This window comes from Microtus pennsylvanicus, chromosome 9 (genome assembly GCF_037038515.1).
Source record: "Microtus pennsylvanicus isolate mMicPen1 chromosome 9, mMicPen1.hap1, whole genome shotgun sequence".
Taxonomy (NCBI): Eukaryota; Metazoa; Chordata; class Mammalia; order Rodentia; family Cricetidae; genus Microtus; species Microtus pennsylvanicus.
In genome coordinates this window covers 113,322,893-113,394,981 of record NC_134587.1, presented here as the reverse complement: position 1 = coordinate 113,394,981, position 72,089 = coordinate 113,322,893, and the positions used below count along the sequence as shown (strand labels likewise).

General features: G+C 44.6%; 1 protein-coding gene and 1 pseudogene across 1 annotated transcript; both read right to left on the bottom strand.

The window, feature by feature from the left end:
* Positions 1-16,379: 16,379 nt before the first annotated feature.
* Positions 16,380-30,086, bottom strand: LOC142856955 (fibroblast growth factor receptor 3-like). The gene is given in 18 exon segments (XM_075984588.1): positions 16,380-16,440; positions 16,442-16,521; positions 16,689-16,794; positions 16,940-17,077; positions 17,275-17,345; positions 17,426-17,548; positions 17,666-17,853; positions 17,932-18,042; positions 18,118-18,239; positions 18,462-18,667; positions 18,958-19,109; positions 19,593-19,737; positions 21,485-21,675; positions 21,755-21,878; positions 22,405-22,574; positions 25,443-25,496; positions 25,791-26,060; positions 29,984-30,086. Coding segments are annotated over 18 exon segments (2,415 nt in total).
* A 14,746-nt stretch (positions 30,087-44,832) lies between these two features.
* Positions 44,833-46,830, bottom strand: LOC142857065 (tyrosine-protein phosphatase non-receptor type 11 pseudogene; annotated as a pseudogene).
* Between the last annotated feature and the right edge of the window lie 25,259 nt (positions 46,831-72,089).

Here is a 72,089-nt window from a genome sequence, read left to right as displayed (position 1 = left end):
ACACACCTTTAATCTTAGCACTTGGGAGAGAAATTCAGTGAATACTGAACCCTGAATCTGTTCTTGTTTATGTTCCACACCTTTTTCTACCCCGTTCCAAAAGGGGATGGGGAATGCAGCATACTTCACTAACATGGTACAAGGAATAGACAGAGCATCCACAATCTTTGGTCCGTGTGGAGCAGATACACCTTTATACTCAAAATACTAAATAGCTGTAGCCTAGGTCAGGATCTCTGTGTTGTAGCCACCCATAGTTAACAACTCTGAGAAAGCAAAACAAGCTCAGACGCATTAACCACTAGGCAAGGTGGAATGGACTCACACCTGTGGGCCCCAACAATAGAAATAATCCTATGGTAGGTAGTGTCAGGACAATGCACATGCCTATCAAATATGCTATACTTATAAAAATGCAACATTTAATTGTCAATTAGTCCCTTCAAAGTCTGGGTGAAAAAAAGAATTCACAAGATTAGGCTATAAACAAACTGGCTTTTTTCTCCCTTTCCTCTGATTAAAGTCAGTTACAATGCTGTGAAATGTCTTGGAACATGTGACAGGGAACGGGGAGAAGTGTTTGGTCAAGAGCCAGCAAGAAACTAGGTCCTCAGCCCAATAGACTGAGATACTGAACTCTGCATACAACTGTGTATGAATGTAAGATGAAGCCTATCAGCCTTCATTTCTCATCACTAAAGTCAAGGTGTTGGCTGAACTTTCTGAAACTCTAGCAGAAAATCTATGTTCCTATCACTAGAAACTTTCTGCCTTCTTTGGTTAACAACCCCTTTCCCCTTAAAAGGCAAGAGTGTTGAGTCTGGTTCAGTCTCTCATATGGTATCACATTGGCACTCCCTCTATATTTCCCTCTTGCATTTAAAAGCAACCTAGAGATTATACTTAACCCACACAGATAATCTATTCCAAGGGCCATCTAATGAAACCTTACACAACTTTAATTCTCCCTTTTCATGTGCTATTAACATATTTACAGATTCTAAGGATTAGATTGGGCATCTCAAATGTTCTCACGATTGTTGACTGTATGAAGTAATGGACTGTTATCAGCCTATTAAATCATTCACAATTCATATAATATATATTATATACACATCATTTACAGAAAACAAGGGTTCCTCATTCTTGTAATCATCGTGTCATTTTAGTTTGTTTTAAACTCTAGGTCTTGCTGCCAGTTTGCTTTAATAGCACAGACTATACTCTGGCATTTAAAACAAGCAATCCATGCAAAAAACAGCACCCTAGAAACCACTGGAGGGGGGGGGAAGAGGTTTGGGATTCTTACCCACACCCTCTCCAGATAGTTAAACCACTTGATCAGTCCAGTAGCTACATGGGAAAGATTTATTTACAGAGATTCTCTTTTTTATATTAATTTATTACTTAATTAACTTATTAATTTTGTGTCTAAGTGTGTGTGTGCTCATGAGGGTGTGCACACATGTACATTTTCTAAATCATACATTTAGTGTCAGGTCTTTTGTATCACTATCTGGGTCCTAGAACTTGAATTCAGCTTGTTAGGCTTGGCAGCACGCACCTTTGCAAAATAAGCTATCTCGCTAACACTTGTTTACTGAGATTTACTTTATGTGACCTCATTCTGAGCTCATTCAGGGACTAAGCTGTCTGTAGGATGATAATTTTTTGGAGAGCCACTGGATGAGAAAAATGAAGCCATTTGAGTTGCCAAGAGGCTGAACGAAAGCATAAAGGAAGATTTTTTAGGAATGAGATGTCTACAAGGTCTTTGAAAACTTCAAACCTAAATGTTTTGTGATGAGAATTTCTCACCTTACTAGACCTGGAAGGAGGTGGGAGATCCTTGGACTTCCCACAGGGCAGGGAACCCTCACTGCTCTTTGGGCTGATGAGGGAGGGGGACTCGATTGGGGGAGGGGGAGGGAAATGGGAGGCGGTGGCGGGGAGGAGGCAGAAATCTTTAATAAATAAATTAATTAATTAAAAATAAATAAATAAAAAGGTTTCATTTATTTGAAGATGATATCTATGTGTAAAGCTGTTCAGATGACACAGAAGAATCTGATGCAAATAAAACTAAAGCTATTCTTAATAAAAAGAAAACTTCAAACCTATGCCTACAAATTTACTACAAAAATGTGCATACCAGCCAATAAAAGTAGACATACATTCTGAACAGATGCTCCATTACAAAAGATTGACAGGTGACAAATATGCATATCTGCAGATAATTCAACATTTTTACCCATTTGGGAAATACCACTGAAAACCATAACGAGACTATGCTGCAAACAACAAGCACTGAAGAGGATATGGAGAGCTAAGGGCAGGTTAGCCTGAAGTTACACGTAAATTAACCTCGAAACTTAGTAACACCACTCCTAATGAAACTAGAGAAGTGAGCCCTACACTTACATAAAGACGCATATGTCTCATAATATTCCCAAACTATTAAATGCTGGAAACTATTCGGTGTAGATTTGAAAATACAACTCACACGACTTTATAGGGAGGACGTTTCAGAGATCCTTCATGAAATCCTAAATTCACGTTCTGAAATTCACCTGCATTTATTATTTAAACCATTTTTATATCAAAATGTAAACCGAGGGTAATGTTCATTAACATTCCATTTCCTAGATAGCAGGGAGAATGACTTAGGTCACATCCACACCTATGCCTGCTCTGTCACGTAGACTGAAAAACACCTCTTCCCCAGGGGATCTCTTAAATCACAATAGAAGGAACAGGATGGCCTTAGCATAGCCTGACCACTTACTTAGGATGGTGTCAAGTTGTCTCACTCTCAAAAGGCAGAGACTCCTTTCTGTGTAGTTGATGCAAATTGTGCCTTGCCAGGCCACTCAGAATTCTGAATGCCATACAATGTAAGAAAATGGGCCTGTATAATCCACCCTCTACCATCTGTTCCCTTATATTAACTTTAATAAAGCCTTGCTTCTGCAACAGGGCAGATGATTGTGTTTGCCTTAGGCAAAGACTCCTGCATCTACCGACGCTTACCATCAGAAACTAGCATTCTAATCATGGAGTTCCTGTCTTAGGCATCTGGGGAGAAGCTTCAAACCCATCTCTGACCTCTGTGAATAAAAGAGATTAAGGGAGAGAAATACCTTTGGGCTCTGTGTTTCGGAGCCATACTTTTTCTGTCAGGAGAGATCATAATGTTTTATGAATAATAATGCTCCTATAAGATATAGTCTCCTATTTAAAGGAGAGGAAGATCGCCTGAGTTGAAAATGTTTCTTCTGCTGGTCTAGAGCACCTCTTGATAATTTTATACTGTTTCAAAATCTAGACTTCTTAACACATGCATTAAGTTCAAACATTTACAGGACATGTCAAAACTTTTCTCAACATCTTATAAGCAGTTACAAACATTATCAGGTCAATACTATAATTCTAGAATGGGAATTAACAATAAACCCATAATTTAACATATGACACATTTTTAAATCCATATTAATCAAAAGACAATAAAAGTTTTTTCTGATAGGTGAGAGTCCAACGACACTGCTGCTATCAAATACCAGTTCCAGTCTCTGAGCCACAGTTAAACCCTCAGCCTGCCCCCCTCTTGAGTGAAGAAGGGCTTCAATCATTTCTAATTTTGTGTCTTTCCTTCCATGAGGAGAAAGCTTAGGTCTTAGTTTGCAGGTCCAATATTTTAATCAAAATGAGTTCTGTGTCCCAAAGATTAAAACAGTCAAAATTTCAGTCTGCATTTTAGCTCCAAAGTAAACAGGATTCAGACTGCAAGCAAGTTGTAGTCATCGTACAGCAGGACCTCTGTGACTGTGTGTGTGTCCCAAGTTTCTGGAAGCGGCTCAGAATGGCATCCAGCAATGCAGAGTGATGGCATCAGGTCCCGGGAATCAGGCACTCTTCTCTATGGGGGTGGAGAAGACTGTGGGCTTTTCATCCAACTCCTCTCACTTGGATTCCTCTAGGGGATGTCATCAGCTATGATGTCATCGGGACTGCCACTCCTTTCCTGTACGTGCAGTCATCTCATCCAGCTTTATTTTCTTTCTGTGAAAAAAGGACCCCAAATTAATATAGGGCTGGGTCTTTTTATAATTCATCACAAGGGTTTTTTTCACCTTGCCTTAACAAAGGTCACTTTGGTGCCACCATGCCAGAATCTGTTTGCAACGTTTATCCATTTAAGCTGTTTTCAAGAAGTTACAAGCACACTCCACAATTCCTTTTTATTATTAACCATATATGCAGTTCTTTCATTGGATGAACCATCTGTAAGATTTAGCAGAATATCCTTTAAAGAATCTTTAGCTATAACATTAGCAAAATACAGCTGTGCAAATAACAGCAACAATCGGCTGGGAAAAGATTATTAATCTGGCTTTTTAATTGAACAAACACAATTGCCCAAGAATCTTTACTTTAAAATTATCAATTAATTTATTGCTTATTATAAGAAACATTGATAACTCTGCTAAAACATCCCCTAGATTTCATATGCTCTTTTGTACTGTTCAATCCCCTGCTTTAAATTAAGAGTTTAATATCTAACTGGCAGAATGGGAAGGTGCAGTCATAAAAAGCAAACCATTTTTTCATAAAACTGCTGTAGAAGTAAGTTTTGTATTCAATATACATTCTTGCTAAGGCTGAATCAAAATTAATATAATGTACTCTCTGATTATTGTATAGTATATTCTACCTGCTTGAGTACCTGTTTGGCAGCTTCTATAAGCTGTCTATTGGAAATTGGCTCAATGCTTCCTCTAAGAATTTTATTTAGTGGCTCAAGGACTGCTATAAAAATGTTATGAAGAATTTAGCCATTGTATCTAGTTAAAAGTTTTTAAACTATCCTCCTTATAAGTTATAAGTCTGCCTAGCTTACAGGAAAGTGGAAATAAGAAAGCATATTCAAAAAATGATGCTGGCATAACTGGGCATCAACATGTAGAAGAATGAAAATAGATCCATATTTATCTATGTGCGCAAAACTCAGGTCTAAATGAATCAAAGTCCTCAACATAAAACCAACCACACTGAATCTCACAGAAGAATAGGTTAAAAGTACACTAAAATGCATTGGTGTATCTCAAATATAGCCCTAGTGGCACAGACATTGAAACAATTAATAAACGATATCTCTTAAAACTGAGAAGCTTCTATAAAGCAAAGTATACAGTCAACAAGATAAAATGTCAGCTTATAGAATGGGAAAAGATCTTTACTAATCAACTCCAAAACATACAAAGATCTCAAGAAATTGGTCATCAAAAGAAAAAATAATTCAACAAAAGTACAGGGTACAGACCTAAACTGAAAACTCTCAGCAGATGAATCTGAAATGACCGAAAGACATTTAAAAGATGCTCAACATCCTTAGCCATTAAAGAATGCAAATCAAACAACTCTGAGAGTCCATCTTATACCTATAAGAATGGCCAAGATTTAAAACACTGATGTCAACTTATGCTAAAGAGAATGCGGGGTAAAGAAGAAACTCCTATGCTGCTGGTGGGAATGCAAATTGGCACAGCCACTTTGGATTCTAGTATAACAATTTATATATATTATACAATAATGCATGTATGTCTGCAGGCCAGAAGAAGGTACCAGACCTCATTACAGATGGTTGTGAGCCACCATGTTGTTGCCAGGAATTGAACTCAGGACCTTTGGAACAGCAGGCAATGCTCTTAACCACTGAGCCATCTTTACAGCCCCTAGTATAGCAATTTCTCAGAACATTAGACAATAAACTACTTTAAGATTCAGGAATACAACTTTTGGGCCTATACACAAAAGATGCTCCACCTTACCATAAGGGCATGTGCTCAACTATGTTAACAGAATTATTTTATCATAGCCAAAACCTGAAAATAACCTAAACTTACCTCTTCTACACAGATGATAAATGAGTTGAGATAGAAATCAGAGAAACATCACCCTTTACTAATAGCTACAAATACCACAAAATATCTTGGAGTAACTCTAACTAAACAAGTGAAAAAATCTGTATGACAAGAACTTTTAAATCTTTGAAAAAACAAAGTTAAGACATCAGAAAATGGAAAGATCTCCCATGCTCTTGGGATGGTAGAACCAACATAGCAACAAATGGCAATTTTACCAAAAGAAATCTACAGATTCAATGCAAACATCCATTAAAATTATAGCAGAATTCTTCACAGACCTCAAAAGAACAATCCTCAACTTCATAAGGAAAACAAAACCTCAGGATAGCCTAAACAATCCTGTACAATAATGGAACTTCTGAATCATCACAATCTCTGACTTTAAACTTCACTACAGAGCCACAGTACTGAAAACAACTTGATATTGGCAGGTCATGCTCCCTCTATCTGTCACTTGGCTTTGTCTTTCTGGGTCTGTAGTAATATGGAGCGCGCGGCAGGGCTGCGTCCCCAACACCCCAGCCGCCTGCCCGGCTAGCTTATGCCCCGAAATAATTACACGGACACTGTATTCTTTTAATCACTGCTTGGCTCATTTCTACCTGGCCTCTTCTAGGCTAACTCTCGCACCTGGACTAGCCCATTTCTTATCATCTGTATAGCACCGGTCTTACCGGGAAGATTCTAGGTCGGAGCTTCATCGCGTGTGTCTGCCCGGGAGCGGGGCATGGCGTCTCTCTCTGAGGTGTCTGCTCCCGAGAGGAGAGCAGTCCACTCTGACCTCACTTCCTCTACCTCCCAGCGTTTTGTTCTGTTTACTCCTCCCACCTATCTCCTAACCAATGAGAGCCAAGCAGTTTCTTTTAATTTAACCAATGACCTTCCTCCATCATTTGTCTTTCTAGGGAGCAGGTGGTGCCCGTTCCTCATCCCCATTCTGCCTGGGTACAAGTCATGCTTTCTAAGTTAAAAAGTCCCATCAGAGGTCAGAGGTGAGTGGTACATTTATAGGCTCTCTGGTATCTGTCATTGTGGCTGCTCTAAGATCATGGCATGCCATCACAAGCTCCAGTGGGTGTAGCTGTGCTGATTCTTACTATCTTTTCTTTTTATTTTAACTTGTAATCATAAAATTAGGAGAATTCCTGAATCTTCTACTCTGTCCTATTGGCTGACTCTGGGTGCTGACTGTGGGAGGTAGTATTAGCTCTCTGAACTTTGTCTCCTGCTTGCCTTACAGACAGACAGGTTAGACTCAGCTCACTGCTTCATGTGGATCAAACTCAGCTACAGCACATGTGCATGGACAATCTCAGTGGTAACCTAGGTCATTTTTGGGCCAAATGCTATATTCCCTTCATTCTTTCTACCCATTCAGCAGCATTAAAAGCTGCATCTTTGTGATCATAATGCCTATAGACTCTAAATATCTCTGCCTTTGTTTCTGCTCCACTTTAACTTCCTTTAGCTGCCAACATACATAACTGAATATTGTCTCCTTGTCACATCTATATACCTTATTGTTTATGATTTTTATTCCTGATTCATTCTCCCACTTACATGCTTTTTTAAATTCTACCCCTTATTTCTGAGCACTCATTCCTTACCTTTCCATCTGTGGTGCAATTTTCTCATGAGTTCCTCACGTTCTCCTCCATATTTCTGGTCATTCTTCCATGTGTTTGGAGGTTCATCTATCAGCCTCACATTGTGGGGAGCCAATATTCAGGGATCAGCCCAGACATAAACTCTTTCTCATACCAGAGTGGAGGTGTGAGAAGGAAAACACAATTCACACAACTCTATTGGGAGGGAGGTTCAGGGATCCTTCACGAAATCCTAAATTCACACCCTAAAATCCATCCTCGTTTATTATTCAAATAGCTTTTATACCAAAATGTAAACTGACAGAGAAGTTTAGCATTCTGTTTCCAAGGTAGCAGGGAGAATGACTTAGGTCACATCCACATCTATGCCTGTTCTGTCACATAGGCTGAAAAACCACGCTTGATACCTAAATTACAATAGAAGGAGCAGATAAACATATTATCATATCCTGACCACCTGCTTAGAAGAGCATCAGGTTGTATCACTATCAAAAGGCTAAACCACCACCGTCTGTGTGGCAGGTGCAAATTGTGCCTTGCCAGGTTGCTCAGAATTCTGACTGCCCTACAGTGTAGGAATATGGGCTTGTATAATCTGGCCCCTACAATATTCCATTCATAAATGTCACCTGGTTCAACACCACCTTCTGTCATAAAAGAGGCCTTGGTGGGAGATGGAGGAGACAACTTGAGAGGCTTCATGGTGTTTGTGATTTATATTTTAAAGTTAGATTGAATGCTACTCTGTTGTTGTGACAGCATTTATGTGACACCCTATCATGTTTTCTGTTATCTGAGATAGGATCTTACTCTCAGTTTGTCTCAAATTTATAATCATTCTGCCTCAACTTCAGAATTTCTGGGTTTAGCAGCCTGTACCACCATAGCCAACAAAATGTATTTCTCAAAGTGGATTGTCAGATCTATATAATTTGCATTTATAATGGACATGTAATTTGAGCTTATATAACTACCACTAGGTTGCCCTCTCTAGAAGCAACTACAGAGCTTAAATCAGACCTAACAGCATCTTCCAGTTTCCTCTCTCTCAAAACCTTGTATTTGTGCCTTTCATGATGTCTTGCTGATATAGAGTGGAAGTTTGCAAGGACTAAGTTCTGAATAAGACACTTTGATGAAGGTGGCACATGCCTCCTCCTTTAAACATTAACCCCAGTCCCAAATCATTTCCCTATCTTGGCAACTGGTTTGACAACATCTTCAGTCCTAAAAGTGATCCAGATGGAATAGACAAGGTACAACTTAGAAACCTCACAGTAGGGGCTGGAGAGATGGCTCAGAGGTTAGGAGCATTGCCTGCTCTTCCAAAGGTCCTGAGTTCAATTCCCAGCAACCACATGGTGGCTCACAACCATCTGTAATGAGATCTGTGCCCTCTTCTGGGCTGCGGGCATATACACTGACAGAATATTGTATACATAATAAATAAATAAATAAATAAATAAATAAATAAATAAAAAAGAAACCTCACAGTAAATTTTAAAAAATCAGTTTATTAGAATACAACCTTTTTCTCCTTTTTTTCCTTCGGAATGAGTTTCTATTTTAATTATCATAAAATCACTCGAACTTATGCTTTTGTTATTTCTCAGGCAAGAGAGACTACGTCATTCTACATTCCTAATGTTTATCAAATCACTGGGGGCCAGGGAATGCCATGGGTGTAGGCTGAGTCATGCAAGCTCCCTGTCCATGCTGAGTCACAGGAACACCAAGTTGATGACCTGGTACAAAATCAACATCAGGTACCAGTTCCTCACTGGGACTAGACACAATACATCTTGGCCAGTTCTGCAGAGTAGTAGCAAAGTCTATTCTACCTATGTGTGGACTTGACTTGCTTAGGGTAACCTATCATATACAAGAAGCAGTAAGATGTTGAGAGGGTGACTAGCTACTTTTAATTTTAATTCTCTCCTCTTTGTAAGAAAGCAGAGCTATATGGTAGCCTCCCAGACATGGCCAAAGAGGTTTTGTGGTCCAGGTATTGTGAGGCTGGGAGAAATGAGATGAGGTGAGAGGAGGTGAAGAAAAACAGAGCAAGAACTGTGGGATGGTAGGTGTGCAGTGCTGGCCACAAGGCCCTCCCTTGTCAGCCAGGAGTAGGCCAGGAAGGCCAGAGTGTCTCACTTTTCTTGTGTGGAGCCAGAGGCCTGCAAATGTGCAGACCCCCAGTGTTCAGATACTCCTTAATGATTCTCCCCCTTAAGATGCTCCAGATCCTTCCCACCAACACTACATCCCACCAGAAAGTGCCAGCCTCCAAATAGAGCCACACAAAACACATCCACTATAAATAACATGAGGTTTAAGCCCACCCCAGAGGTACTCTGGCCCAATGAGAAACTAGGGAGGAAGTGTTTTATCCCCGCCCCTCAACATGTGCATTTGGTCTGGAATGCTGAGCATGTGCACACTAGAGACTGTTAAAAGAGCTGCCGAGGAACTGCTGAGGCAGTGGAGGAGGAGGTCTGTGAAATTCAGCATGGTGAGAGTAGCCCCGAGGCCATGGAGACCTGACTCTGGGCCTCTGACTGGTGGGTCTCACAGCTGGCAGACCACCATCTCCTCAGAGTCTGGTGACTCCTCACAGCCCATGTTCTCATGAGGGTGAGATGTCCTCTGTGAAGATTCAGAGGTGACTGGATGCAATTCCTCCCTTGCATCCCAGCCCTGCAGAGGCTGACAAAACAGATGCAAGAATTTGAGGCCAGCCCCATCTAGGGCTCCAGCCTCAAAAGAATAGAGCAAAATGGAGTGGGAGATGAGGTTTGGAGAGAGTGCTTTGTTTTTGTTTTTGTCAGTGCATTTGACCAAGAGAACAAGCAATGGTGTTGGTTCCAGCAGTTTCTACAAGCTACCAAGCTTTCTAGCCTACTGCTCAGCATAGGAAAGTGAAAGTTACTGAGCCCGTTGGCACTTTAAGAATCTCTCATAGCACAAGTTGCTGCTCAGCATAGGAAAGTGAGAGTTACTGAGCCCGTTGGCACTTTAAGAATCTCTCACAGCACAAGTTGCTCTCTGCTTTGCTCTATAGCAGAAGTTGCCCTTGAACACCTGGTAGGCCTCCCCTCTGCCTCCTCCTTGCAAGGATTACAAGCATTTGCCACCAGCTCTACCCGGCTTCCCAAAGAATCTTCATGTGGTTGTGGTGCTGCTGTTTCTCATGTAATGTGGTTTGTAAGTGGGATCCTTTGTTCACATTAGGAAGTAAATTTATTCTAATGCAAGTGGTTGCCATGCCTTCCTCTGAGTGGTCAGAGCTTGACCGCTTATTACATTTGATAAGCAAAATGCTCTCGCGAGTACCTAGTGTAATGTTGCATATATATTTGTGTTTCATTATATACATGTTTGCATTTGAAGATACTGTCTCAGATATCATGGTTGTGAAAACCTGTTTTCAGTATACAGAAAATGAAACTCTGTCCCTTATCTTCTACCACACAGACTCTGTAACAAATGAGTCATGGATGTCAGATGAGACCTGATACTCTGAAAATGCCAAAGGACACAGGGGGGGGGGGACCTGTATTTCAAGATGTGCATTTTGAGCTCACAAGTTAAGAAAAATATTTACCTCTATCATCTCTGCAGGGTCTAGGAAATCAACCTGGCCTCTTATCTCCTAACAGAGATCTGAAGGTACCAGGCTCTGGAATCAGTTAGCATTTTCTTTTGTTAATCAACAGTTGCAGACCCTCAGTATTTACTTATCAGCTAGGGACATCTCCAGACCTGAATTCCAGCAGACCAGTTTCCTGACACCTCTCCCCCCCCCTTTGCCCATTTGCTATATAACAGCCTCTAAGAGGGAATAAAAAGAACAGCTTCAGAAATCCCGTCTTGCCATCATTTCGTGTCTCTTGTCTCCTTTCATTCCTCTCCACTAGGTTTATCAGGGACCCCCGTTCATATCCCACAGGTCGGGATAACATGGTAGAGAAAATAATCCCACTTCTAAGCACAGGTAAGGGTTTTCTGAATAGGACCCTCATCTGATAGGAAATGAGACAAAAAATTAACAAATAAGATCTCATTATTAAAACTTTTCATTAAAAGGCAAGAAAAAAATCGCTGGTGCAACAGTGGCATGAGAGTTAGTGTATAATTAGTTTCCTTCTGATCTGCACTACAAAAAATTAGTACGGCACACAGTACCTGATCAGAAGACCATGGCTGGAAGGGTCACAGCCCTTTACGATTATGCTAGTAGTAACTGCTTTGTAGATATTTCTATTTCTACAAATAGATCTCTTCAGTTCTCAGTCTTGGTCAGAGGTTCTTCTTTCTGTAGTAGGTAGCCATAAATGCACAGCCTTGAATCCTCAAAATGCTAAAGTGACCATGAATATTAAGTTCTGTATGGGGCATGAAGAAAAGCCACTCGCCATAGACTTAGAGAGTATTATAGAAATAGGTCCTGAATATTGTGACTGTGGATGGGGGACTTGCTGTGAAATGTTGTCTTTTGGACATGACACAGCAATAGTTGACTTACAAGACTCAGAGAGTATTATATAGAAATAGGTCCTGAATATTGTGACTGAGGATGAGGGGACATGCTGTGAAATGTCTTTTGGACATGACACAGCCATAGTTAACTCACAAGAGTTATGACCACCTGCAGGTTCAGGTAAACATCTTCAGGACTAACCTTGAACATATCTATCTGGACTGAACCAAACAACATGGAGAGGAAGCCTGCTGGTGGAGGAAAAAGCCCACTATGCTTTTGTATCTGTGCTGATGGTAACATGGCCCTCCTGCAATGTATCTGGATAGAAAATCAAAAGGAATCTAGAAATTGACCATTGGTATCATTTACCAGTTCCCCTCTTCACTACCTGACTGCCTCCCAGGGAAGACAGTGCAAAACCTAGTCCCTCAAATTAATTGAAGTTAATTAACAGGAGTACAGGTAAGGGATTACTTACAATAATATGGATGACTTAAATGCAACAGCATCACCAAGGCTCATATTAAAATGGTGATTCATGAAAATCAGAAGCCTGAGTATCTCTGCGTGACTCACCGCTTCAGCTATCCTGCTCAGCACCTATATAACCTTGGGAGGGGAAGGGCCTTATTAATCTTGTCAGTTTCAGTTTTCCCAGCCATGGTTTAGTGCCTGAGACTTAGGAACCTCCTTCATCTTTTTATAGAACTTTCTGAGCCCAAGGAAGAGCATACAAGTTGGATATCCATTATCAAATAGCCAGTCCTGAAACCATACTTGCTAGCTATACAGAATGACTGGTTTACAGTTAGCAATATATAACTGTGTATATATAGCAATATATACACATGTATGTAACAATTAATAAAAAGAGATGTCATAAATTATACCTGTGACCCTGACAGTAGATGCACATGTATGCATAGTCCTTCTCCCATTATGAACCCCACTCCACACACCATGCTGACAATGCCCTGCCCCAATGTACTCTCTCCCCAGGCTCAGAGCAGGGTTTGGGTGACAGTGGTGATAGACCAAATGCTCAGAACCCCAGGCACTGGTGCTGCAGCCAGCGCAGCCTGGATAGCCTAGACTGGCGAGGGGTGCCGGGATTGAGACACAGAGGCTTCTTTTCAGGTGGAAGCACAGCAACCTGTATTTTGCCCAGCAACCTTTTATACCTCTATTCCTTCTGTGGAGACTCACTGGCCAGAAAGAACACAAACATCCTTGTCAATTACAGACCACAAGGAAGTTCCCCTGTGGGTCAGGGGGAGTGAGGGCAGCTGGATCATAACAACTCCCCCATTTTATTTTATAATACCTTGTGTATCATGGGGAATAGCCCTCTAATAGTCCCTGTTTTAGGTAGCATTCTGCTCCCAAAGTATTGCCCATCCGTGGCTACCTAGACACAGCCCTAAACCAAGTGTCCCCAGGACTGACAGTGCCAAGGAGCTAGACCAGCACTGCAACCATCTAGCATGCACTAACTGGGTGGTAAAATTAACAAAAGCAGCATTCCAAACCCTTCTCATATGACGGTTGAATTCCATAACAGTAGCAGAAGCATGCAATACAGTGCCATGAGTAACTCACAACTGTTGAAAAGTCCAAAGATAGTCCACTTGCTCCTGAACCAGAGCTACTTGTTGGTTCAAGGTCAATATGCCCAATTGAATTTTGAATGTCCAAAGCATTGCTGACTCTTTCAGCAAGCTGGTTGACAGTCTCAGCCATCTGCACAGTCTGTGAGAGAGCAAGTCCGGCAGTGGCTGTGGTGGCAAAGCTCTTCTCCAGCTGCCTTCTGGCCCCAGCCACACTCACTCTGGATCCAAACTGCTGCATGGAGTGGAGCAGAACTCGGGGAATCAGGGTCACTGCTCCTGCTCCGGAACCATTTGAAGGGGCCCCACTTTATCAATTTTTTAGGGAATTTGGGCGTCGTCAACCTATCTGGCTACTTCCTGCTGAGCGGGGGTGCTGCGTTCTTGGGAGTATTTTACATCAACATTTCAGGGGTTCTCGGTGATTTAAACCACATAAATGTGCATTGAATCCACAGGTTCTCATCCTCTGTGGAGACAAAAGCAGAACCTCTTTTCCAAAGCATCAAATCCTTAGGCCTGTATTTTAAAGTCAAAATACCTTTCTTAGCAGTTCCCAGAATCAAATGTCTTTCTCCAGCCCAGAACACAAAAGACAACACAATCAACACAATAACATATATCTCTACACATTCCATCTTTTGAGGCCCTCAATTCATCCTCCTGCCTCCTCTTTATTTCTTTCCTACTGGCCAGTCTTCCAGAGGGCATCCCTCAGAGCATCTCTGGGGATGAAGAGACACATACTACTTTTAATCTGACTTGGTTTGTTCCCAGTCTGGAACATTTAAACCCCCTCCTGTACAAAATCTTTGGCTGTCTTCCTTGTTACTTCTGTGCCTTGTTGCTTTAAGAGTTTCAGTCATTTTTTGAGGCCTTTCAATTCACCCTCCTGCCTCTTTATACTTGCTTATCTCTTGGGGGATGTTCCTCAGAGTTATCTCTTGGGTTGAAAAATAAAAACACTTTACCTTCCCCAATACGCTCCTCAGACTGAGGAACCCCGATCATGAATCCCCACTTTCTAGATCTCAGTGGAAATCCACCTGCTGCAGCCAGCGCAGCCTGGATAGCCAAGACTGGTGTGGGGGGGGTGCTGGGATTGAGACACAGAGGCTTCTTTTCAGGTGCAAGAACAGCAACCTTTATTTTGCCCAGCAACTTTTTATACCTCTATTCCTTCTGTGGAGACCCACCGGCAAGAAAGAACACAAACATCTTTGTCAATTACAGACCACAAGGAAGTTCCCCTGTGGGTCGGGGGAGGGGGAGTGAGGGCAGCTGGATCATAACAACTAGGGACCCTGTACAAAGTTATATGTGGAAGACAATCAAGGCAGTCCTAGGTATCAGGAAAATGCCACATGCCCACAGATTATAGATTGCCTTTTTGGCAAATTGCTACAGTAGGTACTTTAACCACTGAGGGTAAGATAGACACAACCAGTTGAGCCTCCATAGCCAACCCAGGATGATGGCCAGCCACAGGCCAATGTTAGTAAGCAGGAGTGTCAGACTGGGAACCAGCCTATTCTCAGTACTACTCAGAACAAACAAGAAAATCGACTATCGTTATCACAACCCATGTCCAAAAGGCAAGGCATCTGGGTAGAGAAACTCCTCTCGACCAGAGGAAACTAGACACAGTAGAAGGAACCTAACATCAATAGGACTTGGGGAGATTGGAGTAGGAGGCTCAGGCTCTTTAACTACTTCCTCCTGCCTGTTCACTGTCACCAGGTATCTTCATGGCTCTGAGTCCTTGGTATGAAGCTGTCTGGTGCCCCTTGTTTGGTTGCTGTGGGGGAACCAACAAACATCCAGACCTACAGCTTCTTCCCTACATAGATCTGGTTGTCCTAGAACTTGTTGTGTAGACCAGACTGGTCTCATAGACCAAGTGTTGGGATTAAAGGCATTCCCTATCAGTGTATACTGTTTAAACCAGGGATTTTGCCTACTTTCCTTCCCACAGAAGTTACTACATATATCTGAGCATCCTGTGTCCTCATAGGATCCCTCCTCTGGCAAGGCAGTCTCAGAGTACGTCCTTCACACCCCCATGGTACCCTCCTAAGGACACTAACTCTCTTAAATCCTCTCTTTGGAACTTCTAAACTGGTAACCCTGATGTTCTGAGAGGTAGTTTGGGTCACAGACAAGCATGTCCAAGCCCAGCTGCCCTCACACTGGGAAGGAAAAGGTAAGACAATTAGTCCTCCTAGGGCCTGAATCCAGCACTTTGTACTAGGGACCAGTCAACAGCTAAGATTCCTCACCAGTTATTATCTCTACCCCCACAGAGACAAATCTCATAACCAGTCCCCACAGAGAGTGAGGATGTGGCTGTGCAGATGCCAGAATGGAAGGTAAGTGGCACAGGTGTGAATCAGAACTGGTTATCTCTTTATTTTTTGGAAAGTAAGTTGTTTGCATTAACAAAACTACTTCTGCCAATGTGGGCTGACAAACCACATGCTAGGATCCAAGAAAAGTTACCCTGAGACACTGTCCTGGCACTGCTAGCTTATAGGCAAGAGACAGCCACCAAAGTCAAGGGCTCAGTAACAGTACAAAAAAATAACAAGAGTAAGTTCACTGCTTTTTCTTACTACGTTTGAAACATAATAGTCAATACTATAAAACGAGGAAGTGTCACATAAGAAGTGTTAACCCTACAGCAAATACAACTTGTAAATACTCCATACATTTTATATACATAAACATTAACTGGGGCTTGGTCTATGGGATTCTTGGCCCATCATGTCTGAGGCCTCCAATTCCTGGGTTGGGTTGGGGGTAGCAGGTTGTGGGTGAACAGTTATCTCTAAGGAACTGGGGCTCCTGGTATCCTCATCACCTGGCAAGCTCTGCTCAAAAGGCACTGATAGGTCCAGGTATACCTGTTGGTAGAAAAGGTCATAGGACTATGTTAGTTTGCATCCCCTTGATCCCACGGCCATCTATGTTCAGGCTGGCCCTTGAAGGCCAACCCCATTACTGGAACTTGGAGGAGCATCCCGCCCAGGAATCAGAGAAGGCAGAGAGGGCAGGACTGAGTGGTACTTACGTGGGTTGATGTCACAGTGAGGATGCCATCTAAATCCTCTACCAGAAGCTTGAAGGTGGGCCTCTGTGAAGGCACTGCATGCCAACATTCCCGCATGATCCCATACCTGTGGCAAATATGACTGTGGTTTCTTGGCCTGTTGTCCATCCCTACCTCACCCAAGGCTACCAGCCTCCTATCAGGAGCCCTGGTAGGAAACCAGCCATTCCCAGGGACTAGTTAGAGGAGTGCACAAGGAATGCTTTGCTCACAGGTCATGTGTGCAGTTGGCAGGCTTGTGCATGCGGTAGCCATCTTTCAATAGTTTGAAAAGCTCTTCCACTGGGATGCCGGGATATGGTGTGCCCCCCAGTGTAAAGATCTCCCAGAGCAGGACTCCAAAGGACCACCTGTATGGGAGTGAGGGCAGAGGCCTGTTATTCCTGGTCAATTACTCTAACAGTTTTACAACAGGACAGGTTACCAATGGGCAAGGAGGAGTGTGTGGATGAGAGACATGGCAGGGCTATGCTGTTGTCTACAGCCTAAAGGCTGTGATAGGTGTGACTTGGGTCTTGCTATCCCCATCCTATGTTAGGACACATACACATCACTCTGGTGGGTGTAGACTCCGTCAAACAGGGACTCTGGTGCCGTCCACTTCACAGGTAGCCGGCCCTAGGCAGAGGGAGAGTTGTTGGCTGTCAGGTGTTCCCTGGTGGAGCACAGCACCCCAACCACCCTGTAATGGGGCTCACATATGTGGTCTTCTTGTAGCATTCCAGATTGTGCACATCACGGGCCAGGCCAAAATCTGCAATCTTCATCACATTGTCCTCAGTCACCAACACGTTTCTGGCAGCCAAGTCTCTGTGAATACACTGAGGAGGCATGAAAGGAACCTGTGCTAAACTGACACCTCCCTAGCCTAAGCAAGCTTGATATCCACTCTTCCACTCAGGAAGACCCTACCTCGTCTGTGCCCCAGCTCTGCTCACCTTCTGAGAAGCCAGGTACTCCATACCTCTGGCCACCTGATAGGCACAGGACACTAGATCTTTGCGGGTAAGCTGTTTTTCTGGCAGCCTGGAGGCACCATAGTATTCCATGCTTAGGGGCCTTTGTGCCCGCAGGAACTCCCGGAGGTTACCCTTGGCGGCATACTCCATCAGCACATACAATGGCCCTGGAAGCACAGATACCTCGGAGATGTTGTGTGACTCAGGGGCCCCCATCTAACTGTCCACCCACCTGCTGTACTTACCACCCTGTGTGCAGGCCCCCAGCAGGTTGATAATGTTCTTGTGCTTGCCAATAGCTTTCATCATCTCCATCTCAGACACCAGGTCCAACAAGTCCTGGTCACTGGCATCATCTGTGTTGAAAGTGGGAATGTCAGGTGGTGGCCCTGCAGCCCCCACTGCCCTGTGCTACTTCTCTCCCTCCTCACCTTTCAGCATTTTCACAGCCACAGTGACAGGCTTGTCAGTGTTGTCCATGTTAAAGCCAACAGCCTCTGCCATAAAAACCTGGCCAAAGCAGCCTTCTCCTAGAGAATTACCAAGTGTCAGCCTGTCCGAAGAAGCAGAGGCAGTGAGTATGTGCCCAGGACCCCCAGCCCTCATGGCCCTGTGCCACTGCATCCATAGCTGGCAATTGGGCTCTTGCTCATGAAGACAGAGTAACCCAAGTCTCACCCCGGACCCCACCTCCAACAGACCTCTGCCTGGTAGCCATCTAGCCCCCAGCCACAGAACCTCCTCCAAGTATACATAAAACCCCACCAGCACTGACCGAGTTCTAGATATTTCCCACTTTGGGTCGGCTGGCAGCTCAAGCTCAGAAAGACTGGCCATTACAGTATGTTCTCTTGAAACTGGGTGGACGATGTGGACCAAGGGTATATCAGAGTTCATGGAGGTCACCTGCTTGGATCATTAGGGATAGGTTGGTGCCAGACAATGGATGCTGGGCATTGGGAAAGGGTTGAGGTGGTGTAACTTCCAGGAGTAGCAAGGTCAAGTCCATGTGAGGCAGTATGTAGGGCCAAGAAGAGGGATGCTCAAACAGTGGTTACTGAAGACTCAAAGTTGTTTTGAGTAATGTGGGATCCATGTGGAGAATAGGAATAGGGAAGGGTCAGCTCATCTGACTGCAGAGAAATGAGTACCAAGCAGGCCTCAGGTACTGCTGGGACTTTAGGAGGTTCAAGGTACAACAGAGAGATCAAAACTTGTTATCTACTTTAAGTTACCTGTTGCTCAGGTGTGAAGCAGAAGCTATTGTCAACATTGGGAGACCTCAGGTTCTTTCTTGAGACTCTACGCAGGTAGCAGAGTGTCACAGTTGCAGTCAAGATTAAGATGGAGAAGCCCACCCAGAAGCTGATGGTGCCTGCAGATAACCTGCCAGCCGCACTACTCTCTGCCAGCTCTCTCTCAGCTGCAAAGACATAAATGTTGATGCCTCATCCAGCCTTGTGGGACTTCCCATTGCCCTGAGCTCTAGGTACCTGTTGGGGAGCAAAGCTACTGGGATACTCAGAGTTTGGTGACCTACATCCCCAACTCACATTGGTAGTCCAAAACATCTATGAGTCAGCAGGGACCAGACTCAGGAGAGAAGCCTGGCAGAGCCAGAAGCATCCACACCACCACCAAGGCTCCCAGGAGATCCCAGAGCCTCAAGGCTAGACTATGGAAATCCAACTAGAGGATTGTGGGGGAGGCCTTTGCAAGATCAAGACGAGGCAGGGTGACACTCCCATACCAAGCACAAGGCCAGGGTGGTTACCACAGGATGGACTGCAGTAAGTCACAGTGCACCCTGCTGTCCATGTCCCTGGCAGCTTTGTTATGTTCTGAGCTCGCACCATAAGAGGGCAGATGGAGCACCAGCACCAGCAGCAGCAGCTGCAGCAAATACCTGGCAGTACCTCCAGCCATGCAGAGTGATGGGAAAATCCGAAATAATTGCCTGCCAGACAGGTGTACTCCCCTGAGTCCTCAAAGGTGATATTGCGCAAAGACAGAACTTCTAGCTCCTTGTTGCTTGTGTTAATGCCTGATGTCTACAAAGAGAGAACAGAAATCAATATGCAAGCACCAGCACGTCCCTTTGGGTACCACAGCACAGTCCACATGGAGATGATCAGACAGGCTTCAAGGAAAATGCCGCCTCTGCTACCACCTTGACAACTACAGCTCTACCACTGCAATGGATGCTGAACCAAGGCACGGAGCCTGAAACCAGTCCCTCTGTTGGTGGATAGTTCCCTGTCCCAAGGCAAGCATCGGGCACTTGGGCAGCATGGTACCACAAAGAAGCAACATGCAGGGTTAGTACAGAAAAAAAAAGATGGGCAGACAGATGTATGGAGAGAAAACCAGAGGAAATCAGTGTCAGCCAGAGAATGGTGGAAAGTCGATGTTCTGAAGCAGCACAGGGCTCAGCCCCTGGAAGGTTCTGAAAACTTCTAAGCAAGAGAACAGCACAGACCTGAGGGGCTTTGAAGGAGGTAGGAAGTCAGTGCTGGCTGGGAGCTACCAGTATTATCAAGGCATCAGAAACAGAAGATGAGTCAGAGGTGGGTCAGTTATCACCTACTTGAGGACTGTGAACATACCACCAAAATGCCTTCTCAGCCATGCTTATGAAATTGATGGCTCAACAAATGTACTTGCCCCATCCCATTCTGACACACTGAAAGATAAAGGTGTGTATCTTCCTTCAGATTGTCACTGATCCAGGATATCTCTAGAAGACAATGAGGACAAGACAGGGCAACGGAGATGCCAAAGAATGGGTTGGGGGAGGAAGCATTGGAAAGCTGCCTGAAGCGAGGCACATAATGGCAGTGGTGGGAGTGGTTTCAAAGACTGGCCTCCTTCATGTCCACTCTCCCTACACACACACACACACACACACACACACACACACAGAGAGAGAGAGAGAGAGAGAGAGAGAGAGAGAGAGAGAGAGAAACACATAGACAGACAAAGAGAGAGAAACACACAGACAAAGAGAGAGAAACACACACACAGAGAAAGAGAGCACACACACAGAGAGAAACACAGACAAAGAGAGAAAACCACATACAGAGAGAGAGAGAGAGAGAGAGAGAGAGAGAGAGAGAGAGAGAAAGGGAACCCATACTCTTCAAATCTTCATCCCAAGGGTCATATCACATCAGCCTGTGCTCACGAAACCACACACCCACAGTGGGAGCTACACTGGACATGGTCCTAGTGGTCTCTCTCAAAGCCAGGATACCAACTCCTGCCAAAACCTGTTCTCTCCATCAGACCTCCAAGTCTCTCTTTCCTGTGTTGCAAAGCCCAACTCTCTCTCTCTCTCTCTCTCTCTCTCTCTCTCTCTCTCTCTCTCGGCCCCCACCTGAGGCTATGAAGCAAAGCTACAGGCAGAGGGAGGCAGGAAGAGTCCGTCAAGGCAGGGTGGAGCTAGTGCTACAGTGAAGGCAGCTGGAGAGTGGACAGCCAGTACTCTGATGTCAGAGGGTACTAGTACAGCAGACATCCCCCTGAGCCACCACAGCTATCACCCAGAGAAGCCTTCTGTAGGCCCAAGCCTCAGAGCAAACAGGGAAACAAGTCCTACGGGAGGGCACAAGTAACACAGAGCCTGCCTGGAGCTCAGAACAGGTGATGAGTTCTGAGACTCAGGTGCCCATTCCCAGAAACCCCAACACGTGGGTCCCAGTCCCAAGGTATTCCTCAGCCGAAGAGGGACTTAAGGACCAGGGCAAGGCACTTCCAGCTAACCCATCCACCCAACCAGCTGCCAACAACAGAGCCCACCTTGAGTACGATGACATAGGGCTTGCCATCCGGGCCTGTCTTGCTGCCATTCACCTCAACATGCTTCAGCCACTGGATGTGTGGTTGGGCATCACTGTACACCTTGCAGTGGAACTCTACATCACTTCCTAGGGTGGCTGTCTGGTTTTCTGGCAGCCCAGCCTGCAAAATGGGCCGATATGGGAAGCGCTCTGTAAGACACAGACAGTTGGTGCAGTGGGTCCAATGGCCTGAGGCTGACCTGCTTTAGTCACCCAGCCTGGCTCTTACCCAGTACATCCAGTGTGTAAGTCTGCTGGATGCTCCCAAACTTGTTCTGAACCACGCAGGTATAGTAGCCACTATCAGAAGGCACCACACTTTCCATGACCAGGCTCCAGTGCCGGTGCCTAAGCTGCAGGTAAAGTTAGTAGGTGAGTGACTGTGGATGCCCAAAAATGTGAGCCTGTTTTCATCCTGACAGATAGTTAGGCTATGCAAACATACTTCTGCTCTTTCTTTTGTAATATAAGGTTACCTAGGAAGTGACTGCTTTCAGGATACTTGGTCTAGAGTGGCTTCGCTACTTAAACAACAAAAAGCTAATGACTTGATACCTCAAAATGTTAAAGTAATTAACTGTTGTACCTGTAGTTCGTATCAAGTTAAGGAAGACTTTTGTTGCCTTCTTCTCCTTTTGTATTTGGATATAAACATATAAGGAAAACTAAACAGGGAAAATTTCAGTATTCACTGGAATGCCCTCCTGGTACTTTTCTATGGTTTCAGTTTTATTACTTTTCACTTTACTTCTATTTCTAAAATCTCATGCCCCTACCCTGGCAAGAGGTATTTTTGTCGAGGCTGGTCTATGACAAATGATATGGGCTATACCCTCTGAATCCAGGCCCTACCTATCTGTGCCCCTTTTCCAGACTTACCTTGATGCCCCCCATGCGATGCTCCCCTCGGAATTCCTTGCCATTCTTCAGCCAGGAGATGGAGGGGGTGGGGTTGCCAGCAGCTGCACAGTGGAAGCGTACCGTGCTGGTGGCTGGCACAGCCAGCAATTTCATATCCATACGGTCTGGCCGAGTCCAGTAAGGGGCCCCTGATGGCAGAAATGCTCATAACAGCATGATCAGTACACCCTTTGCAAAGCTCCCCTGCCAGCACACCCTCAAGCTTCATCCCTCATCTGTATTGAGACTCCTTTGCTTTGTCTGAACACTGCATCCACAGCTGTCCCACTCTCAGTCTTGGGCTATTCTCTTCTCTCCATCTGAGGCAGGCTCACAGGTATAGGGACCCAGGAAGTAGAACCCAGTAGGATGTAGATCCTGGGAAGCAACTAGGCCAGGTCATTCCACCAGTACACCAAACCTGAGTCAGCCTGTATAGTGCCCAGTGAAGGCAGGTACCCTTCAGGTCATGCTTCCCCTCCACTGAATTCCCTCCTTCCTCTTGGGTGGGTGGAGGATGCTGTGGTGGACTATCAATTTAAGATGTGTTACATCTTTATATGTTGTGGAACAATTGTTTCATGATGCAAAGATGTGTTTCACTTTTTTATGTTGTATTTGCTTAACTTGGTGAAGCTGTGTTACTCTGTCTGGTCTAATAAAGAGCTAAATGACCAGGGCAAGAGAGGGAAATAGGCAGGGCTCGCAGGCAGAGAGGATAAAGAGAAGGAGAAAGTTTAAGAAGGAACAAGAAAAGAAAGAGGAGGATGCAAAGACCCAGTCACCCAGCTACACAGTCAGCCACAAAGTAAGAAGAAAGGTTTATAGAATAGAGAAAGATAAAACCCCAGAAGCAAAGTGTAGATGGGATAATGTAAGTTAAGAAAAGTTGGCTAGAAATAAGCCACGTCAAGGTCATACAATCATAAGTAATATGTGTCCGTGTGTTTATTTGGGAGCTGGGCGGTGGGCTCCCAAAGAGTAGAACAAAAACAACCAGCAACAGGATGCCATATGTTTGGACTCATGAGGAAGCTGAGGGAGGCAACAAATTTCCAAAACAGAGAACAAAGGCCGGGGCAGGGTCTTCCACAGTGACTCAATCAGAGGGCCCTATGCATCTCTGGGAGGAGGAACTGACATGTGAAATAGGAGAAAAGTGTGCAGACACTGGAGAGGTGTCCCTCCTAGCTCTGAATTGCCCACCCAGGCTCCAAATTTGGCCAGTAGGCTTGAGAGAAGAGTGCCACAATGGGACACTACAGCAACTTTATGGTGCCCAATGCCAGGTAAGGTCAAGAAAGTGACCCTTCAGGCACCTTACCTAAGTGTTTATGGTGCAAAAACACTAAATACAACCTGGGAAGTCCAGGATGACAGAAGAAAACAGGAAATTACAAACACATTGGTAATTGTTGGGGCAGAAGCTAGAGACCAACTGGGTTAGAAATTCTGCTTTGAACAACCTGATAGCCAAAGTTGAAAGGGAGAATGAGAAACTGACCCACTTCTCAGGACTACTACCTTTTTTTGGCTTCCGTCCTAGAATCTAAGTCCATTTTTATGAGGGTTGTGAAACCTCAAACAAGTCCCTATACCTGCTCTCTTCACCCGCACACACTCATAAGACTCATTACCCTGTTTTCTCATTAAGTTTGTCTCTCTGATTCCTCTCAGACCCTTGTGCACTCTACCCCAGAAGGTTCTAGGTGGTCTGAGGACTCAGTTAACACCAACCTAGTCTCAGAGTCATAACCACTCCGCATAACATGTCTGGACCCATGATGTTCTCCCTCCCTCTCCCTCTCTCCCTCTCTCTCTCTCTCTCTCTCTCTCTCTCTCTCTGCCCAGACCCTGAATTTCCTGTAAACAACTTGTTATGCTTGCAGCTGCTCTGTCTGAGCAAAACAACTTGTTTTTACTGTGTTTGTAGCTGCTCTGAGCATGAGACCCTCAGGAGTTCCTGATGGAAGGAGAGTGGTTTCTGGTGGGTTTGCCTGGGGCATGGCTATCAGTTAATGAGCCATATATAAGTGGTTCTGGTACACAATAAAGGGACATTCTTGTTTCAAGGATGACCCATGTCTCTGTGTGTCTTTGTGTGTTAAATCTTCAGGTTCTTGCCTGGCTCATGGATGGTCCTTTAGTGCAGGCTCCACAATACAGGTGCAGTATAATAGTACACGTTGTACTACAGATGGTACCTCTCTCTATCTATCTATCTATCTATCTATCTATCTATCTATCTATCTTCCTCTCTCTCTCCCGCAATGGTTCTAGGCCATACCATGGGCACTGCCATGTGCCCTCATATACTCACACCCAATCTATGATGCCCCCTTTACAATGTATGCCTCAGCATGGCACTGCTCCCCTCCTGCTGGTCTGCAGCAACAGCCACTAGGCCTGTGAATCTGCTGTCAGACAATGGTTTCTACCCTGTCACTTGTATTTTAATAAAATGCTGATTGGCCAGTAGCCAGGAAGGAAGTATAGGCAGGACAACTGGACAGGAAGTAGAGGTGGGTCAATGAGAACAGAATTCTGGGAAGTGGAAAGCTCTTTCTGCCATCCTGGCCCTGCCACAGAAGAAGCAAGATGTGAATGCCTCTCTGTAAATGGTACTGAGCCATGTAGCTAACACAGATAAGAATAATGGACTAATATAAGTTATGAGTTAATAAGAAGCCTGGGCTAATGGGCCAATCAATTTATAACTAATGTAGACCTCTGTTTGATTTCTTTGGGACTTAATGATTGTGGGAACCAGGCAGGAAAGAAACCCAGACAACATGAATCCCTGGATCTATGTCCTCGTCAGTGGCAACCTGAGCTCCTTGCCTGGTTTACTCATATTCCTTCCCACCAGAACTTACCAAAACCCCTGCAGAGTAGCCCTGCCTCCTCACTGCCCCTGGGGGCACTGTCTACCTGTAGCAGTGCCCCTAAACAACAAGACTACAGGAAGGAAGCAGCCTGATACTGACCAGGTCAGTGTGCCTAGGCTCTGATCTTACCTGTGTCTTCAGCCACGTTCTCACCATCTTCTTCATCTCCTGAGGATGGAGCATCTGCAATAGTTATAAGCAAGCAGTGGTCCTGTGACACTCCTACATCCAGAGACCTGCTGCTCCCTATTTTGAGAGTACACTGCTCTCCATCTTTAGGGATCACTGCTCCCTGCCTTTGCAAGGCCATTCATTCAAATAGCACAGAATTGGGGGCACCCCCCTGTGATGTGGGGAACTAAGCCAGCAACACTCTTGAGCCAGGGATCCTGGAACCATGCTGCCTAGGACTGCCCTGACCTCCCTAGCTATGCAGCTGCTCAACACAGTTGTCAGCCCCAGCCACCAAGAACTTACCTGTCACATGCACAGTGAAGCGGCACAGGACATCCTGAGTGAGCTGCTGCTGGCACATGTAGACCCCGGCATCGTCATGGGAGATGTTCAGCACTTGTAACCTCTGGGGCCCCACCAGGATGCGGTGGGAAGCTATCAGCTCTGTGTCATCCTTAGACCAGACAGTGCAGCCTGTGCCGGCACCTCTAGGCACAGAGCAGAACAGCTCCATGGTGTCCCCGCAGCCAAAGACCACTTGCTCTTGCTGGTTAGGCCCAGGGCCTGGGGCCTCTGTGGATGAAATGGAAAGCTGTGAAACAGATTCTTCAAAGTAGCATGCTGAAGGCCCATACTTTGCTTTGCAAACTAGCAAAGCTATGGCAGGCAAGTGAGAGGCGTGCTCCTGGGGCTTGGGGTTCTGCCAGACAATGTTCAAACCAGGAGTAGGCAGACTATTTTAGTAAGAGCCCAGGGGTGTCAGTACCTCAACTCTGTTAGTGGTGTGTGTTAAGGTTTCTGTCTCTGTCCTGGAGGAGGAAGCTGTCTTCCAGGGATGATATGGAAGAGACACAGCTGCTTAGGACCAGCCTAGATTGGATTCACACATTAGAGGGTAGGAGCGTGATGATTAGAATTATTAAGCAAAGAGAAACAGAGATGAGAGAGAAATAAAAGATAAAACACAGAACTGCATTAGGAGGGAAATTTAGTGAATACTGAGCCACCCCTTTATTTTCCATATATCTTTTCATACCCCACTCCAAAGAGGTAAAGGAGGAGACAACAGACTTCATCAACAAGGTAAAACAAACAGAGCACCTCTGATCTTTGGTCAAGATGAAGCTGATACACCTCTGTACTTAAAATACCAATTAACCACTCTAGGTCAGGACCACTTGTTTTGTAGTCACTTGTTGTCAACAACTTTGAAAAAGCAAAACAAGCCCAAACTCTCTGACCTCTAATCAAGGTGGAATGGACTCACATCTGTGTGCCCTGACACACAGCAGCACTCCTAGTAGCTGAAAGATCTGAAAATGTCAAGAAGGTTGGGGGAAGCTCTATGGTACAGCACCTGCCTGGAATGTCTGAAGCTTTAAACTCCTACACCTGGGGTTTCCATTTCACAAATGAGGACCATGGTTTGGCTAGGGGATGTGAGCCAACTGGAGCTAGAATCACAGTCAAGTGGAGACAGCCACCCATCCTGAGAGTTAAGAAACTGGAGTTCTTGGGTGGTTAGACACAGGTAGCCATACACTTCTCCCCTACCCAGATGGTGCCCAGCTCATGAGGAGACCCAAAGGCCTCACACCTAGGGACACACCACCAGCTGGTTATCACACCCAGATTTCCCTGCTAGGACCTAACAATGACCATCACAGGCACAGATGGGCTCAGGCTCCAGGACAGGGGCAGGTAGTCCTGCTGGTCAGACCTCCTTCCTTAGATTCAGATGGACTGATTAACATGTCACTTGCCATTCTGCAGATGCATAGCCTACATTCAATGCCCAAATGTCCATTCAAACTAAACCAGTACCAGTTCTGCCCATCCCAGAGTCATCCCACCAAGATTCCAACAGCCGGAGAGACTGTCCTCAAAAGTATCCACGAAGCTTGTGTCCCATGGAGCCAGACAGATTTTGTTTGTCCCTGAGTGGGCCTCACAGTAAGGAATCTTCTATCCTGACCTCTAATTCTCCTGCTGCCATGTCCTATGGAGGCAATCCAACGCTGGAAGCTTCCTGAGGCACCAAAGAAGACCAAGAACTGTCTAGTCAGTGGCCTCAGGGCAACCATTACCCAAAACAGTTGTGATTTAGTCTGGGCAAGACAAAAGGTCAAGCTATTCACACAAGTACTCTCATCAGGAGAGTGACTGGGGAAAGACACAGCATTCCACAGGATGGAGAGACAAATGCCTGGATGTATGAGGTGGGGAAGGGAAATGGCCCTGAATCAGCTGAGCTGACATTTGATCTATCTACCTATCCTGTCCACTAGGAGCCAGCACAGCCCAGATACATTTGGGCTCAGGCAACAGCAAATCCAACACTGTGATCCCATTCCAGTGTCACAGGGCCTATAGGAGCTTGTGTTGTGAGTTCCGCAGGTAATAAGGGAAACACAGTGTGGGATGTGGCTTGAGACAACACAGTATATGGTATATGCTGAGGACAGAGTATCAGATCATGGTCTAATGGAGCCCTCACACCCCCATCAGCCTTGAGACCTTCGAAAACACAGATATTTTAGATTACAATTCATAACACTAGCAAAATTACAGTTAAGAAGTAGCAATAAAAATAATTTGATGGTCAGAGGTTACCATAACATGAGGAACTGTATTAATGGAAAATTAATTAGGATACTTGAAAACCACTGCAGGCTACTCTCTACCCCTATTGAGAACCCAGAACCCAGATTGCCCTGCCTACCAGGGGTGGCCAGTGTGGTTGCGGCCTAGCCCTGCTCCAGAACCCTTAGGTCCAGCCAGCTCCTGCTTGGTGATTTACGTTCCCAGAGAGAGTCAGCCATGTCTTTGTGTTTTCATTGCCAGGCCCATCTAGTTAAGGAATAGGATGAAGTTTATTGGCTTGTAAACTCCCTGGGTGGGGCAGGGCTGCTGCATTTTCACCAATCCACCTTCATTGCCTGGAGCACAGAGAGGGTTCATGCTTTCCTCTGGACCTAAGATCACTGACATCAGACACAGGGAATAATATCTTATCCTAAAATTAATATGGTTTCTGTCACTGGCCATTTGGCTCCTGGGGAAGGAAGCACTAATATGCAAGCCGAGGCTCAAAGAGAGTGCTGATTTCCTGACAACTGCTGTCATACCAGCTGAATGGCATGCACACTCAACCTTCCAGTCCACTTCCATTCACCAAAAAAAAGTTCCAGGCCAGGCAGTGGTGGCTCATGCCTTTAATCCCAGAACTTGGGAGGCAGAGGCAGGTAAATTTTTGTGAGTTCAAGCCAAACTTGATCTAAAAGAGCTAGCTTCAAGATAGGCTCCACAGCTGTCTCAGGAAAAAAAAAGGAAAAAGTTCCAGGAGAGCCCAGCTGCTGAGTTAGAAAGGTACTTGAGGTACTTGCCCCCACCTGCACCTTCCTGGGAGGCTGAGCTGAGCTGCCGTCAACTGGGTGGAGGAGAGGAGGCCGAGCTGTGCCACCAGGGTACAAAAGCCAAGGTTTAAAGGAGTGACTGTTGGGACATCTGCTCCAGTGGGGAAACAGCTCACCGTGTACTGTGCGGCACCATCAGGCCATTGGCCTGCATTGCCACACCATACCCAGGCACAGTGGGCAGGGGGCAGAGGTTAGGAAGAGCCAGTACACATATTTACCTCGGGGAGGTAAAGCCTCAGACTCTGGCTTTGTTTGATGGAATTCAGTGTCCCATCAGACTTTGCTGGCCAGCCAGTCTGTTTAGCTGAGCTGCGATCCTGGGACAAGTGCCTCTCACCTCCCAGAGTGTGGTCTACAGAGGTATGCCTCTGAAAGAGCACCCCGCAAGACACCTACCGGCAAAGAGAGGAGTGGAAGCTCTCAACATATCATGTGAGACACTGGGTGACAAAAGCTGAGCTTTGGCTGGAGTCCTCCTGCCTACCCCCAAACTCTAGCCTTCATTTTGGCTTAAGATGAGCAAGAACTGTCCTCAGTTCAAAATGGAGCTAGAAACCAACAACAGGCAGTTTTTGTCAACAATGGGAATCATGGAAACCCAGCAAGTGGCACTCTGACTGCTTAAGCTGAGAAGTCTGAGGCTCCCTGTCACAGTGATCCATTCTATTGGGTGCCTTACACTTGGGTAGTGATCCTGAGACTCAAGATACCTCATACAAGCTGGGCGGTGGTGGCGCACGCCTTTAATCCCAGCACTCGGGAGGCAGAGGCAGGCGGATCTCTGTGAGTTCGAGACCAGCCTGGTATACAAGAGCTAGTTACAGGACAGGCTCCAAAACCACAGAGAAACCCTGTCTCGAAAAACCACACACAAAAAAAAAGATACCTCATACACTGACACATAGCAATCTATAGATTCGGGAGAAGAACCGAACTCACTGCTCCCCATGGTGCTACTCACCCTGACATCCCCTACTCACTCAGGGGCTATCTGCCATTCCCAAAGCTTCTGACGGCCACCATCATCATCCCACATGTATCCCACCCTTCAGCCAGGCACATTGAGTCAGTCCATACCTGGTAGTTTCCTCACAAGTCTCTGCTCTGTGCTAGGAGGTTGGGAGGCAGCTCTGGTCCCAACCACTATGCATAGCACTAGCAAGCAAGCCAGGACTCCCATGGCTGGAGATGGCAGTGGCACCCTCATGCACAAGGCTCATATGAGGGTGTTACATCCCCAACGCCTAACTTCTGGTCCAGTGTGGGTAGATCCACTCTGGAGAGTCTGTGGGAGGAGACCAGCAAGTTTATCTGAGCAGGTGTGGTGGGAGGGGTCTAGGGGGTGGGGGCAGGGGATGAGGAAGACAGGAGGGCCTCAAGTACCTGAAAAAGGAAACCAGACCATTCTACCTTCTGTGGTCCCTCTCTTTTCATTCCCTCCACAGAGACAGAGCTCTCCACTATATTTTCTCAAAGTTTTATTTTTTCTTTTGACTACAACTGGTAAAATTAAGGTAAATTTAATTATGATGTTGTGGATCCATTTACTCTTAAACCCTCTCAGCAGTTTTCTAGGATGTTTGTTAAGCAGGCTTTGGGAGACTTCTACCTAAATGTTTCATTGTATTCTTTTTGAAAAGGTTTTCCCCCTCCAGACCCACAGGGACTGGCCTTCCTGAGAAGTAAACAAGTTGTTACTCTTCAGACACATGCAAAACAAGCAATCAAGGCCCCAGGGACCATTATCCCTTGCCGCAGCAGAATCATGCCCTCTAGGGTCTCTCTATTCCTCTGCAGTCCCCTGGCCCTCCAGGTATCACTTATGGCAGTCTTGCTCTGTCACCCTCGGACAGTTGGCCCTTGCACCCATCATCCATGTGTGACCCTCAGTGAGACCAGCAGACACGTGCTGCAGAGGGAGACCAGCAGACAAAACTTCCTTTAAGTTAAAAGACTGAAAAACAATGCAAGTTTATTTATAGTAACATTGCCACAAGCATCTTCTTTGACTATCTGAGAGCTGCTACAAAAGGGGAAGGCTTGATGGAGTTTTTAAAGGCACAAATCTCAACTGTCTGTACTCCTGGGGTATTTTTGCTATGTGAGAAATTATCCTGTTCTTGTTTTTTAGAGCAAGCAAGGATAAGTGAGATTACAGAAGCAGAATGAGCATCTGGCTAATATTTTAAAATAACAATTATACAGTATGGAACAATTTTGAGAAATGATCCAGGTGGCTCTGGGATCAGTCTTCCCTTTAGATTGCTATCGAGACTCAAATGCTGAGGGTCATGACTTAGGGTTGTAGTCCAGACATCCTGTGGTTAATAATCCTTAGGCTGAGACTCCAATGTTTTTCTTTTTTCACACAACTTAGTTTGACACTCAGTTTGAAATGGAGCTAGTTTTTAACCACTACATGAGTAAACAGACCCAGTTTCTGATTTTAGAGTAGCCAGCGTGGGGGTCAGGCAGGTGGGCTCAGCATTTGCACACAGAAGGCTGTAGACAGCCTTCAACACAGGCTGCTGATTTCTTACCCCTCATGCAAAAGGCTGTTAAAACTAGGTCCTATGTGGCCAGGAGAATATGAAGTCGGCAGTTGTGATAGCTCCTAACAGAACCCTCACTAGTCAGTAGTACTGATGTCTCAATTTATTCAAATTAGTTCAAATTTAGTTCAAATTTATTATAAATTAGTTCAAATTTATTCAATTTAGTTCAAATTCTCAATTTATTCACGTTTGATGACATAAGCAAATGGAGACTTAAGTGAACAGTATCTTTAGAAATTAGGCCTTACTGTCAGGTTGTAAAGGTTTAACAACAGCATAAGTAATAACATATGATATTTGGGTGGTGTACTATGTGACTTCTTTAGGAACAACTCAATAAGATGTAGCATATTCCTAGTCCTGGAAATTTGATTTTATAGCATATGATATCTAACTGGAGTACTGTCTTCCCCATCACATAGTAACCATCTTTAAACATTTTATATATGTGCATATTTCAGGAAACTTCTAGAGTTCCAGGTATCAATAGAGCTTTTCAACCTTGCTGTTTTAGCCAATATTCTATTGCTGTATAAAGACACCATAACCATAACAACTCTTATAAAAGAAAGCATTTAATTGCAGCTTGCTTACACTTTCAGAGGCTTAGTCCATTATCGGTATGGTGGGAAGCATGGTGGCATGCAGGCAGACATGGTGCTGGAGGAGCTGAAAGTTCTACATCTACACCAGCATGGAGCAGGAATAGAGAGTCACTGGGTCTGGACCCCCAGTGACACACTTCCTCTAACAAAGCTGCACCTACTCCAATAAGACTATACCTCCTAATCCTTTCAAAAATGCCACTTCCTGATGTCAAATATAAAATTATATTATATAAAATATTATATAAAATTATATTAGCCATATAAAATTATATGGGGGCCATTCTTATTCAAACGACCACACTTCCCATATACCTTCCTTTACTTTGCCCACCCACCTACCTCCTCCATTGAATCTTCCCTTATCCTGTTGTAACACTTTATTCAATTTTCTGTTTTTTTAAGAGCCCGTACCCTACCAACCCCTTCGTAGATAACTGACCTCTGTTTATATCCTAAATGAAACACATTTAAAGATAGCATCCATGTATAAAGTGGGAAAAAACACATTATTTGTCTATTTTGGTCTTGGTCACCTCACTTAGTAGGATTTTTTTCAATCCATTATTTACCTGCAAATTTTATAATTACATTTTGTTTTCACAGCTGAATAATATCCCATTGTATAAATGGATTATATTTCCATTATCCCTTCCTCTCTTGATAAACATCTAAACTGTTTCCACTTTCTGGAGAGAAAAGCAGTGAACATTGGTGTGCTGATGCAGGTGAGGCTCTTTGTATGTATGTCCAAGAGTTGTAGAGCTGGATTCAGAGGTATATCTATTTTCAACCCTGAGAAGCCTCCTCACTGATTCAGTAGTGGCTGTACCAGTTTACACTCCCACCAGCAATGAATAAGTGTTCCTCTTTCCCCACATCCTCAGAGGCATGCGCTATCATTTCTTTCTTTCATCTGGGCCATTATGGATGGAATAAGATGAAACCTCCAGGTAGTTACAGTTTTTGTTCCCGTGGTGGTTAAGGATGTCAAACCATCTGCTCTATTCACATGCAGTGAACATATATACATACATACAGTGACACACCCATACATGCGAAGTAAAACAACAAATCTTTCCAAAATAGTTGAAACAAAAAAAAAAAAAAAAACAGGACTGGGATGGCAATAAGGCTCTGCAAGTAAAGGCGCTTGTAGCCTGACAACCTGAGTTTGGTCCTCAGAACATTCATGATGAAAGGAAAGAACAAACTCCAGCAAGTTGTTCTTTGTCCTCCAGGACAGACCCCTCCAATAAATAAATAAAAATTACCAAACTGCCCAAATCAGTAAAATTCTAACAATGACAAAAACAAATAAATAAATAAACCATTGAAAATTGTGGATCAGATGATCAAATTTCTCTCCCATACCACCTTAAACTGCCCAGAAATCCCTGCAAATCTATTGTCATTTCTTTCTGGGTACTTCCAGAGATTTTTGTTGTTATCGATGTTTTTAATAATTTATTTACTTATATTTAATGTGCATTTGTATTTTGCCTGCACAAATGTTTTGGTGAAGGTGTTGGATTCCCTGAAACTGGAATTACAGACAGTTTTGAGCAGCCATATGTGTGCTGGGAATTGAACCTGGGTCCTCTGGAAGAGAAGCCAGTGTTCTTATCTGCTGAGCTAAGTCTCCAGGCCTTTTTTATTGTTTGAGACAGGATCTCACTCTGGCCCAGGCTGGCTCCAGAATGATCCTCCTCTCTCAGCCTGCCAAATGCTGGGATTCTAGGCTTGACCCAATATAGAGAATTTTTTTCAAGTAAATAAAAGTCGCTAGCATACAAGTTCAAGACCCAGGAAAGAGAAGACAGGTTAAGGCATAACCAGCTTAACTTCTTAGTCATACAGAAGGGATCCCCAAATCTTCTAAAATAGACAAAGAAGATAAAAATCAATGTGAATGTCTGTACATGAACACGGGACTGAGCAGATAGATGGGTCAGTAAATAAAGGTGCTTGCCACTAAGTCTGATGACCTGAGTTCAGTCCTCAGAACCCTCACGGCAGAAGGAAAAACTACTCCAGTTGTCTCCTGACCTCCACACACATGCACTCACACACACACATGCCATAGTGGGATGTGGCCCATGAATTTAATCCCAGTTCACAGGAGGCAAAGGCAGGTGATACTCTGTGAGTTTGAGGCCAGCCTGATCTACAGGGTGATCTCCAGGACAGCCAGGGCTCCATAGAGAAACCCCATCTCAGAAAGGCAAAAGAAAAAGAAAAATATGACCTAGAATAGTCCACAACACTACGAGGATGAACCTGTCTGACTAGTGAAGGAGGCCAAGGATGCCTCTTAGATGGTCTTCATCTGGGTGGTCAGCTTACCCCAAGTATCTTTGGCAGGAGATAAGATCCCAGAATTCACCAACCTTGTGACAGGACTATGGTTCCTCAAGACTACAGAGAATTCCAGGTTAAAGGAATGATATTCCTAGAAGTTACAACCAGGGTGTGATGGTGAATACCTCTGAATTGCAGTACTTGGGAGACAGAGGCAGGTGCATCTCTTTGAGCTTGAGGCCAGCCTGCTCTACATAGCAAGTCCAAAGCCCACTAGGGCTACATAATAAGACTCTGAAACAAAGAAAGGAAGTTAGAACCAGATGGACTTTATGATACAGACCTAAAACTCAGCATTTGGTAGGTGATAGCAGAAAGATTAAGAGATCAAGACCATGCTCAGCTATATAGTGAGTTTGAGGACACTATGATTATACAAGATACTAACTGAAAAATAAAAGCAAAACTCTAAATCAAACAATACAAATCAAAAGCATCTCCTTGCCATGTATGTGTCTCAAGGTATGGGGACCTACAGACAAGAGACACGCATACTTACAGACAGAAAGTCAATTCTTCTTCATTTTTACAAAGTGATCACAGTTTCCAAGCTACCTCATGTTATCAGGTGGAGATTCCAACAAGGCATGGAATGCTGGTGATATGGCAGGCCCAGTATCAACAGACTTACTGGTGTCATCTCAGTTCAACCTCTAACAGACCTGTAATATGGTTACCATTATTATGCCCATTGTACAGAATGGGGAACAGAGGCTCAGGGGAAATGAAATAACTCATAGACAACAGTGCTATGAACTGTAGGAGGGCAGGATTCAAATTCAGGTCTTCTTGGCTCTAAGCCCCACATGCTAAGTGTTTGGACTGCCCACTATACAGCCTCCAGCATGCGTTACTGCCTTGTTCCTCACTCTTTATGACTTCTCCCTGTTAGTGAATTAGTCGTGTGTTGACACTTCTAGTCTCAGTCTAGTGGGTTGTTTATTTAACTGATGGATGTTGATCCCCATTTGAAGTATATACGAACATACATTTATATTTATGAATATATATTACATAATATCAATATATTACTGAATATGTATTATATATATATATTTCTACTCTCCCTAAATAATTAAACAAATATTATTATTATTTCAAATACCTATCAGTAGAGTAGATCTTCACACATTCATTATATGAAAGTTTATTTTAAAGTGTCAGAATAGAGGACTGGAGAGATGGCTCAGAGGTTAAGAGAATTGCCTGCTCTTCCAAAGGTCCTGAGTTCAATTCTCAGCAATCACATGGTGGCTCACAACCATCTGTAATGGGGTTTGGTGTTCTCTTCTGGCTGGCAGGCAGACACACAAATAGAATATTGTATACATAATAAATAAATAAACAAATAAATAAATATTTTTAAATGTCAAAATAGAGAAATAAATGTTTATAATAATGAAAAAATTATAGACAGCTCAAAACTGTCTGTAACTCCAATTCCAGAGGATCTGACAGTCTCACAGAGGCATACATGAAGGCAAAACACCAATACATATAAAATAATAGAAAAATAATTAAATTTTTGTAGGAGCCAGTGGGGACAGGAGCACCACAAGAAATCCCACAGAACTAAGTAACCTGGGATCACAGTGGCTCACAGAGACTGAACCACCATCAAGAGAGCATGCATGGGACTGACCTAGACCCTCTGTACACATGTTACAGTTGTGTAACTTGTGTTCTTGTGGGACTCCTAACAGTGGGTGCAGGGCCCATCTCTGTTGCTTGCTTTTGGGACCCATTCTTTCTACAGGATTGCTGCATCCATCCTTAATAGAAGAGGACATGCCTAATCTCGCCACTACTTGATAGAATATGTCTGGCAGGTATCCATATGAAGTCCACCTTTTTCTGAGGAGTAAAAAGAGGAGGAGGAATGGATGGGGAGTGAGAGCAGTGGAGGTAGGAGGGAGTTACTGAGAAGAGAGGAGGGAGGGGAAATTTTGGTTGGGATGTAAAAATAAAAAATAATAAAAATAAACTCATGCCCAAAAAGGAGAATATCGATGGTTATCATACTTAAACTTGAGGTATTAAAAGAATGGCCCTCTAGGGACATTGGCACTTATTGTAATTTTTTTTATAATGTGCTTGCAGTTGTATAGAAATAGTTAAATAAAATTAGGCATAATTTTGATCAGATCTAATACATAATGTATTTGCCTTCCTTGGAATAGTTATATCATGTTTAGGAATTATTATGACCTGGTATTCACCCACCTGAAATAAATAAGTGTAATTCTCAAAAGTGTTTGAGCTCTTGCTGCTCTTGCAGAAGGCTGAATTTCAGTTCCCAGCATCTATATGGCGGAATATAATAATTTGTAACTTCAGTTCTGTGAGATTAAATGCTCTCTCTGGCCTCCAAGAGTACCTACATTCATGTGCACACACAGCCCTTCCACCCACCAAAACCAAAACAAAAGACCACAGCATCTTGGGTCTTCTCCTTCTTGATGTAGTCCATCTCTGTTTTTTACATCACTGCTTGTCTTAATCAGAGCACCTCGAGAATCCAATCCCCACTTCTTGTCTTCATGTATTTCATGTATACTCCCTCAGGTAACATGCTCTCAGACACACACACAAATGAAAATAAATTTTGTGGTTGAGAAGATGGTATAAAAATTATAACAAATACTTATTAAAAAGCCCTAGGAAACCAAGGATGAAAGCCATTGTCATGGGAGTCTCCAGATGTGCATTGCTAAAGTTCCCTGGCATCTTGCAGGTGAATGCTGAAACAGTGAAGTCCTGCATCTGCACATCAGGCTAAACAGGCAGCTATCATCAGTGAAATCCAGAACGGCATGAGCATTAATAGTAGGCATGTGATGCCGCTCTGCAACCTTATGACCTACAAAGTGCAATGAAGGGGAGGTTCCAAGATGCCGAATCTTGAAGTTCACTGTCCACATACCTGGGAGTGTCTATGGCATATAAACTGTACCACTGTGAGAATTGACCTGGACAGAATGTAAGGTGTCACCACCAAAAGCCAAATTGAAGTGACAGGGTCAGACGTTCTAGTAAGTTCCCAGTGTGACAACTGTAACACAGCCAGTTGAAACATGGCTTTTGCCCATATCCTAAATCTTATCCCATAGGAAAACTTACCATCACCAAAAATCAAGATACCTATGGTGACCTAGGGTCTTAGTCCCTTAACCCATTTCCGGTGCTGCTTTCATAGCCATTTCCAGAGAGTATGGCTGAGGGTGTAGGTCAGTGGTAGACTGCCTGCCTAGCATAGATGGGGTTTGATCTTTATCAACACACAAACACACACACACACACACACACACTACCTTGCTCTCTATTGGAAGTTTAGGGGAATCTAAATTAAGGGTGTCTGATTCTTGGTAAATATCACTCCCAGCATCAAAACATTATACCATGTGTGACAGTAGGAGCCCCGAGGACTGGGTGTTTTCAAGTGTATTCTAGTCTGATTTTTTAATGCATATACCACTTCACTGTACCTGACATGCAGGTTTTCTGTTTTTGCTGTTGCTGTGTACATGTAGGTGCATATTCATGTGGATACCCCTCCATGTATGTAGAGGCCAGATGTTAGTCAGTCTTGGGTGTTGTTCCTCATGAACCATTGGCCTTTTTATAATATCTTTATTAGCATATATTAATTATGAATAACATAAATTTCATTCTCATCTTTTATGTATGTATGTGACACGCTTTTGTAGTAGTGATCTTTCTTTACCTTCTGTTGTAGGAGCTGCGGTGGGCTGCGTTCCTGCCCAGCTCCGCACGGCTGGCTTTACCCGAAATAATTACACAGAAACTGTATTCTTTTAAATACCTCTTGGCCCATTATATCTAGCCTTTTTTCGGCTAACTCTCGCACCTGGACTAGCCCATTTCTTATAATCTATGTAGCCCATGAGCTGGCTTACCAGGAATGATCTTAACCTGCATTTGCCTGGAATGGGAGAATCATGGCGACTCCCTGACTCAGCTTCTTTCTCCCAGCCTTCTGTTCTGTTTACTCCACCCACCTAAGGGTGGGCCTATCAAATGGGCCTAGCAGTTTATTGCTTAACCAATGAAATCAACAGATTGATATATGACATTCCCGCATCAACCTTCACTCACTCCTATTCATCCCCTCTCTCTTCCCAACTAGTCCTTCTGTTTTCGTGTCTTTTATTTTTCCAGTAACATTTCAAAATGTTTTTCCATAGCATTTCAGTGAATGACATCAGGGCTGCTGTCAAGAACATGGGTGTGGAAGGGTTGTGTACAGGAAAATGAGTACCTTACTAGTGTTTACACCATTGAAGACAATGCCTGACCATGCCCCCATCATGAAGCCCCGCCTTACATGATAAGATGTTGACAGGACAGGTCTTCTGAGGGTCTTGTGCATGTTTGGCACAATTGATAGGTAACACTCTCCATGTCCTTGGTAACTCTATTGCATCACTGACCATGAGGCTGCACTGATAACCATCAGCCTTTGTGGTACCATGAACAGCTGCTTGGTTGGTTTTGTTGATTCTGGTGTTGGGACATCTGCTACTTTGGTTTGGAACTTCTGAGAGTGGCTTGGGACCCACGCTTCTGGGCATCTCCCCTGATATGGGATGAATTCCTGGGTGTTATCAGGTTTGGCCTGGCCTTGATACAATTTATGATATGGTATCCTCCTTTTTTTAAATTTATTTATTAAAGATTTCTGCCTCCTCCCCGCCACCGCCTCCCATTTCTTTCCCCCTCCCTCGATCAAGTCCCCCTCCCTCATCAGCCCTAAGAGCAATCAGGGTTCCCTGCCCTGTAGGAAGTCCAAGGACCACCCACCTCCATCCAGGTCTAGTAAGGTGAGCATCCAAACTGCCTAGGCTCCCCCAAAGCCAGTACGTACAGTAGGATCAAAAACCCATTGCCATTGTTCTTGAGTTCTCAGTAGTCCTCATTGTCTGCTATGTTCAACAAGTCCGGTTTTATCCCATGCTTTTTAGGACCCAGGCCAGCTTGGCGGTTTCTCAGGAAATTCGGGATCAACCTTCCCCTGGACCCAGCAATACCACTCTTGGGAATATATCCCAGAGAGGCCCTATCATACAACAAAAGTATATGCTCAACTATGTTCATAGCAACATTGTTTGTAATAGCCAGAACCTGGAAACAACCTAGATGCCCTTCAATGAAAGAATGGATGAAGAAAGTATGGAATATATACATATTAGAGTACTACTCAGCAGTAAAAAACAAGGATCTCTTGAATTTTGCATACAAATGGATGGAAATAGAAAACACTATCCTGAGTGAGGTAAGCCAGACCCAAAAAGAGGAACATGGGATGTACTCACTCATATTTGGTTTCTACCCATAAATAAAGGACATTGAGCCTATAATTTGTGATCATAGAGAAGCTAAATAAGGAGGTGAACCCAAAGAAAAACATACAGGCATCCTCCTGAATATTAACCTTCATCAGGCGATAAAAGGAGACTGAGACAGAGACCCACATTGGAGCACCGAACTGAAATCTCAAGGTCCAAATCAGGAGCAGAAGGAGAGAGAGCACGAGCAAGGAACTCAGGTCTGCGAGGGGTGCACACACACACTGAGACAATGGGGATGTTCTATCGTGGTATCCTCCTTTTAAGGCCAAATTACATCCAACCAGAGAACCAGGTGTGAATCTTGATAAGATTATGAAAAAGATATTCCTATTACTACAAGGTTCCTTTATATTATTTTTCAGCAGACACGCCAATTGGCACCCCATGAAAATACCTTTTAAATGACAAACATTTTCCAAATTTCCATTTTTTGTCCTCTTGCTTGTTGTCTTAGTTCTGGGTTTCCATTGCTGTGAACAAACACAAAGACCACGGCAAGTCTTTAATTGTGATAGCTCACAGAGATTTAGTTCCTTATCATCATGGGGGGAACCTAGGAAGCATGCAGGCATATATGGTGCTAGAGAAGGAGCTGAGCATTCTCATGTCTTGACTCATAGGCAACAGGAATTGGTCTGAGAAATTGAGTGTAGCTTGAACATATATAACATATAATCCAAGAATAAAAATATAAAAATGTAGATTCCAAAAATAAGAACATAGAAGTAAAGAAATATAAAGTTGTAAGCCTAGGAGAATGAGAGCGGACTGTCAGCAGCTTTCTCAGCAACTTAAGGATTAACTATTAATGCGGGTTACTCCGCTTTATAACCCATAGCTCTACTTACAAAACTGAAGCATCTCTCTGCAAACTGAGAGACCAACACATCCACCCCACCACACACCATTCTTGATTAACGATAACAACAGATATGAGCTGCGTTAAGTTTAAGAAGATAGGAATAAATAAGGACTGTCTCCTGGTAGTTGACTGGAAAAGTCAGTTGAGACAAACAAAAGCAGGAGCCACAGCAAGTGTCCCAAAGAGCAGAGCTATGGGGTCTCTGCTCTTGTCATCATGGGTAAATCCTTGTCATTGCTTTCTGTGTTTGGCTGGAGTCAGCCCCCTCTTCACAGGAAACATAATAGACTCCCCTCATTCCAAGCCTTGACCTCTGTGTCCCCAATTCTGCCCCAGTTATTTTTTATTTATTTTACTGATTTTTTATTGAGCTCTACATTTTCTCTGCTCCCTTCCCTGCCTCACTTCTCCTCCCTTCAGCCCTCCTCCAAGGTCCCCATGCTCCCAATTTACTCAGGAGATCTTGTCTTTTTATACTTTATACTTCCCATGTAGATTATATCTATGCAAGTCTCTCTTAGAGTCTTCATTGTTGTCTAAGTTCTCTGGGGTTGTGGTTTGCAGGCTGGTTTTCTTTGCTTTATGTTTAAAAACCACCTATGAGAGAGTACATGCGATAATTGTCTTTCTGGGTCTGTTACCTCACTCAAAATAATGTTTTCTAGCTCCATCCATTTTTCTCCAAAATTCAAAATGTCATTATGTTTTTCTGCTGTGTAGTACTCCAGGCTTGGGTACACTCGGACCCGCTGGGCATTAGAGGGACGTTTTGAAGCCATGTACACTCAAATCACCCCTCGGCCAGAGATACTAAGTAGGACCTCTGGCCTTACCTTGCACTCTCTATGCAAAGAACACCCTCCTCCAGTCTCTATTCTAAGTGGTACTCCCTCCTGGCAGGTAGGGCCCTTAAAAACTCACCTTTGAGTAGATGCAGGACAAGCCCCTTGAAGGTGCTGCTCTGGAGGTCAGATCTGCATAGAAAGCTGCAGTCCCTATGGTGGACAGGTGCCAGCGGCACAGGGACACATATAGAATTTCCACCAGGAAACCTGGTGAGCCTCCCAGTGTGGATCCTGGGAAACAAACTCAGATATCCTGGAAGAGCAGCAAGTGCTCCTCAGACCCAATTTGTTTTGTTTTGTTTGTGAAATAGGATTTCTGTGCAGCACTGGGTGTCCCAGAACTCGCTCTGTAGACTGGGCTGGCCTCAAACTCAGAGATTCACCTGCCTCTGCCTCCCATGTGCTTTAAAAGGGGTGCACCAGCAACTGCCCTGCTTCTTGTTTTTCTTAACTACACTTTCTGTGTGTGTGGAGGGGGTAGGAGCATGTAGGGGTCAAAGACAACTTGGGAGAGTTGCTTCTTTCCTTACACGATAAGGGTCATGAAAATTGTACTCAGTAACACAATGTTGACAGTGATCATTTTGTGGTGTTGGGGTTTAGTCCTGAGGATGGAGCCCAGGCCCTCACATATGCTAAGCCATCACAAGCAGATGTTTGTTTTCTGATGGCAGGGATAGATCTTGGGCCCTCACAATGCCAAGTGAGCACCTTGCCACTGAGTGGTCCCAGCTCTTGTTTGTAACCTCTGACAGGTTTGTTTACTGCCTAGTTTTATTAACATAGCCATGTCCTGAGGGTGACAGAGTCTTCGTGGAGACATTGTCCAAGATGTCTTGGCACTCAACTTTGTCATCCCTGCTGTTGAAGTCCCAGGACCTCACATCCCCATCTTTGACTGAACCTACTTTCTAGCCAGCATGGCAGCACACATGTCATCCCAGCAATTGAGGGGCAGAAGCTTCTCCTGAACAGTGTGAAGTCAGCCTGTGCAACACAGTCAGGTGCTACCTCCGTGTCCAGCTACAGCCACAAGCCAAGCATGCAGACATCCCTAGTCCTGGGAGGAAAGCCACATGGTACACCAGAAACCCAGTGATACCCAAGCTGCTCCAATGGGGCAGCTGTGACTGAAGAGGAAAGGCTAGGAAGGCAGCAGCTGCTGCTGGTTTGCAGTGAGGAACAGGGCCCAGGAATGCTCAGAGACACTGAGGCCTAGGGGCAGAAAGACCCAGGAGCAGGCCAGTCTGTCTCAGCCTGAATTGACCATTTAAGGAGGAAGGAGCCCCGAGTTTTTAGCCCAAGCTGCTTGTGGCCCCATGACCTGGGCTGCTGTGGGTTTCTGGGTTCAGGAGAAGGGACATGTTGGGGTCCTGCTGTGATCAGAGGGTGCAGCAGAGCATCTGAAGGGCAGACAAGGAGCAAAGGAGAACAGACAAAGGTGGCAGAGATCTTTTAGTGCTTATATGAAGCAGAGCTGGGAAGTGAGGTACAGGTGAAGGGGAGCAGCAGGCCATGTCTGTAGAGCTGGGGCAGTCCAGAGCCCGGGGACCATCCTGGGGTTAAGCATAATGGGGCCAGATGGTCTCCCAGAGGAGGGGGTTCTGTTCTTCCCAGGACAGTCTCCATCAGAGACTGAAGTGCTGGGCCTAGGAGGTGAGGAAAAGGGGAGGGTCTGTAGAGTGGTGGGAAAAGAGGGGCCATGGGTGAGGCTGTGATGTAGTTGGGTCTTGCTGGTCTATGCTGGGACAGGCTAGACAGTTACAAGAATGAATATTTTTTCTTCTGCTGATTTAAAGAATAAAAAGGTGGGGAAAGCAAGATCTCAGCAGTCAACCAGACAAACTTTACTAGGGGTATACTGACTAGTTTTATGTGAACTTGACAGAAACTAGAATCATCACAGAGAAAGCAAGCCAGTATGCAGCACCCCTCTATGGCCTCTGCACCAGCTCCTGCTTTCCTGATGGCTCTGGTCCCACTGCCGCTCTACTCTCGTGCTTCCCGCTGTGCAGCTTTGGAACACGTGTCATTTTGTGAAACCAAAACCAGTTATTTTCTGGGACAAGTGGCTGATAGTGGCCATATTGGTACCTGGCCTTGCAGGTGCCTCTACTTGCCTCTGTCCTCCTGACTTATCCTTGACAAGCCAGCCTGGGACTACAGTACCTTAGCCCAGGGTAGACATGAATTTACTAACAGTCGCCGGGCGGTGGTGGTGCAAGCCTTTAATCCCAGCACTCGGGAGGCAGAGGCAGGCGGATCTCTGTGAGTTCGAGGCCAGCCTGGTCTACAAGAGCTAGTTCCAGGACAGGAACTAAAAGCTACGGAGAAACCCTGTCTCAAAAATCTCCCCCCCCCAAAAAAAAAAAGAATTTACTAACAGTCACCACATGAGCCTGACAGTAGACAATTGTTAACATGATATGACAATTAAACAGAATTGACAAGACATTGCTGCATGTTGGGTCACAATGAGCCCTTATCAGTCCTAAAGGGTCATAAACAAAGGACCCAATGGCCAGAGGAGGAATTGGAGCATCCCCCATTTCCCTTAGGCTCTGAGATTAGAAGCATGTCTACTAGATCTTCTTGAATCCCTGGATTGTCCAGACACCAGATACAAGATAAAACCAGAAACCTATCAATTGGTAAAAACAGTAATAATAAAGTTTACCAGAGACCAGAGACTGGGGTGCCTCCCCCCAGAACCAAGTTTGTGCTTCCCTGTATGGGTCACCAAAATGTTAGGTCCACAGGGGGTTGTACAAAAAAACCACTGAAGTCTAGTAAACCAGAAGCAAACTTTATTCCAGGAAAAAATAAAAATGAAAAAAAATAAGTAAATAAATCTCCTTGAGAGCACAGCCAGAGATGGACTTGTAAGACTGTGGCAAAACCTGGTATCTGAACTCCTCCTTATAGTAAGAAGCAACAAGAATTAGGCAATAACAAAGGAATTTTTAAAATTTTGAGATGAAACTTAGATAATTGCTTTTCTTTACAATGTCCATTAACAGGGTTTCTTGAGTTAAACTAGTGTTTGTATTCAGTCCACTGTCTCTCTCTGGTACTTGTGGATAGTGTTTACCAAAGCTCTGCATTCCCGATACTGCCACTTTCACATAGCAGGGAAGGCTATGGGACAATGTAAAACCCATATGTCAAAAGCCACGTACATCCCATCATTTAAAAGTTAACTCAGCTCACCTCAATTATGCTGGTCATGAGTGGCCAGGGGATTATCTTAGGGCTAACTCAATTTGTAGATGGATGATTTCTCCTGCAAATGGAGAATATAACTGCCAAAACAGAATAGTACCTAACATCTACCTCGACTGTTTATATACATTTTCCATGGTCTTAAGCTTGACAACCACAGCATCAATCTTGGACATGATGCTGCCTATGGAGTGCTCCACACAGTCAACACGTCTTTCCAGTGCCTGGAACTCTTTATAGAAAACCCTGTTGGAGATACTGTCCCTCCTCTGGGAGCTATGCCCACTGTCGTCATTATCATCCTTCTTAGAGTCATCCAGGGTTCTTGGGAAACTTCTGATGCTCGTGGGACATGGTAATGATCTATGTTCCAAGCCCAGAACCTCCCTTACTTCTGCACTGAATGGTGTTTGAGTGCAATGTGGCATGAGGTTCTGGTCACTGGTTATCTGGTTCACCAGGAAATTCTTACTGTTGATATATTTGTGTCCTTTCCTTTTGCTTTTATGTTCCTCCTTGATCCTGTGCTGCAGCCTCTGGATGTAATGCTGGACAGCCATGTAGATGAACCGGTACTGTGCCTCTTTCTGGACCATTCCTGGCCTCTGGGACCGCACCATCTGAATGGTTTTAGAAACATCGATGTCATGGTCAACACCTTTCTCTCTAATGATGTCAATAAGGATATCAATCACAATGAATGTTCCCGTCCTGCCAATTCCAGTATTGCAGTGAACTACAACAGGGCCTGCATCCATGATGCTCTCCTGCTTGTGGTGGACCTCCTGCAGGAAGTCCAGCACACCTCCAGGGTCACTGGGCACACCATGGTCGGGCCATGTCTGAAAGTGGTAATGCCAGACAGTTCTCTCCGTATTTCCTTGTCCAACCTTGGAGAGCTTGAGTTCTCTTAAGGTGTAGTTAGGAGCAGCACTTTCTTTGATGTTCCTAACACGTATGACCCCATAGTCTTTGAGTGCATACTCATCAGGCCAGTACTTCACACATTTGCTCTTCCCTCTCTCCACCTCCTTTGTGGTCATGCTGATGACTCGAGAGTTCTCCTGGAACACCATCCTCCAGAAATCATTCACCGTGTTCTGCAGGCAGCCTTGAGTGGCAATGTAGCTCTTTTTGGGTTTTGAATTGTGGCACTTGGCTTCAAATTCAGGCATGATGATGTTTGCATTGATGTAATCAGAAATGGGCTCATTGGGATCGCCATCGTGCAGGACAACCCTAGTGTGATCGAATGGCAAGATGTTTTTGTATCTATTTTTGTTTTTATTTTCTTGTCTCCGACCTTCTTTTTGGCTATAGAGAAATTTGTATTCCTGTTTCTGTAGTGTCTCAAATTCTTCCCAAAAGCCCTGTTTGACCATTCCTGTGGTCTCAGCTACCTTGCTTAGCTCTCGAACCCTGCTTTCAATTTCAGCAGCATTAATACGAGTTGTGTTGAGAGGCTGCTTGAGCTGCAGGACTATGCCAAGTGTCGCCACAATGGGGTTCTTCTTGTAGTGCTCCACCAGGTCTCTCAAAGAGTCAAAATACTCTCCTCCACCAACATCATATTTCCGTTCCTGACATCGGATCATAACGTGGCTCACTTTGGACTTGCCATCATTGCTCTTCCATTTGTCATCACCTGTGACGACAGAGAGAACAAAGTCTCCAGGGTATCTCTGGCTCCCTCGAACAAGAAAGCTGCCATGCTTACCCTTCTCCATTAGCAGTTTCTCTGCTTCTTTACCAGACAAGGGACCATGGAACCACCTTTCAGAGGTTGGGTCTGCACAATTCAGTGGGTACTTGAGCTCAACAACATCTCCATTCTTTTCTTTTAGCTGCTCGTGATGTTCCATGTAGTACTGGAGTAGTTCTGCCAAGGTGGCAAACTTCTTCCCACCATAGAGGTCATAGTAGTCCCCAGTGTTCTGAACCTTGATGTGATAGACCGCTCCATTTCTTCTAACAGACACAGTAAAATCTCCAGGGTTACTCTCACTAGGCCTTGTCAAAAAGCTGCCATCAACTCCTCTGGTTAGAAGGAGATTCTCAGCCTCCACACCAGTGATGTTGGGGTGAAACCCTCTCTGAGATGCCATGTTCCCCTTGGCTCCTGCTCCACATAGACCTGCTGCTTGCTCAGGCTCCTTGGGACACTGTCACATGTGTGTTGAGGGGCTAAGCAAAGACCCACTGAGGAGTAAACACATGTGCAGGGCAGGTAGAACTGGCCCACTCTACATGCAAAATCCCCCACCAGACCTGGATCCTGGATACTGGCTGTGCCCCACTAGGGTCACTCTGCTTCAGTCCTGGGCTTTGGCTCCTGCTCTGGTCTCACCACCGTGTCCACCTTAGGCAGACTGCCAGCGCGGAGGTGGGAGCTGGAACTATGGGTGAGGTTTGTTTGTCCATCAGCACAACTGGTATCCCAGGGGGCAGGGCTCATGCGCGCTCTAACAGTCATCCCCAAAAGCAGATCAGTCTCTTTGTCCCTGTCCTTCTCTACATAAGCTATGCAACAAACAGTCTTAGAGCTTTAAACAGAGTTTGTAGACCTCACCATAGCAAGTTATAAAACATCTGTGACCTTGAGAAGTTGCTGCCCATACAATAACCATAGACATATATAATTTGGGCATATCAAAAACATTTACACTGTAGCCAACACACAAGGTCAATGACAGAAATATTATTTATAAATGCAGATATATTTACAATGACATCTCTGGTTATATGAACAAAACATACAACCCATACATAAAAATGCAACAAGAATATAAAAGCCTTTGCTCTATATTTACAGCTTTACTCTTGAGCCACTCACCACACCGTCCTTTATTTTTATCTGAGCACTCACTTTTAATTTGTGGTGTCCATCACTTTACTCCTGTTCTCAAACCCCAGCAACATCCAGTGCCATTCGTCTTGGGCCAGCCGACTCGTCCATATGTTCCTGAAAAGTCCAATGTGGATTGAGGAAAGAAACGGACAAAAGACTGAAGACAGAGTCAGGAGATCATTCCAATGAATACTGAATCTGCCTCTTATTTTTTCATAGCCCTTTTATACCCCAAGCCAAAGGGGTAGGCAAAAGACTGTTTGTTTGTTTTTTAATCATTATATAAAGAACAAATAAGACTGATTACTTTATTAATATTCAAAACATCTAACAGCAATGCCCTAGGTCAAACATCTTGCTATTTGGAGCAAAACATCCATTAGCAACACCTTAGACAAAACATCCTGTTATTTGGGCAACATATAGAACAACTTTACCTGAGGCCAAACATCCTGTTGTTTGACCTTGAAGGAGCAAAAATATGCTTGAACTCTCTGACCTTTTGTCAGGATGGAGCAGAGCCACTTCATGGGCCTCCACATACCCTGCCTTTGGGGACACATGATTCTGGGAGGGTGACTTTTTGAGTTTCAGACACTGTGGGGGACTCAGTATGCCCACTCCAGCATTCAAGAACCCTGGACTGGTAAATGGAAAGATATTCCCAGGCCCCCAAAGGCTCAGGGTTTAGGGACCTAAGGTTGTAAGCCTGCCCAGATATAGCTTCATTTCAGATTCACCCCTTCAAGGAACAGTCACTCACCATGGCCTTGCCTGGTACTCTTCCCATTATCCTAGACACTGGTGGTCTGGGTGCCTTCTATCCCTGCATCAGTGGACACAATAGTAGCCAGAACATGCTGCCTTCATTAGACCTCATTCTGAGCTGCAGCCTGGGACTTCCTGTCCTGTCAATGCTACCCCGGCTTCTGGAACTTTGACAAAGAGAAGGCTATACCTTGAAGAGATAACCCTACAGCAGAGATCCCACACCCACAGATCCACTAGGGTCAGCTTGCTCACCCTGGAGTGTATGGGAGGTTCCTGTGTGTGCTTGGGAGGTCTGAGTATCCTACCCAGGTCTTTCTGTCTCCCCAAGATGCCTCACAACATTGGGGACAACAATGGAGAAGAGTATCCTGGCTTCAGCTCTACTCCTACCCCTAGCACCTCCCAGCCCAGGAAACATTTGTGAACCAAGAGGCCATCTCCTGCTGCCTAGTAAAAAGAAAAAAACCCTGTTTGGGCAGGGTCCAGCCCTCCACATCACCCTGCCATGGGCTCTTAGCCCTTTCTGAAGCCACCCACTACTTCTCTGTGACTGGTAGATTTTTGTTATTGTTGTTGTTTTACATGAAACACCTGATGGTCTAATAAAGAGCTGAATGGCCAATACCAAGACAGAAGCAAGATAAGGCAGGGCTTTCAGGCGGAAAGTATAAAAGGTGAAAGGAGAACAAGCCAGCCATCCAGCTACACAACAAGCCATGGGGAAAGAAGGAATGAAAGGTATACAGAAATAGATAAAAAGAAAAGCCCAGTGGCAAAAGGTTATGGGGTAACATAAGATTTTTAAAAAATGACTAGACACAAGCCAAACTAAACCTGGGCATTCATAACTAAAAATAATCCTCTTCTGGGTGTGATTTATTTAGAAGCTGCCCCCCCAAAAAAGCCAAAGAAGTAAAATATCCCACAACAGGGGATCCTTGGAGCACTGGTCACTGGCCCTCAAAACTCCAAATGTGACTTCTGAGTGAGGTGGCCAGGAGGCAGAAGGCCTGTGAGCTGCCTTGGAATCCTAGACACTAGGGAGTTTTCACAGGCACTGCTCAGTGAAGACCCACTGTTCAGAAGAGGTAGTGCCTGTCACCAAAGCACTTGGAGACTGAGGAAGGAGGACTACAATTCCTAGAACAGTCAGGGCTATGTAGTGATATACAACCCACAAAAAAATGGTAGGGAGAACCAAGCAGTGGAGGCACATGCCTTTAATCCCAGCACTTGGAAGGCAGAGACAGGTAGATCTTTGTAAATTCAAGGCAAGTCTGGTCTAAAAGAACTAGTTACAGAACAACCAGGGCTGTTAAACAGAGAAGCCTGTCTTGAACCCCCTCAAAAAAAAAAAGAAAAAAAATGGTGGAGAGAGGGTTCCTATGGAGAAGAAACTGTGCAAGCATAGAAATCTGAGTTCAAGTCCCCAGCACGTAAGTATAAAAGCTGAGCATGACAGGGCACATCTGGAAACCCCAGCTGGCAAGTGGAGACAGGACGGTCCTTGGGGCTCCCTGTTCAGTGTGTATAGCCCATCAATGAGCTCCAGATTCAGAGAGGGATTCTGTCTCAAAAATAAGGTAGAGAGTGCTAGAGGAAGACATAACATAGACCTCTCCTATACATGCACACACAGAAAGCTTTCTGGAAAGAGGTGTGGAGAAGACCAAAAAAAAGAGAAAGAAACAGAGGTTCAGAACGGCAAGTATACATACACATCTGAGGGGATATAGCTCAGGGCCACATCACATGCTAAACACCCTAGGTTACATAGTCAGGTTACAATGTAAAAAAAAATTCTGCCTTCAAGGACCCTTCATCACTCTGTCCTTGTGTGGCAGGGCTAGCCTCAGAGTGTGTACTGGATTCTGGGAACAGTAGAATCCAGAACTGGTAGCCAAAATTTGGAAACATAATTCCAATTTGAGATGGATGATGAGACTTACATGGCTATTTCCTGCTTCGCAAGCCCTAATCTAGCAGGATGTGTGTCAGCAGGTCCTCAGGCTTAGTCCCTTCATGGGGAAAAGAAACCAAGGCCTGGAATGAGCAGCCCACAGTATGTGAGAGAAACAGACTTCATGGGGACAGCCAGGGCCTGGAGGTTTGGTAATTATGTGTCAAAACTGTGAGCCATTTACACTCAATCAAGGCTTCCGTGTCTGGAGTTGAGGCCAGAGCCACATACACACTAAGATGTCTGGACCTCAATGCTTGTGACTGGGGTGGGAGTTGAGGAGGAGTGGATGGAGAGGAGAGGTGCCCATCAACAGTGTCTATGGGAATAGCTTTGTGACATGGAAGGGAAGGAGCAGGGATGCCTATGAGTATCACCATGCCAACTCAGGTACAGGATGGTCCCAGGTTCCAGCCCTAATCAAGAAAGGACATTCAGGCACATCTACCGCATAGATGAACACATTAATGCCTTCATATTGAGTGAGATAAGCCCATCACAGAGACTGTGGGATTTCTTATGTATGAGATACTGGAGACACCAAGGTCATTGGTGAAGACAAACAGTAGGACAGTTGTAGCAAGTCTTTTTACATACACCAGCTCCCAAACAATGACCCTGAGACTTATTATTATGAAAGCTTAGCCTTATCTTAGGCTTATCCCTCTAGCTCTTATAACTTAACCCATTTACTTTAATCTACACTCTGTCATGTGGTGCAGCCAGTGCAGCCTGGATGCCAAGACTGGCAGGGGGTGCCGGGATTGAGACATGGAGGCTTTTTTTCAGGTGGAAGAACAGCAACCTTTATTTTGCCCAGCAACCTTTTATACCTCTACGCTGACCCAGTGGCCAGAAAGAACACAAAGATCCTTGTCAATTACAGATTACAAGGAAGTTCTGCTGTCAGTCAGGGGGAGTGAGGGCAGCTGGATCACAATAACTCCCCCCATTTTATTTTATAATACCTGGGGAATAGCCCTCTAGTAGTCCCTGTCTTAGGTGGCATCCTGCCCCTAAAGTATTGCCCATCCGTGGCTACCCAGACACAGCCCTACACCAAGTATCCCCAGGACTGACAGCACCAATGAGCCAGACCAGTGCTGCAATCATCTAGCATGCACTAACTGGGTGATAAAATTAACAGACCCCTCTCATATGATGTTTGAGTTTGAGTTCCATAACAGTAGCAGAAGCCTGCAATACAGTGCCAGGAGTAATGCACACAATATGACTAACTGTTGAAAGTCTAAAGATAGTCCACTTACTCCTGAACCAGAGCCACTTGTCATTTTGAATGTCCAAAGCATTGCTGACTCTTTCAGCCAGCTGGTTCACAATCTAAAGAGCAATAATAGCAGCAGTATCTGCAGTGGCAGAGGTAGCAATATTCCAAGGTATATTGCTTCTGCCAATCTTCTATAATCCAGCACTTGTTGTCATATTTGTTGATACTCCTGACACTGCTGCAGCATCCCCAGGCCGGGCACTGACTGGGTCATGGCATCATGACTTTCACCACAGCCACCTATGAGAGCTCTGCTCCAGCTGCCTTCTGGTCCCAGACGTGCGCTCTCTGGATCCAAACTGCTGCATGGAGGGGAGCAAAACTCAGGGAAGCAGGCTTACTGCACCTGCTCCAGAACCACTGAAGGGGCCCCACTTTAACAATCTTTTAGGGAATTTGGGCATCTCTGGGGATGAAAAAACACATACTCCTTTTAGTCTGACTTGGCTTGTTCTAGTCTGGAACATTTAAACCCCCTCCCATAATAAACCAGGGGCTAACTTGAGCTATTGTTTGTAGAAAATCTATGGCTGTCTTCATTGTTACTTCCATGCCTTGTTGCTTTAAGAGTTTCAGTTGCTTTTTGAGGCCTTCAGTTCACCCTCCCGCCTCTTCTTTATACTTGCTAGTCTTTTGGAAGATGTCCCTCTGAGTATCTCTGGGGATGAAGAAAAAAAAAAAACCACCTTACCTTCCCCAATGCACTCCTTGATTTAGCTGGTGGATGGAGCAATCCCGTTCACAAATCCCCACTTTCCAGATCTCCGTGGAGCCTCCACTTTGCTGCAGCCAGTGCAGCCTGGATGCCAAGCCTGGCAGGGGGTGCCAGGATTGAGACAAGGAGGCTTCTTTTCAGGTGGAAGAACAGCAACATTTATTTTGCCCCAGCTAAAGCCTTTTATACCTCTACTGCTTCTGTGGCAAATCACCAGCCAGAAAGAACACAAACATCCTTGTCAATTACAGACCACAAGGAAGTTCTGCTGTCAGTCAGGGGGAGTGAGGGCAGCTAGATCACAACAGTCATGTTTCTAGTTGCCACATCTTTCTAAACTGCTTATGCTATTTTATCCACCTATGGCTAGCAACCTCATCTTTCCTCTTCCCTCTCTGTCCCCAGAAGTCTCACCTAACCTCTTCCAGGCTAGCTATTGGCCATTCAGCTCTATATTAAACCAGCCACGGTGACACATTTTCACACAGTATAAATAAATATTCTGCAACAGACTGTGGGTAATAGCTGACGAGGAGTTGGGGGTGTTTGTACAAGTTGGAAGAACTCTGAAGAGAGATCATAGTGATGGTTAGACATATATGTCCATACATATATTAGACTGGACTAGAACTCAGCATGCAGTCCAAGATAGCTTGAGCTTTTAAGTTAATGTTACATTGTTTTGTGTGTGGAGTGTGTGCGAACAAATATGAGTGTGGAGGTCAGAGGACTTGTGGGAGTCAGTTGGTTCTGATTCCACTACGTGGATACTGGACATTGAACTTAAGTACTAGCTTCTTTGGCAAACACCTTTACCTGACAAACCACATTTCTGGCCCACTATGAACAGAGAGAAAGAGAGAGAGAGAGAGAGAGAGAGAGAGAGAGAGAGAGAGAGAGAGAGGGGAAGGGGGGGAGAGAGAGAGCCTGAATGTGGACATCATGTTTCCTTAGTATCCATAGAAAGCAGAAGAGAAAGTTGGATCCCCTGGAAATGGCATTAAATGTATATGAGACTCCATGTAGGTTCTGGAAACCTGGCTCCTCTGCAAGAGCAGCCATTGCTCTTAACCACTGAGCTTTCTCTCTATCCCCTCAATATGAATAATTTTAAAAAATAATTTATTTACATTTAATTTATGTGTTTTTGTATTTTGCCTGCGTGTATGACTGTGAGTGGGTCTTGTAGTTATTGACAGTTGTTAGCTGCCATGTGCACGCTGAGTGTTGAAACTGGGTCCTCTGGAAGATCAGTCAGTGCTCTTAATCACGGCTCCATCTCTCCAGCCCAATATGAATGTTTTTCTTCCCTCTCTGTAGCATTGGCTGAACTGTAACTCATGATATTGACCAGGTTGGCCTAGAACTCAGAGATCCGCCTGACTCTGTCTCCTGAGTACTAGGATTAAAGGCTTTCACCACCACCACCCAGGTGAATATGAATGTTTTGATGACACTGAAGGGTTCCTTTAACAAGTAGGTGATAGTTAAATGTGTATTTATCACAATTGAATTGGGGGGAACAGGTCTTGCTGTGTAGCACAGCCTAACATCAACTTCCTGCTCCGGCTATCATCACATCTTGAGGGCACCTCCACCTTCTGACTCATTCTCAGGGACCACATGAGTGTGTGGTAATGCAAACATTGCATGATACAGAGTTGACACTCATGAGGCCATGTGAGACCCCCCCAATTTCTTCTGCAAGGTTGAACACCCACCCTATTGTCCCAAACTCCATGGGTGAGGACAGGAGCATGCCAGGTCTTACAGCATAAGATGATTCTGAGGGCCCCATAGAACCTCCACCCTGCATGATAAATGTGGACCAGGGAGACCCCCCTGTTTACCAGGGGTAGTCTGCTGCCACTGTTTCATGAATTCCCACCACAGTAGAGAGTGATGAGTCATGATAGTCCTTACAGCATGGAGAGAACCATAGGCTCTGGCAGGATGTGGCTGTGCTGTGAGGTTTTGGTGTCAGCAGCTGCGGGTCACTAAAAGTTCCCTGCCATGAATTCCATGAAGACTTCCCCAACCACTTCAGGGCATCTTCTCTGCTCAGCCTAATATCCAGGCAGTAGACAAAGCAACACTCATCCTTGGCCATTAGCTGCTTCTGTGGTGTATCAGGGATAGCCATGGCCATAGCAGTCCAGGGTAAGGGCACAGAGAGGGAGCCCTGGGAAGCAGCTCCTGAGTGGATAATGAGGAGTGTCACCTGGGGGCAGGGGCAGGGTGTGGAGGGTTGGCTGTCTTAGAGACACGCCAGGTGGCACAGTGAAAGCAAGTACCACGAAGCAGGGAGGGTGTTCTGGTGGGGTCAGGGCTGGACAGCCTGAGAGGCAAACAGTTGGTTGTCGAATTGGTGGGTTTTGCTACGTTGGATTTTTGAGACAGGGCCTCATTGTACAGCTCTGGCTGTCCTGGAACTGGCTTATTTAGACCAGGCAGGCCTCCAACTCACAGACATCTACATGCCTCTGCCTTCTGGGTGCTGAGGTAGGTACCATCACTGGACGGGCTAACCATACAATTTTTTTAAAAACTAATTTGTTACAATTTAAGTCGTTTTGTATGTTGGTCCATGAACCACAGTGCATATGACTTGGTTCTCTCCTTCCATTATGTGGGTGGGGCCTGGGGACTCAAACTCAGGTTGTCAGTGCCTTTAATCATTGTGCCATCTACACCCTCAAACTGGTTTGTACATACAAAACCAAAATGTGAAAAGAAGATGCCTCTATTGGATGTGAAAAGATAATTAGAGAAGAATATTCTAGAAAGCAGTCCCAGGTCAGGGAAGCTGCTGTCACTTTGGGCAGTTTCTGCCCCTCTGTGCAAGTGTTGTGGAATAATCTTTTTGTACACTATGTAATGTGTCTTTTCCAAGGCACCTTCTTATTGACTGCATAAAAAGCTAAACAACCACTAGATAGGCAGAAGGTATAGTCACAGTCAGACACAGAAGACACTGAGAAGAAGAAAGGTGGAGTCACCAACCAGACGGACAGGAAGCAAGACATGCAGGAGAACAGGTAAATTCCATGAGTCAAGTGGCAACAGGTAGAGGATCAGAAATGGGTTAATTTAAGTTATATTAGTTTCCATGTCCTGACTTGAGAACTGTCATTAGGGACAGAAAAATCTGCCTACAGGAAATGATTTTGGACTGTGCTGCTGAAGCCACTTGAAACTCAGCCATGGAAGAGAACTGGCCAGGACTCTTGTAGGGAATATTGGGTGGACCCTGAGATTGGGCATCAATATTTAATTTTAACATGCAAATAAATAGAAAAAGAAAATTTTAAAACAGGTGCGAAGAGAGGTGTGTGAAAAATTCCTCAGAAATGTAAAGGGGGAAGAATCATGCAAATGTGCCCAGGTTCTTTGATGGGGAAGGAAGGCCCAGAGGGTCCTGGGTGGCCCAGGGTCCCCATGTGCAAATGCCCTTTACAGGAAAATAGAGTTTTCCCAAAGTGCTGTGGATATCTTGAGAAGCACGTAGCAGAACCTGGGTAGACACCTGCTCCCCAGTGCCCAGGCCAAGGCAAAAACAAAGCAACCCCCCCCACACACAAAAGGGCTCAAGAACCTCGGATATGGCACAGCAATATGGCCCTGTGGAGGACAGCTGCCGGATGGTGAGTGGTTAACAGGCTCATTGCTCAGGGGTGGGGCAGTATCCCCAGTGGGCAGCTGGGAGAACTCCTGCTGGAGAAGTCATAACCACTAGGAGTTCTGAAAAGAAAAAGTACGCGTGCATCTAGAACTCTGTGGTAAGGGGCCGTCCATGAAGCACAGTCCCTGCAGTTGTCCAGGGTCTGCAATGCCAAGAACTACAGCTCTTGCTTGCCTGAAGTCAAGGTACACCCTAGGATCAAAGTGGCAAAAACCGTTTTGGGGTCAGGACGAGTAGGATTGGGGGACTTCACATGCTGGAGCTTCCAACAGATCCTTAGGGCAAGGCAGGTTGCAGCTGTACTGTATGGGGTAACTAACTAGGCACCAACAGCCTGTGCACACGCACAGTTTTGCAGTCTTGCAGGGCACCATGTCCACCTCCTCACCTGTCAGCTTCCACAATTACATCTCCAGTCAGTGGCTGTGCCACTCCTCGAAGTAGGTGATGGTGATCCAGAGAGAGAGAGAGAGAGAGAATTACTGGGGCCAGGGTGTGGGGAATCACAGTACAGGGCTATGGGTTCGGGATGCTGGGCTTATGGGCTTGGGATTCGGAGCTCACTGGTCTCTAGCTCAAGGGCTGAGGGCTCTGCCAGGTGATCATGAAGGTGGCACTAGCTCGATATCTTGCAGCATTATATGTAGTCTTCAGAGTTCAGAATGAGCCATCTCGTGCATAAAGTTGTAACAGGCCTGGCCCATGGTGGTACAAGAGAAAAAAGGGGCTTTCCTGTCCAGTCCAAGATTGAAACAACATTGGAATCTTTCTAGGAGGTAGCAAGCACTTTAGTTTTCCCTCAAGAAATTCCTGATTCATCCAATGTTGAAATATGTTGAAATAACCAGGCTAGCCAAGGATAAAACAATTATATTTTATTTATTATAAGGGAAAAACTCACAAAACAGGAAAGGAGAAATACAAGCACAGCAATGTCCCGCGGGAAAAGACTCAGAGAGAGAGAGAGAGAGAGAGAGAGACAGCCCACAAAGTTACACACAGTTTTTCCCTGGGTCCCAGCGAAGCCACACCTTAAATGAGACCCATCTCTTAAAGATCATTGGCCAACAAGGTTTCCCATCAATCCAGGACGTTCTAGCTCTGAAAATTTCTTATCTCCGTCTTCCGCTGTGTCTGTATTGACAGCACACACACACGCACGTGCACACACACACACACAGACACCATATGTATATGATTTTGGTTTTTCAAGACAAGATTTCTCTGTGTAACTTTGAGTGTTTTGGAGCACATTGTTGAGTGGATTCAATCTCAAGATCCACCCCCGGAGGGAAATGTGAGGAGGGGAGGAAGTGGAAATTTTGAATGGTATTATTTATAAAGCATAAACATTTTAAAAAAAGAAAAAAGATCCACCCCCGATGCTGGGTATGATTAAATATGGAGACTCAGAAGAACCTAGTCCCAGTCCCAGCCCTATGTTTACTCTCTATAGAACTTTGGACAAGTTACTGTCCAAATACTAACTAAAGGCCAGTTTTTACAAACATTGTGTAGGTGGAGTACTGCTACCTGCCTTTCTACCTCACATGCTTAGATTGAGATGGACGAGTTCACTTGGATTATATTTTGTGAATGAAAATTCATAACTAACGAGTTCCTATAACAAGATGAAAATTTTCCTGGTTGATTATAAATGCCTTCTGAGTGTACATTCACGATCAGTTCACTAAAGGGATAAAACTTTTTAATCTGCTGTATACAGATTTGATCTGTGGAAAAGAAGAAGAAAATAGCATTCAGTAAGCAACTAATATAATCCAGGCCTGTATATTTACTTATACCTATATAAATCAATGGCTCTACAAAAATGTGAATCACACTTGATTTTCTGAAAAATACAGTTTATTGACCATGCAGCCCTCTGCTCAGAGCAGTGTGCTCAGGCTGTCAAATCCTAGGAAAGGATCCTCCACCACCACATTTCCAGGATTCCCAAAGTGAAGAAGTATGGAAAATGAAAGTATTTATCCTTTACTGCCAAATTTGTGGAAATTTTTCTAGTAAATTTGCCATGGAGTACAAGTTTTAAAGCAATAACCTTGGCATCTCATAAAATATGTAGTCCTAATTGATGACATTTGTCTAACCCAGGGGATTTCCAATCACTTTGTTTCCTCAAGTATCGTGCCAGGACATATAAAAAATATCATTTGGTTATCTTCTAAGTTTCAGACTAGTCTAGAAATGAAACACTGTGGCTGGAAATCTGCCCTTGGTTCTGCCTTTGCTCATTCAGTCATATGTATCAGTCTTCTTACGCTTGCTTGTTTTTTTGATTTTTGGACTTTTACTTGTACTCTTTCCTTGCTTTTATGAATTCTTCATGCTGTCTTTTATTTCTATCTTTCATCTCCATGAAATACATTTGTTTCTTTAATTTTCATCTCTACTAACAAAGAAAATACAGTAAAAAATCTGTAAATTATTCAAGAAATTTGTTTCATAGTTTCTTTATTCAAAGATCTGTTTTCTTCTTCCCATATGCAAGTGGAATCTTAAATAGTTTGTATAGGCATATCATAGTTATGAACCTTAAAAATATAACCCTTACAGGAATAAGCAAAAAATAAGAGAATATTGAAATTAAGAGCATTTCTTCAGTATTCTTTCTAGAGAATATTGTAATGCTAAATAAAAAATGACAGTATTCATAGCATAAAATATCTTGGAGTAACTCTAACCAAATAAATGGAAGACTTGTATGACAAGAACTTTAAATCTTTGAAGAAAGAAATTTAAGAAGACACCAGAAAGTGGAAAGATTGCCCATGCTCCTGCGTAGGCAGAATTAACATAGTATAAATAAATCAAAAACAATCTACAGATTCAATGAAATGCCCAGCAAAATTCCAGCAAAATTCTTCATAGACCTTGAAGGAACGGTACTCAACTTCATATGGAAAAACAAAACACCCAGGATAGCCAAAACAGCCAGTCCTGTACAATAAAAGAACTTCTGGGGGCATCACAATCATGACTCTACAGCAGAACTTTCACACCCACATGTCCACTGGACTCTGTTTGCTCACTATGGAGCCCATGGAAGGGCTCCTGTGTGTCCTTGGGATATCTGGTTATCTGGCCCAGGTCCCTCTTTCTCCAAAATTCCTTACAAATAACTGGGTCAAGGATGGAGAAGAGCATCCTGGGTTTTAGCCCTATGAACCTACCCTATCCCCACCTCACCCCTCCTCACCCCGTCTGGCTCAGGAAACATCTGTATACCAAGTGGCCACTTTCTACTATCTAGTTATGCAACTCCTGTTTGGATGAGTATCCAGTCCTTCTCCACATCTCTCTTACATGTGTGTTCTTAGCCATTTCTTAAGCTACTCCTTTTTTCCTATCTGTGGCTGGAAGGATAAAAAGCCCACCCAATGTGACCTGGCTATGTCAGAGCAGACCAACAAGGGCCAGCAAGATGATGCTACAGCTAAAGGTGCTTGCCACCAAGCCTTACTGCTCATGAGTTCAATCTGCAAGACACATAGTGGAAAGAGAATGAATTCCCACAAGTTTTGCTATGGCCTCCATGTGTGGCACCTTGGCATTTTTATATACACATGGGCACACAGACACACAGACACACACACACACACACACACACCAGCTATAATGGTCATGCAAGCCTTTCATACCTGTACTCCAAGAAGCAGAAGTTGGGGGATCTCTGTGAGTTCAAGGATAGCCTGATTTACCTAAGGAGTCCCAAGACAGCCAGGGCTACATATTGAGAGCCTGTTTCACATATAAATACATAAATGTATGAATCTAAAAATCTAAGGACATATCAATAATTATTGCTTCCCAGACTACTCCCAGTTCTCTTAGGCCCACCCTTTTATTATCCCATCTCCTTGCATGGTTTGGACTAAAATGAGGTCCAGAAATAAGGCATCCATGTGAACCTGGGGATCAGATGGGGATAGCCAAAGGGACTGTACCCCTTTTATAGATTTGATACTGAATGCCTGCTGTAAGGCAGGATATGCGGACCCTTGGAGTCACTTGTTACCTGTCCTCAAAGCTTCAGGTGTGATTTTAGAGGAAGGTGGCCAGGCTTCTTCAGAGGACCCCCACACTACCTGAGTTTCCTTGGTATCCAAGACACTATGGGCGTTGTTACAGGCAATGCTCAGTGGGTATCAACTGTTTGGAAAAGGGAGTAGGCATGCCTGTCATCCCATGACTTGGAGGCTGAGGCAGGAAGATTGCCATTTCCAGGGTAGCCTGGACTATGTGATGAGAAACAGTTCACAAAGTTGGTGGGGAGAGGGCTGCTTTGGGGATACTACTGTGCAAGTATGATGACCTGAGTTCAAATCACCAGCATCCATGTATAAAACCTGGGCATAGCAGAGCACGCTTGTAAACCCCAGCTGACAAGCAAAGAAAAGGGAGTCCTGCGGGTTCACTAGTCAGTGCACATAACCTATCAGTGAACTCCAGGTTCAGAGAGGGATCCTGTCTCAAAACTAAGGTGTAGAGTGCTATAGGAGACATGACATAGACCGCTCCTCCACATGCACACACACAAAGTTTTCTGAAAAGCGTGGGGAGAAGAGGAAAAGAAAAACAGGAGAAACTGAGGTTCAGAAGGGAAGTACACACATCTGAGGTTATGTAGTTCAGTGCTGTGTGCATGCTGAATACCTTAGGTTCAAGTCCAGAAATGTCAAAAATGAGTCTTGCTGGAAGGACCATACTACCATCCTGTTCTTGGGGACAGGGTTAGCCTCAGAGTGTGTGCTGGAGTCTGGGAACAGCAGAATCCAGCACAAGGTGGTCAAAGTGGGGGAATATGAATCCTATTTGGGGCGGAAGTGGAAAAGACCCACACTATTGTTCATTGCTTAATAAACCCTAATCTAGCAGGATGTGAGTGAACAGCTCAGTCTGGCCTCCAACTCACCATGAAGCTAAGGCTAATCTTCATGCTCTGATATTTCTTTCTTGCTGGATGTCAAGACATGTTTATATGGTGCTGAAATGGATCTTGGAGCTTTGTCTACCCTAGGAAAGTCCTCCACCAACTGAGCCCCTATCCTGGTCTGCTTGTCTTCTTTGAACCAGAGTTTCTGTAATCCATGTTGTTCTGGAACTCCTAGTTATCCTATGTTGTTAACCCCAACACTGGAATGACAGGCTTGTGTCTTATACAACTTCCTTTCCAATCAATTAACACCTCTCCAGTATCCCCAGGGTCTGGTATTGGGCTACTATCATGAGAATGTGGTCACGAGGGAGGTGAATGACACAGTCACCTGGGGTGTCATGCAAAGGCACATTCCCAAAGTCACACAGTCATTGGGCACCCTGGACAGGACTGATATGCTCAGCACCATTTTTGGCTGTAAGTACTTGGATGGAATGCTACTGGCATGAATGAAGCAGGGCCCTCAGAATTGCTCTGTGTCCCCCAATATCAGGAAAACCATCCACTATAACAAAAAAGGACTTGTCTTAAATATCTAAGGACTGGAGTGACCCACAAATCCACATGTCATGATATGTTTTTGAGATGGGGAGGCTGGGAAGCATGGAAGATATCAGAGCTAGACACAGTGGAAGGATCCAGGAATACAAGGAACAATGTGATAGGACCAATGTGAGGAAAATGTGAGGCACAGGCCAGCTGGGCTAGTTTGGTAACTGAGCATCCAATGTGGACATGAGAAGCCAAAGAAAGAGGATCAGATCCTGAGACTCCACAAAAGTGGGAAGGAGCTAGAGTGCCACTTGTATCAGATAGGGACATTGTGGGGATTAATGGGGCATCTGGGAGGAGCAAGGTCCCATGCAGTGGTATCTGCAGGTGCCAATGTTGCTTACAGTGGCAGAGGTCAGACCTATGACAAGCAGGTAGGCTCTGGCTGCGGATGGGAGGTATGGCACAAGCCCTGTGATGCCCCAGTTCTGGAATATTTCCTGTGTCTCACGGGCTGCAAAATAAAGTCAAAGAACACTAGAAGGCAATCAGGTTCCATGCACAGAACAGATATCTCTGTGAACCTTTCTAGAAGTTGAACAGTCAACCTGTCAGTGGGCCCCAGGAGCAGAGTCACCTGGAAGGCATCAATGTCCTGCCTGTTGATTTTTAAATTGGTGAGATAACTGAGTATTATGGCAGTCTCAGGGCCCCATAGAGAGCAAAAAATCATCCAACATCTCAAGAAAGAAGCAAACTCAACCAACCAACCAAAGAAACAAAGCAAAAAGTGTCTTTCTATGGAGCGCAGACTGGTCTTAGGCTTCTTCCCCTCCTACCTCAGAGTCACTGAGGCTTCTAATCTGCTTTGAAAAGCAGTTGATTTATAAACTAGGAAGAAAGATCAGATTAAGGACCTGTGGTAGGAGCCATCCAAGGATACAGTGATGGTGGCATTATAAGTGACATAGTGTCCAACTCTAAGTTTGTTTCATCTGCCAAACAGAGAAGCCTAAGTCAGCTCTATTGTCTGGAGACATTACACCATGGGACACTCTGTCTCACACACATTGCTTTTTAGGTCTGTGTAGTAATATGAAGCAGCGGGGCTGCGTCCCCAACACCCCAGCCTCCTGCACGGCTAGCTTTACCCGAAATAATTACACAAAAATTGTATTCATTTAAACACTGCTTGGCCCTTTAGCTCTAGCCCTTACTGGCTAATTCTGATATCCCAATCAACCCATCTCTAATAATCTGTGAGCACCGGTCTTACCGGGAAAGATTCAGCATGTCTAGCCTGGCGGCTTGCTTCATCGCGTGCGTCTGCCCAGGAGAGAGGAGCATGGCGTCTGCTTCGGAGAGGAGAGCTGTGGAGTCTGAGCTCACTTCCTCTTCCTCCCAGCGTTCTGTTCTGTTTACTCCTCCCACCTATCTTCTAACCAATGACAGCCAAGCAGCTTCTTTTTATTTAACGAATGACCTTCCTCCATCAGGTCTGGGCCTCAGGATTGGAATGAAGCAGCCACTCAAAAAACACTGGATTCTGGATTTCCAAAGTCAAGAATACCCCATGTAAAATGCCTGGGAGCATTTTAGATTTTGGATCTTTCTGGAGATTTGAACAATTAGGAGTACGAAAAAGGAGCTGGACACAGTAATGCATACCTGTGATCTCAGCACTTAGGAAACTGAACCAAGGAAATGCAAGACTGACTGCACTGCACATTGCAGGCCAGCTGTGTCTCAGAAACTAGTCATGGTGAACTGTGCCACTATTCTCATGGCTTCTGAGGCCAGACTTGAGGGCTTGGAAGCCAAACTGTACTCTGTGCAGCTATAAGTAGGCCTGAGGAGGCTGTTCCCTGGGTCACCTGAAGCATGTGAAAGGAGGGAGAAGAAATCAGCTGACCAGTGAGACACTCGCCTCCAGAGCTGTAGAGAATGGTAAAGCTGAGATTCACAGAGGGGAAGTCTCAAGCTTGAACTTTGAGTCAGCTATGCAAAGTCTAATCTCTCAGTTCATTTCTGAACACATCCAGGTGCTAAAGGTGGGCTGAGATGAGCATTGTGGAGGGCAGGTGCTGTCCCCTATCAACTGGATCTCAGGGCATTTGCAAGACCATGGTGCCTCTTCTGGTATGGGACATCAGTGAGATGAGGGACAGGCACATGCAGAAGTGTTTTCTGTGCACGTTTTGCTAGGTAGATAACTATATCTACTGGGCTGTGTATCTGCTCATGGAAGTGTGGTGTCTCACAATGAGGAGTTGGAAAGGCCAAACTCTCTGAAGTTTCAAAAATATAGCTGACTCCAGGCCTCTTTCTAGTCACTGGTATCTTCAGGCAATTCTTCATACTTTTCCATCTAGAACACTGCTCTCATCTCTAGATTTATGTATGCAAGCATACATGAAGAGAATGAGCGAATTTCCATTCTCTTCCCCTCTTTATCTATATCACTTCTCTCTTCTGGTTTCTTTACCCCCCCCCCAAACTGCGCTATATGTTCTTAAAGAGTTTTTATAACAGTTTAGGCATATGCCTTGCTCCTAAATTCCAGTATCCTTAACTTGTTGGTCTCTGTAAGACTCTATTTAGAAATAAGGTTGATAATCTTATTTATTTGATTAGAGTTTCACCATCTGAAATAACACAGATCACTCAACAGAGTCATCAGTCCTAGGTTGCCAGGAACATGCTTTGGGGTTTAGTAGAGAAAGTATGGAGACTGGCTTGAAAAAAAAGGGCGGAACCCAACCCTGGGCACTCTTTGGAAAGTGAGCTTTCAACTTCTCACATAAAATGTTTCTAACGAAACAGAGGGCTAGATTTCTGGTTTAGAAGGACAATGTGCCTAAAGGCTTCCCCTGTGGCCCCAGAGAGGCTCTTGAAAATGGTACCTTAGTTTCAGGTCACTTTTGGGTAAAGCAGTTATAAGGGGTGTAATATCTGTATGACGAGGTCAGCAATCCCCTATCTAAACATTCTATTGTATCCTGGTGAGCCCTGGCATTCTCTGTGATGTCACCAGTGTTAAGGCAACACCAACTGCCTTTGGGACATTCATTCAGTGCCTATGTGGTTCACCCACAGACATGTTGACAAGAACAGGATGCTTGGGAGACAGAATGGAGAGCATAGGGACACCAGAGAGAGGCATAAGAAAGATGACCTTCATTCTCCGAGTCCTGCATCAAGAAATAAATGGTTCTTGGGAAAGCACAGTGAGTAATGGGCAGGGGATAGAGGGGTGCCTGAAAGAGGAAGGCTTCAGTTGATCCTGTCAGGAGTGGGGCTCAAGAGGTGGGAGTTTCTGGGAATCAATGGTCCTCTTCTACTTTTCTGAGTTACTAAAGAGCAGACACAGAGTCGAGGATTTCTGATGGTTAGTTTGGCAGAGAGCCCGGGATGGTCAAGGCTTCAGCTGCTGTGCTGAGGGCCCTCTGCTTTTCCTCTGCGTAGGAAGGAAGTACAGAGGAACTGAAGAGGCTTCAGTCCCAGCCCTGCACTTCACCCACACTGGATTTCTTTTGGTTGTGTGTCACTAAAAGCAGGGAGAGTAAAGTCCCCTGGACAAAGCTGGAGGTTCTCACATTTTACATCACAACCTTTTGCAGGGTAGGAGCCACCAATTATTGGTGCATGTCAGTGACCCCTAAGGTTTCTGAATTCCTTTTCTCTCACTCGCCAATAAACTCCCCTCTAAGGAGAGTGCAAAATGGACCATCACTCTTTTGACAAGTATTTGTTCTTAGTGTCTGAGGGCTCACCTGTGGATGGCCAGCCCTTAGGTATATTCAGCCTTACCTAGAAATAGTTGATCATGCCTTTGCTAACATTGTGAGGGCTGTAAAGTATTTTTCTGAAGTTTTTGACATATTTTTCATCATTACTTATGTGATGTATCTTTGTTCTGACAGGACACCCACAATCTCCAGCCACCTCTTACATTGTTTCAGTCCCATGGATTTTTCCCAATGTGTAAATTAACTCATAGAACTGATCTTCCTTCCCAACATCCCGAGCTAATTTCTTAGCATCCTTTATTTCTCATCTTATTGATTAGTTGTCTTAGGGATCTGAAGAGCCATTCCTGGGAAGTGTCTGAAAAGTAAGTTTTGACCTCCACACAGGGTAAACTAGTGAATTAGTATGAAGTAGATTCTAGTGAATCAGGGAGACCCCTAAATTGAAAGGGAGAGGTGCTGAATGGCTTCAGCTGTGACTTAGAGAAAGCTCCTGGAAAGGGCAGCTTGGTTTTTGGTGAACTGGGAAAGAGCTATCTATCAGATAGGTGATGATCCTAAGAGTCTCTTGTCTGGACATTCTACTGTATCCTGGAGAGCCCTTGACATCTTCAATGTCATGGCAACGCCATCTACCCTTGAGGCATTCATTGTTTATATAGTTCACCAAGAGACGTGTTGGCAAGACTAAGCATACTGGTTGGCAGAGAGATCTTTGGTTTTCTAAGAAGAAGGTGAGACTCAAATTGGACCTTCTAGAAATGGGGTTTGGTAACTGGGACCATCTGAAGCAATCGGCCTATGCTGCTTCTTTGAATTCCTAAAGAGAAGATCAAAATTGGATGATTTCTGATGGTTAGTTTGGCAGAGAATTAGGAATGGTCAAGGCTGCAGCTGCTGTACTGAGACCTCCTTAATATAATTGAGTGGAAAGAATGCCACCAGGAGACAGTGTCACTAATGAGTTGTCAAGGTCAGGTTTTCTGCACCTCATCCTCAGTGGATTTCTGTAGGTTCCATGGATATCTGATGTGCATATCAGGGAGGGAAGCTCCCCATCCCTGCACTCAGGTCTGAGACATTCAGTTGCTGTTAGTCTTAGACACAGGTTAGCTGGTATGAGAGGTGTAAAGCACCAGGGACTCCAGAACCTTCCTACTTCTTCTCATCAGAGATGAGCTGACATTTTCAAACCAGCATGACTGGGCTAGCTTATATCTGCCAGGGCCAGTGGGGCTGTAATAAGGACTGATGTGTTGTGGGATACTTTACTCTTTTGACTTTCTTGGGGTCCTGTCACCAGGCTTCCAAATAAATCACACACAAAGGCTTATTCTTTTTTATGAATGTCTGGCCTTAGCTTAACTTGTTTCTTATCATCTTTTCTTGACTTAAATTATCTCAACTGCCTTTTGCTCTGGGCTTTTTTCTCTTCTGTAAATCTTACTTTTGAGCTGGGTGGTGGTAGTGTATGCCTTGAGTTCTAGCACTCGGTAGGCAGAGGCAGGCGGATCACTGTGAGTTCAAGGCCAGCCTGGTCTACAAGCACTTGTTTAGGATAGGCTCCAAAAAAAGTATGGAGAAACCCTGTCTCAAAAAAAAAAAAATAAATAAAAATCTTACTTTCACTCTCGTTCCATGGCTGCTGGGTGAGTTGGTGCCTGGCCCCTTGAGTCCACCCCTCTTGTTCCTGGGTTCCTTTTTCTTCTCTCAGATTTCTCCTTCTATTTATACTCTCTGCCTGTTAGCCCCACCTATCTATCCCTGCTCCTGCCTCACTATTGGCCCTTCATCTCTTTATTAGAAACATCAGATATTTTAGACAGGCACAGCAATGTAGCTTCACAAAATTAAACAAATGCATCATAACCAAAAGTCACACACCTGAAAACGATATTCCCCAACATTGATGCACATATCTAGCCACAGTGATTGTGAAAGGAAACATGGCTTATGGGTCCCAACTTGAGAGTAGTTGTTCTGCTCTTTGGGGTCTTTAGTGGGTTCCATGCATTTCCTCTTCCTCAGGCCTCTTCTTGCGACTCAAGATGATCTCTCATGGCCCTGTACCATCTAACTGGACAAATTCACTGATGTTTGTCTACCTACAGGGAGTACTGGAAAGGCATCAACCTCAACCTCCCTCACTGAGCAGGAGCAGCAGATGAACAAGGTCAGTAAACTGATGCTTCAAATGATGACCAATGAGAGGAATGAACTTCATGGAATCCTGACCAGTTATACCAACAATGATTTGAACAGTGGGTAGTCATTATGTCCAGTTCTCTGGCGACTGTCTTGACCCTCCTGTGTCAGCCCCAGCATTTCTCATGTCACTTGAGGCTGTACATCCAAGGTACTCTCCTGCACAAACTAATTTTCCTGAGTGCATAGGAGATGCAGAACTGAAGCCTGGGTAGGAGTGAGATGGGGACGCAGGCTGTTCTGCTTCCTCTAAATGAAATGAGCCTATGGCCTGAGCCACATGCTATGGACAGGGGCAGTAGTGTGTGAGCTCACAACATGCATTTCAAAGAGGGCTTGAGAGGTGTTGGCTTGTGGGAGAGGCTGGGTAATGAGTTTATGGTGAGTCTCTGTATGTGACTAGGCGATTTCTTGCTGGTTGCTCTAGGAGCAGAACCTGGTTCTACTGGGTCCATTGCAGTATTTGACTGGAGAGCCTGGGCTCATCCTGGCACCTCTCTGATCTTGTTCCTTGTACTTTGAGACAGTGCCACCTACCTGGATTTCTTTGACATTCTAATTGTGTATGGGTTTATGTGTGTGAAGGGCTAACAGGCATTACAAATATGGCAGTGGAAGATTTTGCCCTTTTCACTTCCCTCTCCCTTGATAAACCATTAAATTGCATTCCTAAGCCGGGCGGTGGTGGCGCACGCCTTTAATCCCAGCACTTGGGAGGCAGAGGCAGGCGGATCTCTGTGAGTTCGAGACCAGCCTGGTCTACAGAGCTAGTTCCAGGACAGGCTCCAAAACCACAGCGAAACCCTGTCTCGAAAAACCAAAAAAAAAAAAAAAAAAAAAAAAAAAAAAAAAAATTGCATTCCTAAAATCAGCCCCGAAGGTTCATTTCCTTATTTGTCCACTGACGAATACCTGAAGCCAAACACCAAGGTCCTGCAATCACAATTCATTATTTGGCTATACTGGCTTACCTGTCCAATCATGTCTCACCAACTCATCCTAGCACAGACTTCCCCTGTCTCCTTAAAAACCCATTACTGAAAAAAACACCTGTTGCTTGCTCTCAGCCCTTGCCTGATTCAGAGCCGGGCCCCCAATTCCATGATTGCTCCTCTGGGGCAATAAATCTCCTTTGTGCTGTAGTGTCTGAGTTTGTTCTGTACTCTCTCTGAGGAGCGCACGCACGCGTGCACGCATGTGTCTGTCCTTCCAGATCCTGTGAGTCAGAGACTGGTAACAGGACTGAGGATTTGTCTGCTTCAGAGTTTTCGGGTAATATAAGTGCTGAGGCCAGGGAAGTCCCATTTTGAACATCAGTGCCCTCATTCTTTGTGCTCACCTTGGTGACTCATTGGAATTCACTGGGGAGTTTATAAAGCCATTGTGGTATACTGTCTCCTCCATGGAAATCCTGATTATGAGTTCTGGGTATCATTGTGATAACAGGATCACAAAATAAACAATCCCTTTTCTGAAGACAAGAGAAATGTCATACCCGGTTTCAGGTAGGCCCAGACCTGTGGCACAGACTCCTGGGGAGTCTTAAAAAGAGCTAGTTCCTCCAGGCCTACTGACGAAGCTCATGTAGCCCTGTCTATCTCCTCTTGGCACTCTGACTCTCTGGCCCTGGGGCAGGGGAGCAAGTCTAACAAACATCAACAGGACATAGTACATAGGATTCAGGATGTGACATCCAGTGGGTTAGAGTAGTCCAAGACACAGTCTTAATTCATTTGTTCATGGGATTCTGATCGCTGTGTTCATGGGATTCTTTGTTCCTGCGGTCATGCTCTACCATAGGCTGAATTCTGAGCATGAGGTGCTAATAATGGATCTTCAGAAGAAGATGTCAGATCTGAAGAAATTCCCCAAGGAAATTAGTGAGGCCTTGTACAAGTGCAAGGAGCTGACTGAGGACCAACTCCTACCAGGGCTGTGGTTCTATTTTGTTTACCTTATACCTGTGTCTACCAGACTGATTCTCCTAAGTGCAAGGAGTTTGAGAGCCCCTCCCAACATTGTCCTGTCAACTTCCACAGCTGCTAGATAGAAAATATGGTTTGCACCTTGAATGGTCTCTGGAACTCTGACAGGGGCTAACAAAGTCTGTTTTTATGGGACACATATGTGCAATGTATTCCTGTTGGGTCCACTGCCCTCCCTCAGACCATGTTTGTTCTATACCTGATGATATTCTCCCAATACCATGAACCAAGTACCGATGTGGGGGGGGGGAGAATTCATTTCTCAGAGGTACATCACCTAGGTGATTCTGGCATGGCTAATGTGGGCTCCAATCTCAGTCTGTCTGAGGACATGGGACCTTGCAGGGACAGCTGTATTATATATAGGTAGGATTGGCAGGTAGGAATTGACTGGAGCTCATCATTTTTTGTGATGGTTTAGAACCCTCCACAGCCAGCTTCTGAGTGAATGGACACAGTTGGAGGAAAAAGTGGACCTGTTAAAAGAGGACAACAGAAAGCTGCAGGAGGATCAGATTTTCCTGCAAGAATCCTGTGAGAGGACGAAGAGGCTCTGTGAGGAGGCCCATGAGAAAATCTAAGACCTCTGGGCAAAGCAGCAGCAGGTAAGCTGAGGCGGCAGGAGCAAGCTGCCCACCTATCTAACCATACACACACATATATACACAGTCATGTAACCATGCATTCACTTACCCAGCTGACCACCTACATTCCATCCAATAGTTAATTTCTGTGATCCTTCACAACTCTTGCTGTGAAGTTAACCTCTTGGAAGACACAACATGATTGGCAAGCAAACCATACCACTCTGGTAGAAGCTGCAGTCCATTGAGGGATATGGGTAAATCTCATGTAGCACACCTACATGTCAGTACGGTAGAAAGGGTGCTATGCTGGGAGCCACGTAGGGAGTATCACAGAGCTTTGAGTGAGTGAGTGAGGTCAAGGGCCTGTAGATCATTCACTTGGTAGAACAGAAATTTTCTGTTCTGGCTAAGCTATCTAGTCAGAGCTCTTTGAATCTCCTGTCTGTTCACAGATAGAGCTTCCTATCCTTTTCTGTTTCATCTTATTGCTAAATGATTCATTTGGTAAGAAAGAGAAAAGACTTTGTGTTTTTTTCTTAATTTTTTCCACAGTTTTACTATTTTGTAATTAATATGTTTTGTAACAAAAGAATTTAGAGCTATTTTGGAAATAAAAAGTAGACCTCTTTTCTTTCACTGAACACAGGTAACCACCCAGGAAATGTCTGGTTTGTCTCATTAGCTTCACAACACAGAACCTGGCAGTCTATCTCTTTGCTGACATTTTGATACTCACTCTATCATGTACACAGTTATGTCAGTACAGATTAATATACTCATAATTATATAGAGTGCTACATTTCAGAAAAGCACTGTGGGTGACCTCTCTAGCCTCCTACTGACTGATCTGGGGCTATTTTCATATTATGTGCACTGTATTATGGTCAAAAGTTGTTGGTTAATGACCGTGGGTCAATTCCATTCTCTGGTGCTATCAAGGTTTTTCTGTGAAGGAGCATGGGTAAGTTTTCTTTGGAGACTCTAACGGGCCAACTTAGAGCCATCTGGAGGCTTTATATACAGCCCTCTTGCTTTGGGACTTGGTCTTTTGTGGTCAAGCCCACTTGTGTAGAGGGTTTTAGTTACCTGTATGATCAGTGAGTCTTGAGATGAAGAACTTTCCTGGAAGGAAAAAGAAATTCAGGGTAGGGCAGAATAGTCTGACTGAGTCTAAGAGCAGTAAGAGACAGCACTGATGACCTGCAACTTCCCCCTGGAGCAAAAAGGTGCAGCAACACTCTAGTCTTCTCCTTTGTTTTTTTGGGGGGGTTCAAGAAAGGAGTGTGTGTGTGTCTTTGTGTGTGTGTGTGTGTGTGTGTGTGTGCGTGTGTGCGTGTGTTTTGTTTTTGTTCATTTGGCAAGGCTCCCAGCCACAGCCAGGAAAAGAAAGTTCAGAGTATCAAGTTAGTTAATCACCAGGAATATTGTCCAGGCAACAATATGCTTGGTTATTCGTCTCCTGGGGATTGTGACCCCTTCCTTTCTTCTGAGATCTCTAGTGTGGTCTAAGTATCTCATCCCTTAGGTTATGTTTCCCCACAAATATTCCTATGGTATCCCCAAACCTAGAAGTGGGAGGTCAATTGTGAAGGACAGGGTGTTCTCTGCCACTTTATTTTCCTTCAGGAACATCACATTTAGAGATGAATTTCTATTCTTCAGATTATTTGAATGCAACATGCTCCTGCTAATTCCAGGCTCTCTGCAGGTTTCGTCAGTTTCCAGTGAGAATACTTTTTCTGGCCATAAACAGTTTAGGAGTTGACAAATTAACTCCATGCAGAATCTGAGCTAGAGGAATAATCACAGCCTTCTCTACAGTGCTGTATAGGGTCCACTAGAGGTCAGACATAGAGTTTTACAGGTTGCTCACATTTACCTGGTATCAAGGCCATGAATGTCTTTCCTGAACTGTGACTCAGATAATGATATTTCTCCAAAATAATGTTTTTGGGCTGTTGGATAAATATGCTGGGTTTTTTTCTAGTTCACCACAGTGTATTTTTCAGTTCAACTTCTAGCAGTTTTTAAAAGTTGAAAAAAATAATCCATTCCAGGGGCTCTCTGACCTTTTTCCCTTGGGAAAGCAGAGAATGAGCTCAGTTAAAAGGTAATGCTGGAT